At 39.9% G+C, this 60948-nt stretch overlaps 2 protein-coding genes across 4 annotated transcripts in view; one reads left to right on the top strand and one right to left on the bottom strand.

The window, feature by feature from the left end:
• Positions 1–9155: 9155 nt before the first annotated feature.
• LOC104590491 (flavonoid 3',5'-hydroxylase 2-like) lies at positions 9156–11380 on the top strand. The gene is made up of 2 exons (XM_010249177.3): positions 9156–10118; positions 10382–11380. The coding sequence occupies exons 1-2, from the start codon at positions 9225–9227 to the stop codon at positions 11009–11011; spliced, it is 1524 nt and encodes a 507-aa protein (XP_010247479.1). The 5' UTR covers positions 9156–9224; the 3' UTR covers positions 11012–11380.
• A 27365-nt stretch (positions 11381–38745) lies between these two features.
• The window catches only part of LOC104590490 (transcription factor TGA2.2-like), a 26987-nt gene continuing 4784 nt past the window's right edge, over positions 38746–60948 (bottom strand). For 2 of the 3 annotated variants that reach the window (XM_088890935.1, XM_010249176.3), the window contains exons 5-11: positions 60254–60331; positions 60099–60158; positions 55864–55941; positions 55698–55749; positions 54963–55234; positions 49103–49348; positions 38746–39370 (exon numbers count right to left, since the gene is read on the bottom strand). In XM_088890935.1, the coding sequence (XP_088747061.1) occupies positions 39224–39370; positions 49103–49348; positions 54963–55234; positions 55698–55749; positions 55864–55941; positions 60099–60158; positions 60254–60331 (933 nt within the window). In that variant the 3' untranslated portion in view covers positions 38746–39223. Of the gene's footprint in view, positions 39371–39871; positions 40020–49102; positions 49349–54962; positions 55235–55697; positions 55750–55863; positions 55942–60098; positions 60159–60253; positions 60332–60948 lie in introns of all 3 variants that reach the window. The other variant, XM_019196530.2, reaches the window with a different exon arrangement.

The raw sequence follows: 60948 nt of genomic DNA, 5'->3' as shown, positions 1-60948 counted from the left end.
AACTGCTACTTTGAGGAATCTTAGGGTCCGTTTGGTTTGTAATCAGAATTGGAATCGGAATCAAAATCCTCTAGAATCAGAATCGGAATGGTCAATTCCCATAGTCTGTTTGGTTCAAACAGGAATGTGAATGAGAATTAAAATCAGGAGGAATGGGATTTCATTCCCAAGGGAGGGGCAGGGAATGGCCATTCCCTCAAATGGGAGAATGGCATTCCAACAGGAGTGGGAATGGGATTCTGATTCCACCCAACCAAACAGTTGGGATCGAAATAGCCCATTCTGATTCTGATTCCATACCCTTATTCCCATGAATCAAATGGGGCCTTAGTATGCTAACTACAATTATATATGATGTAGTTTCAAAGTATGCTCGGGCAAGCATCAAATCTTTCTTAGAGAATAAAACAAGTGGGCCTTAATTTAAACTCACTAATGGATTTACAACAATAACTTTGATTAGTGGGTTTCTAACAATTAGTTTGTTAATGAATTTTTAAGGACTAGTTTTATTAAATGTTCAATGGCTATATTTATTTAAATGTTCCAATAACTAGTTTTGTTCCTTATATAAGCTATGTAATCCTAAATATGATGCAATAAAGTTCTTTCCTTTTCTTTGGCTGAATGAGTCTCCAACCTTATTATCTCATTATAATATCTCGTATTAATGAAGTTCTATTTAATTTTCTCCTTCTTTTTCTACTTCCGTTTAACACATTTCATCCATTTTCTTTCTTTATATTTGAGCTATATCAAAATATTTAGGGCTAGAATTAATTTCTGTCATTGGAGCCTTAAGTCTCTTACCATGCATAAGATGACTCCGTAGTTGGTTCTTCAATATGATATGGGATCTGCTAGTTGCCTATTTGCCAAATCCATTTCTAGATCCCAAGGAATCTACATATGATCTTCTATAATCACATTCAGCAATTAAGTAGGGAAGGAATTCCTTTCCTCACATATAAAACATATTGAAAGTGAAAATGTAACTATAAAATTAAACATAACATATAAAACACATTCAAGCGCTTAATAATTTAAGCATAGGAAATTTTCAATTTATTTATATTTTTTCTAATTACTTCACCCTAACCCTAGAATTAGCATGGAAATTTTTAGTGGTGTAAATCGGGTCATGCCGCCTATGGCCCGACATGGCCCGGCCCAATACAGCAAGACAGCTCACAGGTTGTGCCAAGCCCAACACAATGGTCAGTGTCGTGCTGGGCCGGGGTTCATATTCCATGGGTTGGCACGGCCTCCAATACGGCCCGTCACGGGCCAGAACGGCATGGCCCACAGGGCCCGTAGCAGGCCGTGCTCAGCCCGTCGGAAAACTAGCCGTTGGGACCCTCCCCCCTAACAGCTATATAGGGAGTATTTATGTACTTTGTTTATGGAGGGGGAAAATGACACAAATGCCCCCCAATATCTATATAACAACTAGTTTAGGGGGCTTTAATAACTTTACAATAACCAAAATACCCCTCCCAACAAATAAAAAATAGCTAATTTTTAGGGTATTTTAGGCAATTGAATTATTTTCAATTCCTATAAATAGCCATATCCTCCACCACTCTCATCACACCACTTCAACAATTCTCTTAATCTCTTCTCTCCCTCTCTCATACATTTTCTACAATCTGAGTGAACTCTGATAGTCTGATTAGTTGATTGTCCGATTCTCCAATTCTCAACTTTATTGAAGTTTCAACAAGAAGGCGGCTTGCTCAACTAGCTCAAGCATCTCAAGTTAGAAATTTGGGAGGCTTGGACATTGAAAGGCTTTAACCGTTGAAATCAAGTTTGGATTCTGAACTGGCAATATGGGTAAGTCCAATTAAATTAATTTTTATTTTTTTAGAATTTAAAAAAATGGTTGGATCTTCTCAAAACCAATTCCCCAACATGTTCACTGTTGACGATATTCAATCGCATCATGATAGTGTTAGCACTGATGCTATTGATATCGATGGAAGTGGAACTTTCACCCATGGTACTGATACTAGGGGAAAGAAAAAGAGGGCCTCTAAGTTTAGTAGCCTGGTTTGAAAAATATTTAAAATAGAGGATGTTGAGGGGAAGGGAAAATGAACACTTTGCCAAAAATGTAGAAAAGACTTTAGCTATTGTAGCAAGGGCATTACTGGCCATTTGAGTAGACGTTTGCTCACACATGAGAAGGAAGAAGAAGAAGAAGGGAGAGAAACAACACAAACACAAATTGGGAGGGGGGGTTTTGGTACATTTAAATATTCACAAGAAAAATGAGACAAGAATTAGAAAAATACATTGTACATAAAGAACAACCATTTTTGTTAGTTGAAGATACTAAATTTCAAAAATGGTTACATAATACTGTAAATCCAAAATATAAAAGAGCTTCTAGGAATACTATTAGATCAGATGCTTTAAAAATTTTCTATTCATATAAACAAAATTTAATTTATTTGTTATCAAATCTTAATTCTAAAGTTTCAATTACTTCTCATGTTTAGACTTCTAAATTTAACATAAGTTATATTTGTGTTACCAATCATTTTATTAATGGAAATTGGCTTTTAAATAAATGAATTTTAAGTTTTACTAGGCTTGAGTGACCACATATTGGCCCAGCTATTGCTGCAAGCATTTTAAATACTTTACATGCTTATGGAATTGAGAATAAATTATTTTCTATTAGTTTTGATAATGCCAACAATAATGATTTTGCAATAAATATTTTAAAATCTCAATTAAAATCATGTTTAAATGGTAAATTATTTCATTTTAGATGTGCATGTCACATCTTAAATCTATGTATTCAAGATGCTTTAAATATTATTTCTACTCATATTTCTAAAATTAGAAATTGTATTTTATATATTAAAAGTTCAGGGGCAAGAAAACAAGAATTTAAATATTTATGTCAAAATTATGGTTTAAAATATAAACATTTTATATTAGATGTTAAACATAATGCAAAAATGCCTAATGATATTATATTTGAGGAAGACTAGGAAATGGTGATTAGTGATTTACCTTATCAATTATTGGTGATTAGTGATTGTTTCGCAAAATAAAGAAATAATCCACAACTTAAATGTATTGTTGAAATAATGGAAAATAAATTTAAAAAATATTGGAAGAACATTTCTCCCATTTATTGCTTACCTACAATATTAGATCCTAGGATTAGGAAAGATGGTTTAGATATTTTACCTTAAACATGTTGTGAAAATATGAAGATTGAAATTGAAAATAAAAAAAGAAGATATTAATAATTTATTATTTGAAATGCACAGTTTATATGAATCTGAAGTAGTAGGAAATAATCCTACAACTTGTACAGCATCTCCTACTTCTGATCTTGAGCCTAGTAGTAGAAGAGAAAAACTTTTTTATTTAATAAGTAGAAGGCAGAAATATGCTACTTCTTCAACAAGTTCATTTATTGAACTTAATTTTTATTTATAAGCAAATTTTTCTAGTTTTGGTGAGGGAACAAATAATTTTGATATTTTAGCTTGATGGAGTGAACATTCAAAAAATTATCCAATTCTCACGGCCATGGCACGTGATCTACTAACCCCTCTGGTGCCTACAGTTCCATCGGAGTCTTGTTTTAGTGTAGGTACCAGGGTGTTGGACGGCAAGAGAAACTGCATGAACGATGAAAGTATAGAGATGTGCATCTGCTTTAATGATTGGCTAAATGTAGAAGATAGATTACAAAACAAAGGAGGGCATGATACTACACTGGATATTTCACCTTAAGCAGATGATGAAAGTCATGATTCATGAAGTTGACTAGTTGTATAGAATTTTTTATTTTTTTCAAATTATTGTAATTTTTTAATTTTATTTAATTTATTTGCTATTTTTTAACAACGTAATTATGTATTTTCCATTAGTAACTATATTGTATTTTTTTATATTTTTTTTAATTTATTCCATTTTCATATTTCATTCATTCAAGTAACCAACCATTGTGTGCTTTGTAATTTGTGTCATTCAAATTTAAATGAAATAAAATTCCTATTTTTCTTCCAATTTGTTATTGCGTCATTCTTATTTGGTTAAGTATTTTTTTCATTTATGTGTTAGATTTCTCATTTTTCATTTCTTAATTTTTCAAATAGTTCCCAAAGTTCAAAGGAAAGTTAAATATTTTAGTTTTACACTTTTACTTAGAAAAGAATTAAAAATTTTCAAAAAAAAAAAGTCAACAAATCAGTTTAGCCTTGTTTGGCCTGCACCCAAGGCCCACCCTGTGGCCTAGCCCAACACAGCCCAAGCCCACGGCCCAGCCTAAAAAGACATGGGCCTGGGCCGTGAGTCGTGCCAAGACAACCCCCAAAATTTTCACCGAGGGCGGCACGAACCATGATGACCTATGGGCCAGCACGACACAACCCACTTTATGGGCTTTTGCACCTCGCTTAGCCTCCATGCTTAAAAAAGGTAGGGGTGCAATTTGGGTGGGCCCAACCCGCGTGAACCAACCTAGCCCAAAATTTACATGGGCTAGGTTTGGATTTTTGGTCCTCAGGCTAGGTTCGTGTTGTATATATACATATATAGATATGTATTAACATGTATGCATACATGTTAATATATACATATATTTACTTATATGTACACTATTGGGGACTCGTGCGATGCACAGATTTTGTTGAGTGAAAGATAAATAATAAAAACACATAAAAGTAGATAATTGGTTTATATTTCAAATTTTTAAATAATTAATAGTTATTTCTAATAATTTTTTTTATATACAAAAATAACAATAATTAATTTTAGCTAGGTTTGTTCATCAAACTGATGAAACTAACCAACCCGACCCAACTTGACCCAAGTTGGTCGACTTCGATTCAACAACTTTCCAACCTGATCAAGCTAGGTTAGTTTTGGTTTGGCCATTTGTAAACCAATCAAAACCCAGCCATACCCACCCATTTGAGAAGTGGGTCAAGATGGGTCAAATTACCCATTGGGGTCAAGTAAAAAGGGTTGGGTCAGGGTTTGAAAATGAGAGAATCAAGTAACCCTTTACCTTAACCTCTCCACCTTCACCCTCTCTATTTCCACCTCTCTACCTCCACCTCTTTATCTCTCCACCTCCTCCCAATTTTGGATTTTCTACATTTTTATATAACTTTTTGTGCAAAAAATTCTGTATTTTTCATTTTTTTTGTATTTTTTTTGCATTTTCTATAATCTTCTGCTAATTTCTGTATTCAAGCATTTTCCCCAAAATTTTCCATTACTTATTTTTTTCCAAAATATATTTTTTTTGAAACTCTTTACCGTTCTATTTGTTTTATGCATTTTTATCATTTAATGCATTTCTACGAGTTTTACTTCATTTTCTATATTTCTTGGCATTAGCTAAAATATATAATTTTTTAATTTTTTTAATTTTATGTACTTATGTCAATTTTTTATTATGGATTGCAATATATATATATATATATGTTTTACATTTTTATAATTTTATGTGTCTTTTGTAATTTTTATAATTTAATATATTTTCTACAATTTCCATATTTTCTTGTTTTTATGAAATTTCTATTTTCTTTAATTTTCGTAATCTTTGCATTCTGTACTTTCCTGCAATTTCTTGTAATTTTTCTATATTTTGCACAATTTTCTATGTTTTTTACAATTTCTCTTTTATACTTTTATTTAAATTTTCTATTGTTTACTTTTTTGTAACTTCTAATGTTTTACATCAAATATATATTTTTACCAATTTTGTGTTTTAATGTTTAATGTTTTTTTATTGGAAAATTTTGAAATTTTTATGCTTTTGAGTTGAAATATATGGACCTTTGGTTTTTGAGCAATTAGAATTAGAAAAAATAAATAAATAAATAAAACTATTTTGAATTAGAGGGTCAAGTGGGTGGGTTAGGGTGGGTCATGGTCAGAGTGGGTTGTGACTCACTTTGATCCGCTAACATGAGTGGCAAATGGGCTAGTGGGTGAATATGGGTGAGTTGTTACTCAACCCTCACCCAACCCACCCATTGGCCACCCTTTTTCTCTATAGCTTCAGTCATTTCAGCGAAATGGGATTCAGTTGGTGCAAAGCCTGATCAAATAACCCTCATAACCTTACATTGGAAAATATCTCTCCATGAAATAAAGCATAGAAGTACGGAGATGTTCCTTATGCAAGGCCATAAAAGGCTATTTGAACAGTGTTCGAACGGGCCTTGCACTGACTGAAGCCGATCTCCATTTCGGCATAAAGGAAGGAGTGCATATGCAACAATGTCAAAGTACTGGAGAGGACAATGGTATTAGCATAAAGTAAGGTACTGAACCCCAACTGTGAACGGGGAGATTTCAGCAATTTGCTCTTTTTCTTTCTTTCTTTCTTTTTTTCTTTCTCGTCTCTCATCTTATCTTTAAGCATTAACTATGGTTCTCAAATTCTAGATCTATTCAGTCCTCACAAAATGGTCTATGTATCATACTCACAGCCACTTGCAACTGTACATTGAAAATATTTTCCCGTGAATAAAAAACATATAAATACAGTGGCTGTGAATACAGTGTGAACACCATTTTGTCAATACTGAATCCAAGTTCCTTATCATGATTGCTTTGTCTAAAAAGATTTAGGCCCTGTTTGGTTCACGGGAATAGGAGTCTGGAATCGGAATCAGAATGGGCTATTCCGATTTCAACTGTTCGATTGGATAGAATCGGAATCTATTTCCCTTCTTGCTGGAATGACATTCTCCTATTTGAGAGATGACCATTCCCTACTCCTCCCTTAGGAATGAAATCTCATTCCTGTTGATTTTAATTCCCATTCCCATTCATGTCTGAACCAAATAGATTATGGAAATGAACCATTTCAAGTCCGATTCCAAAGAATTTCGATTCCGATTCCAACTGAAAACCAAACGGACCCAATAGCAACCTTAACATGATTTTTTTATCTAATTTTGAAGATAAAAATATGTTCAAATAGCAACCACTACATTAAATTAATAAAACTTGGGTCAGTAGCTTTCCAGGCTTCGGTGCTAATTAATATGTGATGGACCGGCACCAACCTTAAGTCTGTGAATTTGTACTGATTGTAAAATTATAGTAGCGTAAATGATTTGGGTGCAAGATTTAATTTATTTTTGTTTTAAAATTTATCTTAATTTATTTGATTGCATTAAAAATGAAGTAAAATAAAACTAAAGTAGAATAAAGTAAAGTCGAAAACAAAATTAAACCAAAATTTGTATTCTTTTTTTCATTTGCACTCTCATATATTTATACTAACACAAATAAAATTGCACTGCAACAAACACCAAACACAGAAAGGTTTTGACGGGTAGCCTGGCGATGATATCAGGTGACGAGCAGTAGTTATTCTACAACAAAATGGTAAATGCAATCATGTATGAGCATTGTTCATTCTGATCCGAAAATGAATTCTAACCACATATATGGCATTTGTCTTCGGTTCCACTTGTGATTTCAATTGCTATGAAATGACAAGTTTGAAGGGTTGTTCGCTGATGCGCGCCTCTTTGAATAGTTTATGTGGATCGAGTATTTTGAAGCAACTGAATGGCAGAACCAGCTTAACTGAATCTTCAATTCAGCCCTCCCAAATGGACCCTAAGCTGAAGATTTCTCAGTTGCTTTGAGGTGCTTCGGATAAGCTCTGTAAAGAAGCCGAAGCAGACAGCTATTCAAATGATTGACAGCCGATTCAGGCTCTCATCTCAAAACACAAGCTAATAGGCTGTCCTTGTGGGGCCCATCTTAAAAGCAGAAGCCGCTAAGCGTCAGCCCTCCCCCCCCCCCCCCCCCCCACCCCACCAGACGGGAACTAAGAGCCCATTTGGAAAATCAGCTATGATTTGAAAAGGCTACGGAAATTAACTCCACCTACAGTCAATGGGATTATCTGCTATAATCCCATTAACTCAGTAAAAAACATTCCGGATTTTTCAGCAAACATAGCTTTTTAGACTTTCCCTGAAATGAAAAGCTGGAAGCTGCTGCTTCAAAGCGCAAAGAGCGAAAAAGAAAGCAGTGAATTACATTCGATAGGTGAATAAAATCCAAGACCATAAGAACGTACTAACTTTATCCCATAGATGAGATCAGCTCATGCCTCAATATTAATTAAACATGGAAACCAGATCACTCTATCAGATTCAATATCAATATTCAATTCAGATGTTGCTAACCATTAGATGACAAGCAATCAAGCATGGGTCCCAGAATTCTCTACTTCACAAGTCTCAAAGTTAATAAGGGCAAGGACCCACTTCTCCATTTTGCTGCACAGATCTTCTCCAATTCTTAACCTAAAGGGGGATTCTAGTAAATAAGGGCAAGTTTTTGCCCTTAATATCAATAATAAAAATGGAATAATTTTTATTAGAAAAATATCATAAAAAGACAATCGCTCGTCTTCCTCCTTTGCCTCTGTATTCACCCGCTTTGATGGCACAGGAGGGGGCAGAGGAGGCGTTCCCATGGACTGCTCTACCTCTATATTCAGCTCTGAAGAACTGTACATCTCAACTTCCATTAATGTTGAAATGGAAATACCTATCCATTGAGGCTATACCCCACTCTATCTTGCGCACTTGAAGAAGAAACTCACTCTATCTTACACACCTGAAGAAAAAACCTATAATACATCAATTGATATGAACCCAGCAGAACTTTCGACGTTGGAGGAAGTACTGGCGTACATCGTGTTTCCAATTGGATTCGCTGCAATTCCCATAGTGACAAGTACCAGCATACCACGTTGTCTGCATCTAAAGAATAGATTTGTATATTATAGGCCATCACCGTGAGGAGCTCCATGAACCTGAAGTTTACGATCGTCTTTCTGCATATAGTACACGATTGTCGAGGAAGATAATGAACAGTGGCATTGTCTTTATTTTATATTTTTCCAGACAAGTACCTCGTTTTATTTATTATTTAAAAATAATATTTTTTATTGATACCCTTATCTTATCTGCTATGATCCCTAACCTGAAATCAGCTTTTATTACCTCTATCCGTTAGGGCGTTAGGTTGGAGCATGTATTTTGTCCTTTCCCATCCAAGTAGATGAAAGAAGAAACCACGTGCCGAACTTCCACCCTTCCCCAACCTTCTCACTCTATATTATAACCTGGCCCCGACGCCCCTACACACCAGACCAGACCAGACCAGCCGTGTTACAGTGCAGCTGACACAAAGCCGCAATAAGCATGGCTTTCGACATAGTCCTTGCTCGCGAGCTTGTCGCAGCGTCTATCCTCTTCTTGGTTACACGCCTTTTCATACGTCGAGTCATCTCCAAGCCACGAAAGCTTCCGCCCGGCCCCAAAGGGTGGCCGATCATTGGGGCGCTCCCACTGCTAGGCGGCATGCCCCATGTCGCACTAGCCCGAATGGCCAAGCAATATGGCCCCGTCATGTACCTCAAGATGGGTACTTGCGGAATGGCTGTGGCTTCAACGCCGGACGCTGCCCGTGCATTCCTCAAGACCCTCGATCTCAACTTCTCCAACCGCCCCCCCAATGCAGGAGCCACTCACCTTGCCTACAACGCTCAGGACATGGTCTTCGCCGACTACGGACCGAGGTGGAAATTGCTACGTAAACTGAGCAATCTACACATGCTCGGTGGCAAGGCCCTTGATGACTGGGCTCAAGTAAGGACCATTGAACTAGGCCACATGCTCCGGGCCATGAACGACGCATGCCGCCGAGGCGAACCAGTTGTCGTTCCGGAGATGCTAACGTATGCCATGGCCAACATGATAGGGCAGGTCATACTTAGCCGACGTGTGTTTGCGACCAAGGGGTCGGAATCTAACGAGTTCAAGGACATGGTCGTGGAGCTGATGACAAAGGCCGGGCTATTCAACATCGGCGACTTCATTCCATCGATTGCTTGGATGGACTTGCAGGGGATCGAAGGGGGGATGAAGAAGCTGCACAAGAGGTGGGACGGCCTCATCTCGAAGATGATATTCGAGCACAAAGCCACGGCTCACGAACGCAAGGGAAAGCCAGACTTTCTTGATGTAATCTACGCCAACAGGGATAACTCGGACGGAGAGAGGCTCACTGAAACCAACATCAAGGCCCTACTATTGGTATGAAATATGAATATGATGTTCTCACGCCACCACTTGCATCTAGCTTCATCTATGTATATATATATATATATATATATATATGGTTTCTCGTTATCTCATTTATTGTTTGCGTAATGCGTAGGATATTTGTGTTAATTCCGGCATGTGGGTTACAGCAACAAATTATCCCTAAACATTCTTTAATTTTCTATATAGCTTTTTACAGTTCTTTAGCTTACAACTTAATTGCTTCATTAATTAATTCTTATTACGTTTGGTAGAATTTGTTCTCGGCCGGGACGGACACATCATCGAGTATAATCGAATGGGCGCTGGCGGAGATGCTGAACAACCCCAGCATTCTGAGACGTGCACATGAAGAGATGGATCAAGTGATCGGCAGGAACCGCAGGCTGGAGGAATCCGACATAGCCAAGCTGCCATACTTACAGGCCATCTGCAAGGAAACATTCAGGAAGCACCCGTCGACGCCGCTCAATCTCCCAAGAGTAGCGATCGAAGCATGCGAGGTGAATGGGTACTACATACCCAAGGGCACAAGGCTGAGTGTCAACATATGGGGAATTGGGCGGGACCCAGTCGTGTGGGAGAACCCCCTGAGCTTCACCCCGGAGAGGTTCTTGAGCGGCAGAAATGCAAAGATTGATCCTCGTGGAAACGACTTCGAGCTGATCCCGTTTGGAGCAGGAAGAAGGATATGTGCAGGGACTCGAATGGGAATTGTGCTAGTGGAGTACATACTAGGCACACTCGTGCACTCGTTTGACTGGAGAATGCCAGATGGGGTTGAGCTAAACTTGGACGAGGCCTTTGGGTTGGCTCTCCAGAAGGCTGTGCCGCTCTCAGCCATGGTGACCCCTAGATTGGCCCCTACCGCTTATGCCGCTTGACCCCGGCCCCGCCCAGTAATTAACAAGCTGCATGTTAATAATCTGGCTTCATAATCGATCAGCCACTTATTCTATGGAGGTCTAGCTCTGCTAATAAGTTCTAATCTCTCGTGGTATTTTATAAGAGGGCTGGATGGTTGTCCTGCATTTCAATTTCTTGTTCTTTATTGCTTTTTGTTGGATTCAGTTTCGGTGCTATAAATGGTTCTCTAGTCATAATTAATGACCTTTTTTTATGACTAATCGAACTAAAGTAAGTAAACTAATAATTAAACAACCATAGCCCCGAGCACTTACATTGGTGCTTCAACGTGTAATGAAGTTCATAGCCCCGAGAAATTAATAATTAATGTGTTGTTCTCTGAAAAAGGGTGGTCTTGTTTAGAATCGTACCATTTTTCATTTTCTGTTTTGAGAATGGCGACAGTGCTCTCCATTATTTGGCGTGTTATTCATTTTTTACCTGTGACTATTGATTGTGAAACTGATGTTTGTCCTTTCAAAAAAGCAATAGACAAAGTTACTTTGTGCCAATCAACAAACAATGTTTCCTTTTTTTTTTTGTGGTAAAGATAAAGTTATATTAATCAAATGTATGGTGGCCAGGGGTCACTCACCACAGGCTTTACACGTAGTCTTCACATCTCTCATTTTTCATACTCGTAAAATATTAAAAATTTCCTTGTTTTTCTCTTCATAAACCCTATTATATGTTAATTTTCTTCATTGAAACCTATCATTACTCTTCTCTAATAAAATTGAAATTTGTTCTTAGTTCTCTCCCCCACCCCCTCTTTTCTTTAATAGTCAATCTTTGTAATATCTCCCCTCCCCTATTAAATTACTTATTTCTTATTAAATACTTTTAAACCCTTTTGGCCCTCTCTAATAAAATATGAATATATATTAGATGGGATGGGTGGGGTTAAGGACAAACCCTAGGTCAACCTTGCATATGGACCTTGTCTTGGAACCAAATTGATGTAAAAACCTAGTTAAATTTGTCGGTCCAAATTTCTATTCAACACCATATATTTTTAGAATCTGGATTAGTCCTCACAAATTTTGTCTTCATAACTTCCCACAACACTTGCAGCCCTGCATTGGGAACATTTCACGTGAATGAAAAAAATTGAATATAAAGACTGTTCCAAAGGCTCAGGTTGAAAGGAGTACAAATTCAAATATATAAGGTGCAAAACCTTCTAATTAGAATTATTTTGTATCTATTTGTACTCCTTCCAAACTGAAACAAATGTATGATTGCAAGTGTTGTGAAAACAGTGCATGTGAGGACAAATTTTGTGATGACCGAACCCGGTCCTGCATTGAATCCCGATTTAATACTCACAAAATTTGTACCCATACCATCCTCACAAGACTTGCAGCTGTGCATTGGGAACACCTCCCCACAAATGAATGACTGTAATTTCGATTAAGCCAGAGATGAGCCATGCGGTAATGAAAAAAAAAAAAGATTCAAAAGATCTTGTCGAGTGCAATTGTCTATTTAAACTAAAGACCTCCACCACCCGTGAGTTATGATCATAATCCTCTCAATTACAAAGTTAAAAGTTTCTGTTTTCTTTATAATCAGCCAATTTTAGTAGGCAGACCAAGATGGACACACGGCTTAATTTTGAGAAATCTAGAAAGCATCCTCCTGGGAAGTATTCTTACTAAATTAAACCTATGACTTGTGAAATATTAGCAAAAATCTAGAAAGCATCCTCCTAATTTTGGTAAATTTTAGCTTGATCTTGAAGATATAAAATATTAGCAAAAATTAAGCATTTTCAGCAAGACGCAAACAAATAAGAGCTTAGGGGAGAGGGGATCGATCTCCTTGTGTAATACCTCTGGTTGGCTTAAAACTCCCAAACGGGAGACCCATTCATGCACAAGGGCTCTTCTACAGGGAACAAAGAAAACACAATCCACAAGTCACCAAACTCCATTTTAGCCATGGTTATTTTTTCTTAAAATCCCAGTCTTTATACCTTTAGTGCTTTTGTAAAATTCCATGAACCACTAAAATATTATCTGAGATTTGATGCCCAGCATTTTTTGTTTTTCTTAAGTGCAAATGCAAATTAATTCATTCATTCATCTCGAAGACAAATCAGAAATGAGAACATGAGTAATGAAATTAATCCGGCCGGGCACTCCGACCAGCATATGGTGAGCACTCAAAATGACCCTAGTTGGAAGAGGAATTAAAGTTGTACTCCAGAATTTAGACCAAGTGAGTGTGCCATCAGAATATGTTGGGTCATCCTTTGCAAGAAATTTCAGTCCTGACGTAGTGGTGTAGTTGCCACGAGGAGTACTATGCATCCAAACAAGTCTATATGTTCGCCAAGAGTTCACATCTCCGCCCCACAGTACATCCCCGTCATGTATTGAGAACATTTCTCGATGATAATACATATCCTAATGATGTCATCATCGGTAGATGTTCCCAATACATAGCGGGGATGCGCTGTGAGACATTGTGGGGTGACTCCTTGTGGGGTGGAGATGTGATCTTGTTCAGCCAAACCGAAACTAAAGATGATCAACTCTCTATGTCATCAGAATACAATTGAAAGTTGTAAGTTGTTCTAATATATTATTAGCAGGGCTCTTAGGGGGTGTGAGATCTTACTAGGGTTTCCATCTTCAAGAATTAGGGTTATTGGAATCTTCAATCCTCTCTCTCTCTACCACATAAAAGTCACTATCTCGAGTTTGGCTCTCATTAGAAAGTCTCCTAAATTTTAATTTCTTGCTTTGAAACTTTTTTAAGACAGTTGCTAATATTTAATAACCCGAGTATATCGGGGATTTACAATTCAATCAAGACACTACATGTCAGCCTTAAAACTTTGTTATAAGTTCCATTGTTACAAGGACTCATTCAATATTCATCCCACACTCCACTGAAACCCGAAAACTAGAGTCATACTGCAACTAGGATTCCTCCCTATGAGTCCCAATTCAAATAGGATCTTTTCTGTATTTTACCAAGAGGGACTCGTATACTAGTCCTTGTCTCACTAGGATTCCTCTACCGCTAAAGTCCTAATTTGACTCAAAGTTCTTCGTAGCGACACTCTTCTCTTATCCCAAGGTGATGATTTGTTGTTAGATATTCATAAAATCATAAAATTACTCACAAGCATCCAATATACGGAGTCTTATAACCATAGATCATCAGTGATCATTCTCATGGTATATCAAAGTGAATAATCACAACCCTACAATCCCATAACTCTTTTGAGTGACCTGTTTTATGAGTCGGGTAGTCCAAAGGCCTGGCCTGGTCTGGCCCGTTATTTTTCGGGCTTGGACAAAACTTTAAGCCCGTAGGCTTGGGCTCAAGCTTTAAATGTCAGGCCTGGTCATTTTTCAAGCCAAGCTCGGGCTTTCTCAAATAAGTCTGACCCGATATTATTACATATAAGCATCTATGTTATATATAACATATTTGTTTCTTAAGTTATTAATAAATATTAATTTACTATTAGAAAGTACAAATTAGTTTATTAATTTATTAAATTAATATAATATTAGTTTATAATAATACACTAAAAATAAGACATTTTGTGTAAAGGTCAGGCTTGGGCTTTAGACTTTATATAAGGGTTAGGCTTGGGCTCAAGATCTAGGCCCAATGGTTGGATCGGGCTCAGGCTCGGGCCTGCACATTTTCTATTGATAAAGAGGCAAAGCCTAGCCCGGCCCGACCCATAAACAAGTCTAAGAATTAAAAGAACTTTGCATAAGAGTTCTTTCATGAGTTAACTTCTCTAACAGGATCTTATTAGTATATGTTATGTTTGTGCCTTGAATTCTTTGTGGCGACCCGTTTCATAAATCCGCTCCGAATTAAATTTGAGAAAAACCCGAAAGCAAAATTTCGTAGTGATTTGTGGTGGATGCATAGGGCGGTGGTATGGATTCGATGCATATTCATCTTATAGGTCTGAACCGAATACGAAGAGTTATGTATTTCGGGGATTTTCTCTCTTGTAAACAGCCTCTTTGTCTTGTGAGAGACGAGTGAGACATTGGGCATAGTTCGGGCTTAATTTTTTCTGTGAGAGCACAACTCTGTATTTCTTCTCCATTGACAACTTCATAGTGAATTTCTACTCCTCCTCCACCTGTGGATGTAGACTATAAGCCGAACCACATAAATCTGTGTATTTTTTTGTACTTGTTTCTCTTTATCTCTAGTTTTAGATTTAGTTTAGGTGCCATTCATTCAATCTGTTTTCTTGGATTTTTTCGCAACAGTATATATCTCAATGCACACTCACAAGGTATTTTAGAGAGTCTCACCCCAATGATTGAGATCCCATAATAGCATTTTATGGAAATTATCCATTTCTTAACTTTGAAAGAAGACCATTCAAGCTCACTCTGAATTGGAACATTTTAGGTGTATAGGAAACTGGGCCATGGATCTTGCATGATAAGCCTCACTTATCATTTTCATCCCCAACAATACTTGAATCCTGATGAACTTGCAAGAAAATGCAACTGTATAGAATGCTTAAAAAAACAGTATAAATTTATTAGCAAAAAGAATGAAAAACTAAATACATCTGACTTTGAATAAACGCATAGGAATCTTGTGGTCCCATATAACATACAATATTGTGGTCCGAACCGGCCTAAGGGTTCCAAACCCTCACCCTCTCCTACATTTTATTCTCAGTCTAGATCTCTTACACTTTGGCCGGCTTGGGTTGATAATTTGTCAAAACTTTAATGGCCTTGGCCAGAATGAAAAGCAACCCAACAGCCAAAACATTGTAAACTTTTCAACTCTGATGCCCTATTTGCACCACTAAATAGGGTATTAGGTACACTAATAAAAAGGTACATTAAACCCTATTATCGCTTTTATTACTCTAATAGTTCAGTTCGATCAATGTTAGTACAAGACTGTGTTCCCTAGCATGATGGTAATAAACACAAGAAAAAGTGTTTACATTTCTTGTACACTTTTGGGCAGTAGCTCTAGTTTGATGCACAGGCTGTAATTAGGTCGGATTGTGGTATCTGATATATTGGATTTGGATTGGATTCAGATTAAATTCAAGTCAAACTTATATTATGCTTAAAATGAAATAAGATGGATGAAATTTAAAAATTATTTACATTTTAAATTATGAATGTAGAAAAATTTATAAAAATATAATATCGAATTTATTAGATAATTAAAACATTATATAAGTTGTATATAGTGTCTATATATACGTAATTATAATGCATTGGTGAGATGGTGAGGTTGTATATTGTTTCTTGGAAAATAACTTATATTTTGCGTACAATTGAAAGAGTGATAGCTCCGGCCGAAATCAATATGTGGACTTCTTGGCCAATGTAAAAGGGATTGATAAAAAAAACTTCTTTATATACAGCTCAATGCAAAACATTCCATGTGATCTTGTGAAGGTGTTTAAAGAAGACTACTGACTAGACTTGTTTATGGGCCGGGCCGGGCCGGGCCGGGCCAGGCTGGGCTTTTACTCATCATTAATGGAAATATGCTAGGCCCGAGTCCGAGCTTGACCCGACCAACGGGCTTATAACTTGGGCCCGAAGCCCGACCTAATAAAAAAAATTATAATTTTCCCTATTTAAATTAGAATTAAAAATTCAGATGGTTTTTTTTCCTATTTAAATGAACAATGGGCCTACAAGATGGTCTTTTATGTTTTAAAACACAGTTTTACATTTTTAAATCAAAAAGATTATTCAAATGGACATAAACAAAATACCTATTATAAGTCTAATTTTAGGTCGGGCTGGGCCGGGCTATTTTGACAAAACCCGAGCCCGGCTCGAATTTATTACAGGCCAGGCTTTTTGGCCCGAGTTTAAGCCCGTGGGCCTATAAACATGTTCAAGCCCGTCTGGGAGATGGGCCATCGGGCCACCCGGCCCATGAACAGGTCTACTAGTGACCTATTCTTCAATTCATATAAAGTAATGGTCTTTTGCTTTTAGTTTGATTAATTATGATTTATTGTTTTTCTTTTTGTGGTTCTCCTGGTTGAGATGAGATGGTGAGATTGTGTGCTTTGTATTTTGATTTTGGACCAACGAAGGCTAAGTCACCCCTGTTTATATTTCCTCCCTTTTGGTAATGGTTAATTAATAAAATTTAGGGAAAATTCCCGATATGTACCCTATACCTTAGGTCAAGTGTCAATTTAATACCCGAACTTTAAAATGCGACAATCTAGTAATCAAACTTTCATTTTATAACAATTTAGTACCTGGCATTAACTTGTACCCAGACTTTCATTTTGCAATGATTTAGTACCTAGCATTAACTCACCATTAAATGTCATGAGAAAAGACAATCTAGTACCCAAACTTATCAACTCTTTTTCATTTGGATCTCTTAATGGCAAACCCTACTCGTGGGATACTATAGCTGTGCATTCATCTATGTACCTTGCTAGGTAGGGTTTGTGATTAGGAGATCCAGAATGGGAGGTCCTTATCCATGTATGTACCAAGCAAAAAGACACCATGGAGGTGTCTCACCTCACCGGAATGTTCATTTCTTGATTGAACAAAAGCATATTATGGTTTTCCACATCTTCATCAAATAAAGCTTTTAGGGTCTGTTTGATTCACAGTCAGATTCACAATGGTCTATTCCTATAATCTGTTTGGATCAAACAGGAATAAAAATGAAAATTAGAATCAGCTGGAATGGGATTTCATTCCCAAGAGAGGGAAGGAAATGATCATCCTCTCAAAGGAGGAAATACCATTCCACCTAGAATGGAATGGCCCGTTCTAATGCCAATTCCAGACCCCTATTCCCACAAATCAAATAGGCCCTCAGATTTTTTGTGTAGGGGTCCACATTGCAAAGCCAGAAACTGTTAACGAGCACATGTTCTCTCACAGGTCACCAACAACAAAACAGGCACGACAGTTTTGCTTTAGAAAAGAGAAACAACCATTCAACGACTACAATTCCAACTTACCCCAAGTTAGAAGCAAATTTATAGTTGTGGATAACTATTAACTCACAAATCTGTTGAGATAGACTTTTACTTTTGACTTTTGGGCTGTTGAAAACAAAATTGGGGCAAAAAGGATTTGTTGTATTTGGTAGGAATTGCTTTTAAAAAGCTAAAACACTTCTAAGCCCTGAAGTACAAAGCCTAAAACTAGGGCTTTGGGGTTTGGGGCTTTAGAAAAGTTTATCGAAATACAACCTAATTCATTAGATAACAGGCAAGCTACAGTCAGATTTCACGTCTTTATGTTTGGTAAAACTGTAAATATGGAACTAAGACGAATTTGTGCTCTGATTCGGTAAGTTTGTTTTTTCTAATGCTTTGTGATGATGCACAATCCAGCCGATCTTAACTGTCAACGATCTTGCCTCTGAACTGAGTGGCAGGGACCTGAAACGGAAGGAGAAGAGAAGCTCCAGGGAGAACCCGGCGTAAGGGCTCCGAAGCTCAAGTTAGAGTCTTTCAAAGGCAAGATAGACCAGATAGCGCAAAAGTTAGCATACCTCGTTCTTGTGGGGTAGGAGCCTTTTATAACCACCTCGCGCACTCACTTCCAGGCTTCTGTCAGATCGGGCATGATTATTTCTGAGCTCCCGCCAGTTCGGATGTCACTTCCTCTAGCCGGACAGAACCGCCACTGCTCTTTTGTTGGAGCCGTCTCTGCGGCCAGTAACGACGGTGGCAGGTGGCAGTAGCAGGAGGTCGTTTGAAGTGCGGCTTGTTAGGCGTCAGATCCCAAATCAGTCAGGTGCGCCGCCCTCGGATACGGACGTCCTTGGTGTCAGGTACGCTTGGTCAGCCAGGTGTTTCAGAAGCGAAGTGCTGGAGTGGCGAGCGAAATGTCTTGAGATCGGTTTGGGGAGTGTTCCGAACTGCCATGGGTCAGCCCGGGTCACAGCTTTGCGAGGCTCGGGACCCGAGGTAGTTCGGGCTCCTTGCAGGGAGCTCGGGTTCTCAGTAGGGAGCGCGGGTTCTTAATAGGGAACTCGGACTCTTAATAGGGAGCTCGCTCTTAATAGAGAGCTCGGACTCCCAGTACGGAGCTCGGACTCTTGATAGGGAGCTCGGGCTCCTAGTAGAGCGGTCTGGAGTTCGGGCTCGGTAGTGAGCTTGGACTTCGTTACTTTTGGTGCTCGTTTTGGGCGCTCCGTTGTCCCGAGTTGTTTGCTTTTGCCACGTGTCGGGTGATTGCGAGGTCGGACCAAATTTCCCTTCATCAATTGCCCCCCACTCCATGCGGCAAGGGTCCTGTCTTGGCGCGGGGAGTTCGTAAGGTAGCATGAGGGTTTTGGTTCGTACTGAGGGCGCTTGCTTTAATTTGATTTTCAAAAAAGGGCGCGTGTTTGGGAGACGTGATGGTAGCCGTTCGGGAGTCGTGCTGCAGATGCTTTTATTGTGAGGAGACGTGCGCCGACACCCTGTCAGTTTTGAGAAGATGCGTGCTGACGCCCCGTCCTCTGACAGGACGTGGGCGACGCTTCGTCAGCTTCGGAAAGACGTGCGCTGGTCAACTTCGGAAGACGTGCGGTTTGGCGCGGCTGTGGACCATTGGATTGGCCTCGATCTAGGCCGTCGCTTTCCGGCCGCTGTGGATATAAATAGCATAGGGGGGGTGTCCTCGCTACTGTACCTCTTGAGCTCGCGCCTAAGTTTCAGTTCGTGTCCAGGCTCTTAAGCTCGCGTCCCAGGTTCCTTGCTTGTTCGAGCTTTCGCGGTCTACTTCAATCTTCTTCCCGGGTGAGTGCTCTTGGAATCTCGTTCCATTCTCTGATGTCTAGTTCGGAGGGTTCAGACAGTTCAAGCGGGTCTGATGTAGGTTCTACGAACCAATTTGCGTCCCCCGATAGTTCAAGTGAGCCCGATGTAGGTCCTGAGGAAGGGGTTGAACCTACCGGCCGTGGTGCCTCGGGTAGGTCGACGTCCACCTCCCGTCGTGGCCGGGTTTTAGATCAGTTCGGCCCTTTGACTATGATGCCTGAGGGACTTCAATCCCTCATAGACTACTACAACTTGCCCGGGGAGCACGCCTACTTCATCCCTACGGGTAGCTTCCCTTGGGAACACGGTCCTGATGAGATCGTGATTTTCTAGGAGCAGCTTGCTGCGGGGCTGCAACTGCCTTTTCATCCTCTTCTCGTCGAGGTTCTAAACCACTTCGGTGTGACGGTCGATCAGCTTCACCCGAACTCCATTAGGAATTTAGTGGGCACGATCTCCTTATTCTGTGACGAGAACTTTCCTTTGGATCTGGAGATTTTCTCCTCTATTTTAATGCTGAAAAAGCAAGCGGGTCCCCTTCCCAGGCGTAGGCGGGCATACTACTTGTCTCCTCGCCCAGGCTTCAAGCTCTTACACGGACTCCCTAATAAGGTCCCGGCGTGGAAGCGGGACTATTTCGGGGTGCGAAGTGCGCTGGGGTGGCCGTTTCAGACCGGCTGGGGGATGGCCGCTCCCGACTCCGGCATCACACTTGATAAGGAGACGGAAAAGGGCCTCCGGCAATGGGCGCGGCTTGGGCTGGAGTGTCAACGGTATCTGACAGAGGCCAAGCTTATTGCTGCTGGCCTGAGTTCGGGTAGGTTCTTCCCCTAGCGATCCTGTCTTGCTCTTCTTTTACGTCTTACTGATGCCGAACTCCTTTTCACAGGTACGATGGACTCTCGAGGGACCCGAGGTGGGCACTTGTTCCAGGGCATGAAGAGGAGAAAGCGGGTGGCTAAGCGAGCTCGCGCCGAACCATCCCAGGGTGCGGAGCCCGAGGTGCCGGACTATCAGGCGGAGGATCAGCCCATGGAGCCCGAGATGGTTCCTCCTATGCAGGAGCTGGCGGGGGCTCCTTATGCCGAAACCACACACATAGGGGCTCCCGCTTACTCCGAGTCTGCCCATACGCGAGCTGGGCCGTCAGGTTCGGAGGCCCCGGGGGACTTCAGGAGTGTGCTGTCGCCTGTTCACGCTCTTCAACGGAGTAAGGAAGCCATGTTTCCCAAGGAAGTCGCGGCGTGGACGAAGCTCCCTCTGCACCAAGTGGCCTGCCGTGCCGTTACTCATGCCATGGTGGTAAGTGCTCCCTTCTTTAGAGTTGTTCGGTTTTTATTCTTGTATTCGTTCCTTTGATCCCTTGTTTCCTTTTGATAGGTGAACTCTTCTATTCACGCCTTGGCGAACCAGGTAGAGAGGTGCTCGAGGCAGGCGCGAGCTGCCGAGGAGGGTGCTCGTGCTGCCGAGGAGGCTGCTCGCCTTGCGCGGTCTAGGCAGGCGAGGTCTCAGAGAGATGCTGAGGCCATGGGAGTGGTGGTGAAGCATATGGCGGAATTGAAGCTGGACCTGCAGCATCAGGTCGAGTATCTTCAGGAGGATATCAGGGAGAGGACTCAGATCTTCTCTCAAGGCATCGAGGACGCGAAGAAAAAAGCCGTCAGTGATTATATTGCTTCGCCGGATTTCGATGATCTGATGGTGGACTCCTACAGGAGGGGTTTCAAGCTAAGCTGGTGGATGATCCGGAATACGTACCCTGAGCTCGATACCAGCGCTATATCCACTTCGCGCATTACTCAAGAGATGGCCAATGCTGCGGATGCCGAACTGGAATCCGAGGGGGAGGCAGGTCCTTCGGGTGTTGTCGAAGTGGCTTCTGATAATGATGAAGTATCCCCCGACTTGTAAAATGAAATGGCTTTTTTTTTTTTAATGTACACCTTTATCTGAAATGAAATGGCTTTTTCGTTCAAGTGCTAGTTGTCCTGTCTTCGAACTGCGTTTTTTGCCGAACTGACCATTTCGGTCCTTTAGTTCGTTTTTTACCTCGGCTTCGGGGTACTTGCCTTGATGGTTTATAGGTAGTATCTTCTTAAGTTGACGACGTTCCATGCTCGGGGTACTTGTTTCCCTTCTAGGGTTTCGAGCTCGTATGCCCCCCCCACCGAGTGCTTTCTTTACTCTGTAGGGTCCTTCCTAGTTTGGTCCAAGTTTCCCTACGCCGGGTTCGGGCACCATGACCTTGCGGAGAACCAGGTCACCGACGCGGAAGTTCCTCTTCTTTACTCACACGTTATAATACCGAGCTACCTTTTGTTGGTAGGCCGCAGTTCAGATGTGCGCGAGGTCCCTCACTTCGTCCAGTAGGTCGAGGTTGGTGCGTAACTCGCCCTCGTGTCTGTTCGTCGTACGCTTCTAGTCGCAGCGTAGGCACTTCGATTTCCGCCGGGATCACCGCCTCGGTGCCGTAGGTGAGGTTAAAGGGGGTCTCTCCTGTGGCGGTTTTTTCCGTGGTTCGGTGAGCTCATAGAACACTTGGTTGTTCGTCTACCCACAAACCTTTGGCTTGGTTTAATCGTGCTTTCAGTCCGCGGAGGATGGCTCTGTTCATTATTTCTGTTTGGCCATTTTTCTGCGGGTGTGCGACCGACGTGAAGTTCTGACTAATTCCCATACTTTGGCACCATTCTTGGAACTTGATATCTTCAAACTGTTTGCCGTTGTCGGAGATCAGTACCCGAGGTAGCCCGAAGCGACATACAATGTTCTTCCAAAAGAAGTTCTGTATGTTTCGGGCTGTACCTATTGCCAGGGGTTCAGCTTCTATCCACTTTGTGAAGTAATCTACTGCCACCACTAGGAATTTTCTCCCACCTGTTGCTGGTGGGAATGGCCCCAGGAGGTCGATGCCCCATTGGGCGAAGGGCCATGGGCTGGTGAGGTATTTGAGGTCGGCAGCAGGCTGGTGGTGGATGTTGGCATGCTTCTGACACTTGTCGCATTTTCTGACGAGCTTGATTGCCTCTGTCTTCATCGTTGGCCAGTAGTATCCTTGTCGAAGTGCTTTTTGGGCGAGGGCTCTGCCCCCCAGGTGTCCGCCGCACAAGCCTTCATGAGTGTCGCGGAGTACCAATCCGGCTTCGGCTGGGCGCAAGCATCGCAGGTAGGGGAGCGTGTAGGATCGTCGGTACAACCGTTCGTCTATCATGACGTATTTGGCTGCTTGGCGCTGCACCCTCTTGGCTGCGTTGCGGTCCGCGGGGAGGGTTCCGTCTAGCAGGAAGCTCGCAAGTGGGTCGATCCAGCTTGGCTCTGCTTCAGTGACGGGAGCGACCTCTTCTGTCCCACCGAGAATGCTGGGCTGAGGTAAGTCCTCTACGTACACGGTTCTCATGGCATTGTGGCTCGTCCTGGCTAGTCGGGACATGGCGTCGGCCTCAGTGTTCTCTGACCTCGGGATTTGCTTGATGAAGTGTGACTGGAAGTTGAGCAGGGCCTCCTTTACTTTTGCCAAATACGCAATCATTGTGAGCTCGCGCGCTTCGTATTCGTCTGTAACTTGGTTGACCACGAGCTGAGAATCACTGCAGATAACCATGTGCTTTGCTCCGACCTTGTAAGCTATGTTTAGCCCGGCTATCAGTGCCTCGTACTCCGCCTCGTTGTTGGATGTCGCGAACTCAAAGCGTAGTGCGTATTCTAGCTTTGTTCCGCTCGGGCCGCGTAGCACTATTCCAGCCCCACTGCCTTGTTGGTTCGAGGAGCCATCTACGTGAAGGATCCAGGGCTCCTCATCCCAGTTCGCTCTTGGTCTAACCAGGAGGGATGCTACACTGGCTGCTACTTCACGGGGTTCGGACTCGTTTGGCTTGGGAGCTCCGAGCTCGCCCGAACTAGGGATCTCGGGCTCGACCGGCTCAGGGGCTTCGAGGCTAAACGTGCATTCTGCGATAAAATCTGCCAAGGCTTGGGCCTTAATGGCAGTTCTTGGCTTGTACTGGAGATCGTACTCGCTGAGTTCGATGGCCCACTTCGTCAGTCGGCCGGAAACCTTGGGTTTGAGTAAAACTTGTCTCAGAGCTTTGTCAGTTAGGACGATGACGGTGTGAGCCTAGAAGTACAGGCGGAGTTTCCATGCTGCTATCACCAGTGCGTACGTTGGCTTTTCTATCTGCGGTACCTTGTCTCTGCTCCCTGCAAAATTTTACTAACATAATATATGGGTCATTGGACCCAGTCTGCTTCCTTTACTAGTACCGAACTGACCACCTCGTCGCTAGCCGAGAGGTACAGTTCTAAGACTTCGCCTTCCTCGGGCCAAGCTAAGGTTGGCATACTGACGAGGTAACCTTTTAGCTCGTCAAACGCGAGCTGGCAGTCTTGGGTCCATTCGAACCCTTTGCCTTTGATTGCTTTGAAGAAGGGTAGGCAGCGATCTGCCGACTTGGACATGAAGCGGCTTAGAGCGGCTATGCGGCCGTTTAGCCTCTGAACTTCTTTTACTTTTCGAGGCGGTCTCATATCTAGGATGGCTTTATCTTGTCCGGGTTGGCCTCGATACCGCGCCGATTGACAACGTAGCTTAGGAATTTGCCCGAGGTGACGCCAAAGACACATTTGTTGGGGTTCAATTTCATGCTAAACTGACGCAGGATTTGGAAGACAGAGTCCAAGTCTTTTATTAGTTCTTGTGAAAACCGTGTCTTGACGACCATGTCGTCTACATAACACTCTATCTTTGTGCCAATCAGGGGCCGAAACAGCCTATTTACAAGTCATTGGAAGGTCGCCCCGGCATTTTTTAACCCGAAGGGCATGACCTTGTAACAGTACAGACCGAACTCGGTTATGAAGCTGGTTTTTTCCTCGTCGGACTGGTCCATCCGGATTTGGTTGTAGCCCGAGTAGGCATCCAGGAAGCTTAGCAACTCATGTCCCGAGGTCGCGTCCACTAGGCGGTCGATCCTAGGGAGGGGGAAGCAGTCTTTCGGGCAAACTCGGTTCAGGTCGGTGTAGTCGACGCACATGCGCCACTTGCCGTTCGTCTTTTTCACCAGCACAGGGTTGGCCACCCAGCTCGGGTAATGGACTTCCCTTATGAAGTCTGCCTCGAGGAGCTTCTCGACTTCCTCGTCGACCGCCTTCCAGCGCTCTGGGGCTAAGTTCCGTTTCTTCTGTCTAACGGGTCTGACTAAAGGGTCAGTGTTAAGTTTGTGAGTTATAAGGCCAGGGTCAATACCGGGCATATCGGCCGCGGACCATGCAAAAATATCTAAATTTTGAAGTAAAAAACTTACCAGTTCGGTCCGTAGGGGTTCTTCAACGGAAGCACCGATCTGGAGTGTGCGAGCTGGGTCCGTAGGCGAGGTTGGGATCGCGACTGTTTCCTCTGTGGGCGAGGCTCATTCTTTCGCCTTGTTCCGCGGGCCGCTCCAGATCGAGGTCGCCAGCTGCCTTGGTCTTTCCCTTTAGGGCGGCAACGTAGCACTTGCGGGACTCGAGCTGGTCGCCCCGCGCTACCCCCACACCGAAGTCCGTAGGGAACTTCATGGCCAAATAGTAGGTGGAGACCACCGCCCGCAGGATATGCGTGATTGGCTGCCCTATTATGGCATTGTATGGGGAGGGGGTCGCGACCACCAGGAAGTCGTGGTTGAGTCTGACCGCGCAAGGCCACGTGCCGACTTCCACAAGTACCGTTATTTTTCCGAGGGGCCTGACTTCCTCTCCGCTGAAGCCCACCAGGGGAGTATTTGCGGGCTTTAGTTCGCTCCTCGACAGCTGTAGTCGATCAAACCCTGATTTGAAGAGGATGTCCGCCGAGCTACCCGAATCTACGAGTACGCACCTAACCTCGAAGTCGTTGATCCTTAGTTTAATGACAAGCGCGTCATCGTGAGGGTAGCGAACTCCTCGCGCGTTGTCTTCCGTGAAGAGGATTGACTCTTCGGTCTTTGGCCTTTTTGGAGGGTTCCGCTCCTCGAGGACCGCTTCGCGAACTGAAGTCCGGGCTGCCGCCGATGTACACCCCGCTACCACCGAACCTCCCACAATTACATGGATGGTTCCCCGAATTGGCCTCTCTACCGGAGGCTGTCGTTGCAACAGTTCGGCAGGCCTGCTGCTAGTTTCGGGGGCGTCCTTTTCGTGCTCGCCTGGTCGATCCGCTTTATTGCTATTATTGTTGTGCTGTACAAAGTTTCTTAGGTATCCGCGATGGATGAGCCCCTCTATTTCGTCTCAGAGGTTACTGCACTGCTCGGTGCTGTGACCATGGTCCCTATGGAAACTACAATACAAATTCTTGTTTCTTTCGTTCGGATTTCCCTTTAGGCGAGGTGGCCATTTCACGTACGGGGCGACCTTGATCGTCATTAAGATCTCGGTCCGCCTCGTGTTCAATGGCGTGTAATCCGTCCGAACTGGTAGGGGAGCTCGGAACGACTGGTTCGGTTTTGGGTCCCGGGTCGGGTTTTTTCGGTCGGCTGAGTTAGAGGGCTCGCCATCCCTCTTTCTTTTCTCGTTTCCACCCTCGGTTCGTTGGTTGATTTCCTCCTCCGTCCTCATGAACTTGTCCGCGAGCTTGAGGAACTCGGCCACGGTCGCGGGCTGGTTAGCTACCATGTACCATTTGAACTCTTTGTGCGTCACCCCTCTTTTTGCTGCGGCGAGCTGCACCGCGGGGTCTAACCGCGGTATCTGTAAGCATGCTTCATTGAATCGTTTGATGTAGCCCCGTATGGGTTCTCCTTCCCTTTGGACTACCCCGAAGATGCTTTCCTCTGCTCTGGGGCACCGTTTGCTGGTGACAAAGTGTGCAGTGAAGACCTGCACGAACTGAGCCCAACACTTTATCGACCCGGGGGCCAGGTTCCTGTACCAAGTGCGGGCTACCCCCTTGAGGGTGGTGGTGAAAGCCACACACATGCATGATTCGCTGGCTCTGGCAAGGTGCATTTGGGACTGGAAAGCGTCAACGTGGTCGTTGGGGTCGAAGGACCCGTCATACTTGTCTAGAGGTGGGAGCTTGAAATCTCTAGGCAAGGGGACTACCAGAAGTTCTGACGCGAGAGGGGAAGGAACTAAGAGAATCGGTGCAACTCCTACCTCGTCCGAGCTCGTCTCGCCTTTGCCTCTGAGCTCTGACAGGACGCGGGTGGCGGTTCGTCGACCTCGACGGCACCTTCGCTGCTGAGTGGGCCTTGTACTGGCGCTGCTGGCCTCCGTGTTGCCGAGCTCAATGGGCCCGGATTGCTGGTAGTCCGCTGCTGCCAGTGCGCCGAATCGGTTTTCCACGAGTGGGAACTCCGGTTTGGAGCCCCGAGGTGCCAATCTCGCGGGCGAGGTTCCCGACCCGCCTGCAAGCTGCGAGGCGGGGATGACTTTTCTTTCTCTCCGGCCTGGGGACGAGGCCTGGCTGTTTGGGGGGTTCTGGGGCCTGGAGGCCTTTCCTTGGTGGAGGCGCCCATCCTGCGGAGAGGCCTTGACCGGCTTCGGAGCAGGGTGAAGAGGTGGAAGTAGTGGTTGGTTCGGTGGCAGTTGGGGGAACTGCTGTTGATAGTGATACTGGGAGAGGTTGTGCAACACTTGGTGCTGGTGAAGCTGGTGTTGCTGGAATTGTTGCATCTGGGCTTGCATTGCCCGCATGGGATACTACTCGTGGGATACTATAGTTGTGCATTCATCTATGTACCTTGGCAGGTAGGGTTTGTGATTAGGAGATCCAGAATGGGAGGTCCTTATCCATGTATGTACCAAGCAAGAAGACACCATGGAGGTGTCTCACCTCACCAGAATGTTCATTTCTTGATTGAACAAAAGCATATTATGGTTTTCCCCATCTTCATCAAATAAAGCTTTTAGGGTCTGTTTGATTCACAATCAGATTCACAATGGTCTATTCCTATAATCTGTTTGGATCAAACAGGAATGAGAATGAAAATTAGAATCAGCTGGAATGGGATTTCATTCCCAAGAGAGGGAAGGAAATGATCATCCTCTCAAAGGAGGAAATACCATTCCACCTAGAATGGAATGGCCCGTTCTAATGCCAATTCCAGACCCCTATTCCCACAAACCAAATAGGCCCTCAGATTTTTTGTGTGGGGGTCCACATTGCAAAGCCAGAAACTGTTAACGAGCACATGTTCTCTCACAGGTCACCAACAACAAAACAGGCACGACAGTTTTGCTTTAGAAAAGAGAAACAACCATTCAACGACTACAATTCCAACTTACCCCAAGTTAGAAGCAAATTTATAGTTGTGGATAACTATTAACTCACAAATCTGTTGAGATAGACTTTTACTTTTGACTTTTGGGCTGTTGAAAACAAAATTGGGGCAAAAAGGATTTGTTGTATTTGGTAGGAATTGCTTTTAAAAAGCTAAAACACTTCTAAGCCCTGAAGTACAAAGCCTAAAACTAGGGCTTTGGGGTTTGGGGCTTTAGAAAAGTTTATCGAAATACAACCTAATTCATTAGATAACAGGCAAGCTACAGTCAGATTTCACAACGTCTTTATGTTTGGTAAAACTGTAAATATGGAACTAAGACGAATTTGTGCTCTGATTCGGTAAGTTTGTTTTTTCTAATGCTTTGTGATGATGCACAATCCGGCCGATCTTAACTGTCAACGATCTTGCCTCTGAACTGAGTGGCAGGGACCTGAAACGGAAGGAGAAGAGAAGCTCCGAGGAGAACCCGGCGTAAGGGCTCCGAAGCTCAAGTTAGAGTCTTTCAAAGGCAAGATAGACCAGATAGCGCAAAAGTTAGCATACCTCGTTCTTGTGGGGTAGGAGCCTTTTATAACCACCTCGCGCACTCACTTCCAGGCTTCTGTCAGATCGGGCATGATTATTTCTGAGCTCCCGCCAGTTCGGATGTCACTTCCTCTGGCCGGACAGAACCGCCACTGCTCTTTTTGTTGGAGCCGTCTCTGCGGCCAGTAACGACGGTGGCAGGTGGCAGTAGCAGGAGGCCGTTTGAAGTGCGGCTTGTCAGGCGTCAGATCCCAAATCAGTCAGGTGCGCCACCCTCGGATACGGACGTCCTTGGTGTCAGGTATGCTTGGTCAGCCTGGTGTTTCAGAAGCGAAGTGCTGGAGTGGCGAGCGAGATGTCTTGAGCTCGGTTTGGGGAGTGTTCCGAACTGCCATGGGTCAGCCCGGGTCACAGCTTTGCGAGGCTCGGGACCCGAGGTAGTTCGTGCTCCTTGCAGGGAGCTCGGGTTCTCAGTAGGGAGCTCGGGTTCTTAATAGGGAGCTCGGACTCTTAATAGGGAGCTCGCTCTTAATAGGGAGCTCGGACTCTTGGTAGGGAGCTCGGACTCTTGGTAGGGAGCTCGGGCTCTTGGTAGGGAGCTCGGGCTCCTAGTAGAGCGGTCTGGAGTTCGGGCTCGGTAGTGAGCTTGGACTTCGTTACTTTTGGTGCTCGTTTTGGGCGCTCCGCTGTCCCGAGTTGTTTGCTTTTGCCACGTGTCGGGTGATTGCGAGGTCGTGCCAAATTTCCCTTCATCACTTTGCTTTTAAAATAGAAGTAAAATTTGAAGTGAACTTTTGCACTCATTTTGGCCATTACAAAAATTAAAAAGATAGATTTCAGTCTTCAAAATTCATGTACCCATCACAATCAAACACAATAAATTTATCGATGGCCCAAGCCCCAGGCTTAAAATAGAAGCCCGGGCAAAATATTATATATTATTAATAATGTTAATAAATTAACTGAAAATTATCAAAATAATATTATAAGTAAAATTGACTTCAACATTGTATGTCACGAATAAAATAAACATAACTTGTATAAAACATTAACCTTCGAATCTTAAATAAAAAATTCAACAATCAAATCAATCTATTAATTATACTTAAATAATAAATTTTAAGTATACATTAGTATATGTGCATTTAAATGGGACTAAAACAAATAAGAGAAAGAATCAGTGTTTGACGTTTAATACTAATATTTATACAATTTTTAATTTTTTATAGGGTAAATTGCAGATTAATACTCTATACTTTGGTTAGTTTCACTTTAGTATCCTAATTTCAAAATGTATCAATGTAATACCCAAATTCTCCAAAACTGCTAGTTTAGTAAAAAATAATTAGCAGACGTTAAATGGCATGTGAAAGGACACAAATAGCCTTTAACGTTTGAATAGGCGAGAGAAGCATCATTTGAAATAGCCAAAATAGTCATGTTTAAATCCCTTTTCACTATGATTGGGCACGATTTCACTTTATGTCATAACCTTTCTGTCGAAAAACCAGTGCTTCCCATGGAAGAAGCTACACGAAAAATCATCGCAAAGAAAACATTGTTACTAGAGAAGGGATTTAAGCCAAGTTTGGGAGTGTTTATTTGAAAAATAAGTACTTATTGAATAAACACTTAGAAATAATAAGCACTTATGGGAATTTAGTGAAAAAGCACTTATTTTAAACAAGGGTAGCAGTATAGGTATTTACAAAATGATATGGCGGACCAAGATAAGCCAAAATACAAATAAGCACTTAAAAATAATCTCAAAATTTGGGCTTCTCTTGAGCTTATTTCCTAAACACAAAGAAGTACTTATCGGTGTGTGGTCCTGGTCCAAAATAAGTGCTTGTTCAAATAAATACTTATAAGTACTCCCAAGCTTAGCCTTAGAACAATGTCATTGTAATCCTTTTTCGGTTATTCAGTCAATAACAAAGGGGCTTAAACTGTCATTGTCAGAGAGCACAAGTAACTTTTACCATCCTTGAAGAAGACAATCATGGTAAAATGCCCTCAAAAATATTAAGAAATAAAATTTTGATATTTCTAAAAATTTAATTTGGTGAAAACTGATGAAATTTCAATAAGCCAGAAGAACAGAACAAACGGAAAAAAAAAAAAAAAAAAAAAAAAAAATTAACTACACCAGAGAGACACAAAGGACCAGCATTACTAAATTTAAAACTTGCAGAGAAACCACGTTTAGCCACAGCATGCGCTGCCTGATTTGCTTCCCTTGGGCAGAGAAACCACGTTTAGCCCCTAGATTGGCCCCTACCGCTTATGCCGCTTGACCCCGGCCCCGCCCAGTAATTAACAAGCTGCTTGGATGGATCGATTCTGCTCTTGTTTTGCATGGTTGTCCTGTTCTTTTTCAATTTCTTCTTCTTTATTGCTTTATGTCAAATTAAGTTTGGAAGTTGTCTTAATCATCGTCTTAATTTATGTGCTATAAATGGTTGTCTCTAGACTCTCTACTAATTTATGTGCTATATTGAAGTGGCTTGAAGACAAAAAATGCAGATTTATATTAATGAAGTTCTTAGCCCCGAGCAATATTTAATGAAGTCCTAACCTTCAACATCTTTTTATAGTGACATAAATCTGTCCAAATAGCCGCCGGACCGGCGCCAATTATTATATTCAATAGGTATGGACCGGTAGCCAGCGTATAAGAAGGTGATGAACGGTCCATGTATTGTGTTTATTCTATGTACGTGACAAGAATACATTGTTATCACAATTCACACATACACCCTTTTTCTTGCTTTTAACTTTTTGGGTCATGAGATGGCGAACAATTTGATGAGTTACTACTTTAAAAGCTGACCCCAGAGGCTGAACCAGTTTTTTCTGTTATAGATGAATGGTTCAATTGTTTGGGTTGGACAGACCAAACCATAACACCTCATCCTATATGAATGTGTGTGTGGTATGATGATATAAATGATTTGACTGTTTAGGAGGACTTCAGCATTCATCAAGTTGTGTTGACTTCACGACTGCAAAGAAGCTACCAAAACTAGCTTCAATAGAATTCAATTTCTCAACTCAATGCAAGCGTTTTTGGGTTTTCCTAGTTTTGTTTTGCTAAACATAGCTTCACCACTTCCTTGTAGTGCCCACCTTGCAATGCCAGAAGTTGTTGCATGAAAGCCCTCCCAAATGAACACTTAATTTGAAAGGGTAATCTATTACAAAGATGAGAAATTGGTGGGTATTGATTGATTCATATAACACCAATATGGCAGGTATCAATTCACACTACGTCATAGTCCACAACTATTCTAAACTATAAACAAATTTGCCGAGAGTACTAGTCTACACCCATAGGGGCATTCTGTAAGTGCGGTGTGGATCAATTTACATCACATGTTTTGATTCCATGCATCTCACATACAACTTGTGAGATAATCTACATACTCAACCATAAGTGAATAATTCTTACACTTTAAACCCAAAACAAATTAGAAAAAGTATCAATAATTTCATGTTAACCAATAAGAATTAGTTTAACAAAAAATGATAATAAAAGTAATTTAAACATAAATTTATATTGTTAATCGTTTAAAATATTTTTATTCATAAAATTATTTAAAGTTAGAAAATAATTAAAAATAAACTAAAATTTTAAAAGAAATATTTATGAAAAAAATGAGCAAGTGAAATATTGGTTTAGATAAGAATAGCATCGAAATATTGGTTCCATTAGTCATACATACTAATGTATTAATAAAACCACCAAAAAAAACTCAAAATTACAATTAATATTTACCCAAAAATAATAGAACCACTACTATAGAATAGATAAGAAGAAATAAACAAAGTATGTTGCATCTACAACATGCAAGCAATACAATGTCGGATATGTGTAATTAGGCATGCCTTTGTATTACATGATGTCATATGTGTTGATGATGGGTTGTATAGTCTGTGTGTCGGGCTAGCTGAATATCATGTTTAGTAAATTCATCTACCCAATTGAGTAGATAAATTTGGATTTATTTCGATGAATTTAAATTCTATCATTCAAGCAAATCCAAGCTAATAAATTCGGATTTATTACACTGAATTTAAATTCTTTCATCCAAACATATCATAGGACATAATGTGTGATTTATTTTTCCCACTATTTTTGGTATGTAAGGTGCGATCTTTTTTCTTTGTTAAGAATGATTATATTTTATTTTCTAAAACTTCATATGATATAATGTATGATTTTTTATACTGATTTGATTATCACCAAACTTATATTCTAATTTTGTTTTTATAATTATCCCTTAATCTTATATTAAATAATTCCAACATTTAATATGATTTTGTTGTTATATTTTTACCTTAATATTCTAATTTTTCTACCTTTCATATGATACCCATCATCGAAATTATCTTATATTTTTTTCCCAACTTTTCATAGTATATTTATACCCAAATTTTATAGCTTAATATTCTTATCACCGAAATTATATTATCCTTTTTTTCCAATATTTGATAGGTTTATGTTCAGGTCATGGTTGAGTTGGCCCTGCAAGACACGTGGTCGCCCAGTTATCGCCCAACCAAGTCGGCATAGCTCGGTCGAGCTACACTATTATGGTAGCCCTCTATCTTCTCCTTTCAGCCACGTCAACTACACATCACGTGGATGAGCACAACTACGGATAAAGAGGAATAAGGAAGACGACTCCGCTGGGGAATGGGACTCTATCCTGAATGCACATTTAATTCTTTTTTATTTATGTACTTTTACATCTTATTATCAATGTAAATATGCATTGGTCTGTCATTTGTCAATGCATAAATGTAATGTTACCAAACACAGGCAAAAGTGAACGAGAGTGCAAATTTACCCTAAACCGAGATTTACACTCCATTTGTATTGTTTCCAAGCACAGCCTAATGATATGCTTGGTTGCCAAGAAAGGGATGGGAAGGGAAGAATCTTTGAAGAATATTCAATTTTCCTATTGTTTGTTTTGAAAAAAAAAAAAAAAACTGGGATGGGAAGGGGAAGACTTGGGATGGAGTTTCCCGAAAACCAATACACGGGGTCACACCAAAATGGTGAGACCCTACTGAGAAAGGAAAATAGATGCCTTTGTGAGAAAATTTTGTAGAGCCAACAACCCAGAGAGAGTCGTCTTCTTCTTAGACGCCGTCCAACGATCATCTCACCAGCACTATCTCTGGTATTTTTTCGAAAGGTAAGCTTAGATTTGGCATCCTCTTGCTATTTCCACCCATATTTGTACCATATTTGTCTTCTTTCATTGAATGAAACCCCCTTCAAATCTCACCTTCGTCTACCACCATCTCTAGTCTTCCAAACCACTTTCCATTCACAGAAAAAAATGGTAGATCTACTGTTAGAGGTGTCGTTCTTCCATGTCAACAGCCATTTCCATTCATTTTGACGCATAAGCTCCAGATTTGGCTTCCAGCGTCTACCTCTTCTAGATTTGGCGGTTTTATTAGCATTAAACATTAAAATGAACTCGGATCTAGCGGTTTTTTTGCATCTACCTCTTCCAGATCCAGTGTCTACCCCTACCACCATCCCTGGTCTTCCAAACCAGTTTCCATTCACAGAAAAATGGTAAATCTACTATTAGAGGTGTCGTTCTTCCATGTTGACAGCCATTTTCATTCATTTTAATGTTTGAGCTCTAGATCTGGATTCCGGCGTCTACCTCTTCCTACAAAATTTTCTCATCAACCAAACATCGGAGAAACAGATTTTGTAGGATAATAGGTCTCAACAAACAAACATAGGATACCAAAAATGTGAAAATAAATTTTCCTTTCTCATCTCATCCTTTCCCATCCCATCCCTTCTCATCCCATTGTTTTTTGACAACCAAACAGACCATGATTGATTAGAAATACTTTCATTTTTTCCAAACATAACAAGAATCATTTCACTAGCATAGGACACACTTTAGTGGTTTTATCACTGCCTAAAAAGATGTTAAGAAGCATTATGATATGTCCTACTATGTCATACATCAGCAAAAAATGTATTGCAGAATACTCGTTTCCCTAGCTAGGGTGTTCATAAAACAGATGAATTGGGGACTGAGTGGTTCATGACATCATGGAAGGTAGGTGGGCTTAAAAGAAAGACTGAAAAGGTGGTAATTAGTGGAAGGTCGGGCACAGATTAATTCAAATCCCATGACAAAAATATTAAATTCATGTGATAGACAGCACTAAGGTCGGGCACACATCTCATATAGTTGCATCTTCATTTTTCATCCCTCTGACCGCAGTCGGTGAGAAAAATGAACATCTTTGATCGGGTTTCCATTGGGAATCTGAAAACTTGAATTGTTTTTTTGAATAATTACTTAAAATACCTGTAAAGTTTCAAAATTATATATATTATATATGATTTGGATGTGATATTACATAACACTTTTAATTTTTTGAGAACCCAGTTTTGTCCTCAGGATCAACCTTACCCACTTGGGATTTGGGAAGATCAACACCCTTATTCGCCTTTGGACTTGAGACAGGATATTGCTTCCTGTCACCCAGTTAACTACAGTGGGGATAATATGGCCTTGAGTTGATGGGATCCAAAAAAAAAGTTCTTGTCCTGGCTAGTCTTGGAAGAGCCTTCAAATCTCTGTTGCCAGAGACAATATCTCTCCACTATTGACCTGCAAATGTATGAGATAACTAGAAGAGGATTTAGATTTTCTTTTTCAAAATAATAAAAAACATTTCTGTTTTTTCAGATGCCCCACAATACTAGAGCAATATCTGCTAATTTGTTCAATTGAGTCTTCCCTAATTGGAGGAAAATGTGCATTAACCAATCTTTGAAAACCGGAAAGTTTTGCTCGCAATTTGGGTTAATACCACAGACTGATCCAAGCCAAATACGTCTTGATTTGTCACACGGTAGCAAAGCATATAGTATTGATTCAAGGTCTTTTCTACATCTTTCACAAATACTAGAATCTCCTAATCCTCTTTTGGAAAGATTTTCTTTGACTGCTAATCCATTAACACAGCATCTCCATATGAATTGTTTGATTTTTGGTTCAGTTAGGAGGCTCCATATAAGATTCCAAAATTTTTTATTTTGTGTGGGATCTACATTATTTTCTAATCTTTCTTCTTGCATTTGTTTAGCTAGGAAGTAAATTGATCTTACTGAGAATTTTTCATTTTTACTACCTAACCAAATTAATTTATCATCCCAGGGATTAGATGGAATCTCCAAATCTATGACTTTTTGTGCAAAAGCAGGAGGAATAATGGAGTTTATCATTTCAATTTTCCAGCTTCTATTATCTTGATTGATTAGGTCAGTCACTCAAAGGTTCTCACTATTTTTTTTCCTTGGGCCCATTAATTTGAAGCCATTTATGTCTGGAATCCACGGATCATCCCAAATTTTTATACTGGTTCCACTACCCGCTTTTCAGCAAATGCCTCTTTCTAATATTTTCCTTCCTTTCAAGATACTCCTCCATCCCCATGAGGGTTGGCTCCTTAGCTTTGCAAGGGTGAAGTGATGCTCGGGGTAATATTTCGCTTTCAACACTCTTACCCACAAGCTTGTAGAGTTGGTGCAAAGGCTCCATGCTAGCTTTGAAAGCAAAGCAAGATTAAAGGCTCTAGGATCTCTAACACCTAACCCCCCATTTGATTTGCTTTTACAAATTTGTTTCCAGTATCTTATCTTTCTCTTATCCTCTTTGTCTCCCCACTAGAAAGTTTTTTGGCTTTTTGTTAATGAATTATAGATGCTCTGTGGGAATAGGAAACAAGACATACAGTAGGTTGGGATTGCAGTCAGGACAGACTTCATAAGGACTTCCTTTCCTTCTTGAGATAGTAGAAATTTGGTTCTTTTTCCTACTAACAAGAGGATAAGATCCCAAATAAATAGATGGCTTATCTACTTTTTTTAATTTTAAGCACATTTGAAATCATCTTTTTCAGTTTGGGGTGCATGTTATTGCTATAGAAAACTTCAGATTTTTGATAATTCACCTATTGTCCGAAGGCTCTTTCAAAAAGGGAGATGGCTTCCAGCACAGCACTAACTTCCTTAAAATTTTCTTTCGAGAAAAAATAACTGTCATCTACAAAAAACAAGTGAGTTACTGTTTGAGCTAGTTTGCAGATTTTAATTCCGAAGTTCTTTTTGGGCCACTTTTTGTTTAATAATGGATGAGAAGACCTCTGAGCACAAGAGGAACAGGTAAGGGGACAGGGGATCCCCTTGTCTTAATCCTCTTTGAGGGTAGATTCTCTTTGAAGGAAAGCCTTTTATTAAGAGTTGGTAAGTAACTGTGGATACACAATTCATGACCCAAGAAATAAATTTACCACCAAAGCCCATTTTCTCCATGGTTAGCTTCAGAAAATCCCATTCAACTCTATCAAAAGCTTTGCTCATATCCACCTTAATTGCCATGAAGCCATTTTTTGCTTTTGTACGAGTCATATAATGCATTTCTTTACGAGCAATTAAGATGTTATCAAAAATGGCTCTTCCTGAGATAAAAGCACTTTGGTTTTCTGAGATGATATCATTCAGAATTGGTTTCATTCTGTTTACTAAAATTTTTGCAATTATCTTGTAAGCAGTATTACAGGGACTAATTGGCCTGAAATGAAGTGCATTTTCTGGACTTTTAATTTTAGGGATTAGGGCTATAAAAGTTGAGTTAAGACTTCTACTCATCTCTCCTGAGTTAAAGAACATTCTTGCATCCCTTACCACATCCTCCTTCACTATCTCCCAAAAAGTTGAGATTTGGGAAGCCATCCAGTCCCAGGGCTTTCCTAGGAGCCATTTGGAACAATAGTTCCTTAATCTCTTCTATTGAGACAACCTTTTCAAGGTTTTCCTTGTTCTCCTCATTTATTACCGATTGGACACCTTGCAAAGTCATCTCAATATCTATATGACATGAAGAAGTATAAATTTTAAAGTGGCTTTCTATAATAGATTTGATATTTTCTTGCCCCTCTATCCACTCTCCAATTTCATTTTTCAGCTTTAAAAATGTTTTCATTTTTTCTTTTATGGCATGGTGAGGTCCAAATATATATATATATATTGTTTTTGTCAATTATTATTGTTTTTTATCAGTTTCCTTTTTAGCAGGTTTTTCTAGTAGGGTTTTCATTGTATTTTAGGTTTTTACATGGGTTTCATTGCATTTTTAGCAAGAGTATTATTAGCATACATATCAAAATCGGGCCCTTCGGGTTAGACCCGATTGTCACAAAAACTTATCGGTTCGATTCTGGGTCCAGAATTACAGACCTTACAGAGTCTGGGCCAGTTCTGGGTCCACAAGTTCTCCAATCGGTTCCGGGACCGGTTCTATCTGATTCTGACCCAGCACCAACCCGTTGACAGCCCTATTTATAACGCATGCAAAATCATACACGAATATGCACTAATGTCCCATTTGGGAGGGTTTCTGCGTTGGAGGTAGATGTGGTGATTCAGCCGTGGTGGTTGAATATCCATGTATTGGAGAAATTACTTGGAAAAACTTGCTATTTCAGCTGTGTTTCTGGCTTCTGGAACACAGAAATGGGCTTTTCGAATTTTCACAGCTTCTGGCATTCCCATGTAGGGCCCAGTTCAAAAGGCCAATGCCACATCCTGAAAGCCTTCCCAAACGGCCACTAAAACATGTACAGCCGCTTTTGGCTCTAGAAAAAGCCATTTAACGATTACAATTCCAATTGATGATTCATTAGATGAATAAAGTTGCTTACGGTTAAGTTTGAGAATGTTCCTGCATTGCATTCAGTAAGGGGGCAAATGGGAGCAACGCTTTAACTGTTCTGCAGGCTGTAGAACTGGAAGCAATGATAAGATTCCACGCGAGTATTTAAATATATGGGACTCACATTTTTTACAGTGGAGCAGCCCGCTGAACAGCTAAAGAGTTCAGCTAATCCGAATTCGACAAATGCAAATGATGAAGTTCCACGCCAGTAATAAATTCCTAGGCCCCATTATAAAAGATGCAGGCCTCATGTATTTAATACTGGCGTGAAACCTTCTCATTGGTTCCACAGCCCGCTTAACGGCTGAAGTGTTCCTCATCAACCACAACAATGGGAACTGGGAAACTCGGCCACACACTACACATAAAAATATCATTCACAATGGCCAGAGAGCGTCAAATCACATACAACAAAGAGTATATTTCAATCATCTATCTATCATGGTACACAACTAACGCTCACTCACAGAACCACCCTTTAAAAATTAAAACATGGGTGGGTTCTCACTCACCCCAACAAAGTATTTCATGCCCAGGAGAAATGGTTGGCCTGAAAAAAGTTTGTAAATCTTGATTGCAAATGCCATTGACAGATTATTGCCAGTACTGTTCCAGTTAAGAAATCAACATACAACATACACCTGAGCAACCAATATGACGACTGTTACATGTGAGAGGATTGGGACCTTGTATTCCAATTGGAAGATCTTTATGCCCCAAGTCCCAACAACTGCAAACAGAGAGCTACCCAAAGATTAAATGGCTTATGGCTGTTAGTATTGCATGCCTGAACACCCAGATTTACAGCTTCATGACCCTCCATCGGCAAGATTAGTATACCTTCCAGATTGATATCATATGGGATTCATGGGTGGGTTCTCACTCCCGTGGGCGGGCAAGCCAGAGAGAGCTAAGCGCACGAAGCCTGGAAAAATAATCATTTATGGCAAGGAGAGCACGAGCTGATTGGCGTGTTGTCAATATTCGATGCATTTGTTGCAGTGTTTGTTGCCGTAAATTATCAGCCTGGTAGTTTCAGAAGAACAATAAAATCATAGAATGCACAAGTGTAAAAGAACCAACAATGGATTATATAAAACATCCAGTGTAGCACATGAAGATGACGAGATCATCATAACGATTATAGAAATAGAATACATGCGGATAAGAGAAACAAAAATAGATTATTATCCAATAGTAACCAAGATGTCGAGAGCTTGTCACCAATACTAACTAGATCCTGCAAACTCTACCTCGCACTTATCCCAACTCAGATTGCTTATATATGGTAAGATTTCAGCTGAAGATGATACATGTTATGTAGTTGCATTTTGTGGTAAGATACGATTTTGGCTTCAAACTTTTTGATAGCCAAGTTCATCGTTGCAAATGTCCAAGTTTCCAGGTAAGCCCAAAAGACAATATGGTAATGACGTCAGTGTGGTATGCATCTTTGAAGCATTCCCCTCACATACCAGTTCTTTGAGTATCAGACCACGCCAAATATTACAGAATTTAATGTCATACCATTTAAGTGTGCATCAAGTGGTATGACGTGACACCAATCAGAACATCACTTAGGTGGCATTTGATTCCAGTGAACCAGCGTCTGAAGTCTAAAGAACTTGCTTTTCAGACCACCAGGGCTGTTTGTGTTTTTATCTGATTTCACCATCTGCAAGCAAAAAAAAAGAGCTGATTTGTTATTTGTTAAGACATGGCCCAGGTACGGTATGTGGCCAGACACATTTCAAACATGGGCCAATGTCTAAAGTAAACCCAAAATCCTCCAAAATGACAGAAATTGCCCCTTCATAATCTATTTTGAACCCTAGAGCTTGAAATCACTCATCTTGAGATCTCCCTGCTGTGCTTCTCTGACGACAGTGGAAGATATTGACAGCACCTAGGGATGCCAATGGGCTGGATCAGGTTAAATGGTAAACCACTAAACCCAACCTATGGTCAGGTTAGGGCCATGTTTATTCTGGTGTAGAGTCAGATTAGAGTTCCGATTCTTTAACGGAAGTCGGGTTTGGGTTTTGCTGACCCACCCCACCGTATCATGATACCCCTACATATATACATATAAATATAGGATATTCATGTAATTTTGTATGGCTTCTATCTCCATAGCCTTAAAATTTAGGATTTCTTTTCATATTTATTCTGATTTCTCTTCTTTCACTATGAACTGACACCTTAGAACACATAAGTAATAAGCCAAATTCCAACTGAAGTTAATGGCTTCTAGATTTTTAAATGTGTAATAAAAAAATACAATTGAAAGGCTGCAGCCTGCGTTGGGTTGAACATATAAGGTCGGGGCAGGTTCAGAAACTACCAAGTTACAAAATTTTCTTGGGTACAGGTGGAAACATTGGATAGTTGGGATAGGGAGGACGCAAAATCCGTACCAAACCTGACCCATTGGCATCTTGTTAAATGATGGTAGTAGTAGTAGTAGTAGTAGAAGAAGAAGAAGTAGAAGAAGAATATATGGAAGAGGAAAATGTGCTGATTAGATAAAATTTTTAAGTCTTTGAGGGTTCAGTACAGCATCTAGCAATGTTTGTGTTTTTTCTTTTTTTTTTGATGAATATTTAGCAATGTTTGTGTTGATTAAACCCTAATAAATAAGAAAATAATAAAAGGAAATTAGTATATAAACACACAAAATGATTTTTTTAGTTTAATAATGTCTATTTTATAATTATAATCTCAAAAAATAACAAATAAAAAAGTATTTTATAGTAGGAATTAGAAAACTGCTTGGCAATTAGGCAATGCGAGCCTCAAAGGGTGCCTTTGTCACCTAGGCATTGCCTTGACAACTGTGATCAGATATTTATATATCTGATATTACTAGTGCTATCATTATTGCAATCTGTTGGAAAACGTGGGGTTACTGGTTCAGATCTGAAAATAAAATTGTATATATTCCTAGGATTGTGGAAGAATTGATTTAGAAAATTTTTCTTTCTATTTCTTTCTTTCTATTTTTGTACTTTCTATTTTCTCTTCTTTCTATTTTTTCTTCTTTCTATTTTTCTTTCTTTCTATTTATTGCAGCAGCTTACTGTATAAATATGCCAATTGGCAATAGAATGAATCATATCAGTATTCTACCATTACAAAACATGGTATCAGAGCTCTAGGTTTGTCAACCTTGAGATTTTTTTTCAGCCTTCATTGCCAGTTTTTTGTGTTTTTCTCTTCTGGCCTTCAGTGTTGATCTGTAACCAGAAGTGTTCCTTTATTCTCCTTTCCTGCTGGCCTTATTTTTCCTCCATTAACAATGTCCGACATGACTGCAACAAGTGCTCCCGTCCAAACCGATGAAGGAGCAACAAATTCTCATCCTCACACTGGTGATTTGCAGAATATTCAGGCAACATATAGACTGCATGGCCAGAATTACTTGAAGTGGTCACAACTAGTGCGTACCTATTTGAAGGGAAAAGGAAAAATTAGTCACCTCCTTGGAACAGGACCAAGGTTGGGCGAGCCAAATTTTGATGCTTGGGACGAAGAGGACTCCATGATTATGTCATGGTTGTGGAGTTCAATGACACCCGAGATCAGTGATACTTGTATGTTTCTTCCCTCTACAAAGGCTATTTGGGATGCTGTCCGACAAACCTATTCCAAATCCCATGACGTTGCTTGTGTCTATGAGGTCAAAGTAAAGACTGTGGCGGCCAAACAAGGGAGCAGGAGTGTTACAGAGTATGCAAATCTGCTGCAAAATTTATGGAATGAGCTTGATCATTATCGGGTTCTTGAGACAAAGTGCGCAAATGATGTTGTGATCTTGAAGAATTTTATTGAAAGAGATAAGGTGTATGATTTTTTTGTCGAACTGAATGCTGAATTTGATCAGGTTCGAATACAAATTCTTGGCAAAGAAGAAGTGCCTCCATTGAATGAAGTCATAGCCCTTGTCAGAGCTGAGGAAAGCCGCCGTGGAATCATGCTTGAGCCTAAAGATCCCGAAGGCTCAGCCATGGTGGCAAGGGGAGGAAGTTACAGTGGTTCAAAGGGTGAGAACAATCACAACTTGGCTCGTGACACAACCACTCGTGACTAACGATAACCTCTGGTGCACCTATTGCAAGAAGCCCAGACACACGAAAGATCGGTGCTGGAAACTTCATGGGAAACCTCCCACATCCAGCAAGGAATGGGGAAATCGAGGAGTTTCAAAAGGAGTTCAACAGGCCCATAATGTCTCCACAACCCCGCAGCAAGAACACTCAAGTCAGGGACCATTTAATGATGAAGAAATTGAAAGGCTAAGGTGCTTCCTGAAATCCTTGAAACCAGGAAGCGGTTCTACCTCTCTTGCTCTCTCAGGTGAGTCTTTATCTCTAGGATTACATGCCTCGGCTAGTGTTTTTCCATGGATTCTTGATTTTGGAGCTACTGACCACATGACACCCTCTTCACTACATTTTCTCACATATACACCCTATCCTAGTAATAGAAAAATTTCTGTTTTTGATGGTTCTTTCACCACAGTGGCAGGGATTGGGAATATTCAAATTACTCCATCCCTATTACTTAAAAATGTGCTTCATGTTCCTAAGTTATCCACTAGCCTTATCTCTATACATAAACTCACCCAGGATGTGAACTGCAATGTTGTGTTCTTCCCTTCTTACCGTGTATTTCAGGACCAGGTTTCGGGGAAGAAGATTGGACTTGCTAAGGAAAGAGATGGACTCTACTACCTTGAAGCAACCAGCAAATCATCTCACACTGTTATGCATGTCACACACAAGTCATTCTTATCTATCTCCAATAAAGATTTAATTTGACGTCATCATTTCCGTTTTGGTCATCCTTCATTTCCTATTTTAAAAACAATGCTTCCTTCCTTGTTTAAAGGAATTGATGTTGAAACCTTTCATTGTGATGTTTGTGAACTTGCTAAGCACAAAAGGGTTTCTTTCCCAATCAGCAATAAAAGATCTTCAACTCCTTTTTATTTGATTCATTCGGATATATGGGGCCCTTCTCAAATTCCCAACATTACTGGTTCCAGATGGTTCATCACCTTTATTGATGATTGCACTAGGGTCACATGGATTTTTCTTCTTAAGTCTAAATCTGATGTGGGTATGATTCTTCCCAACTTTCATAACATGGTCTAAACTCAGTTTGGTGTGAGAAATAAAAGGTTTCGATCTGATAATGCTACAGATTATTTTAATCAGAATTTGTCCCCATTTTTTCAGAAAGAAGGCATTGTGCATGAATCCTCCTGTGTTAACACTCCCCAACAGAATAGGGTAGCTGAGAGAAAAAATGGCCATCTTTTGCAAACCACCCGAGCCTTTCTCTTTCAAAATCAAGTGCCAAAACAATATTGGGGGGAAGCTGTCCTTACTGTTGCCTACATAAATAGACTACCATCTAAAGTTCTTGACAACCGAAGCCCAATACAAGTCCTTTCTCAATTTTACCCTGATATTCGAGCCTCAAATAATCTCACACCAAGAATTTTTGGCTGCACTGCCTTTGTTCATGTCCATAATAAGGGAAAATTAGACCCACGAGCAATCAGGTGTGTCTTCTTGGGATATTCCCCAACTCAGAAAGGTTATAAATGTTATCATCCAGCCACCAGAAAATTCTACACCTCCATCGATGTCACATTTGAGGAAGGACAATCTTTTTTCACTCAACCTTATCTTCAGAGGGAGCCCTCATTAATGGAAGATAAGGCCTCGGATCTACTCTCCCTAGATGTATTACCCTCCTCATAGACATTCAATCGTCAAGAATCACATCCCTCTGAGTCACATTCCTCTGAGCCCCACATTCCCGAGTCTCAACAAGAGTCAAACAACCCGACCATTGAACCAAATTCGGACACTGTTAACCCCACGAATGATGTGCATGATAATGTGAGATATATGCAAGTTTACTCTAGGAGGAAAAATCCAGATCCTCAACCTATGCAAGTCCAAGATTTCAACTCCTAATCCTAGAACTGAGGGATGCTCAGAACCTGAACCTACACCTTCACAGTCTGAGTATGAGTATGACCTACCTATTGCATTGAGAAAAGGAACCAGAGAATGTACCAAACGCCCATTGTACCCTTTAGCCAAATATGTATCATTCCAAAGATTCTCTAAATCCCATAAAAGTTTTCTAGCCAGCCTTAACACCATTCCATTCCTAATACTCTAGCCGAGGCACTTTCTAATAAGGAGTGGAGAAAAGCCGTGAGAGTGGAAATTGAGGCATTAGAAAAAAACAACACATAGGAAGTTGTGGATCTACCAAGAAACAAGAAGACGGTAGGTTGTAAATGGGTGTTCACAATTAAGTACAAATTTGATGGGTCATTAGAAAGGTACAAAGCACGCCTGGTAGCCAAGGGATATACACAGGCTTATGGGGTAGATTATCAGGAGACTTTTGCCCCAGTAACTAAAATGAATACAGTAAGGGTGTTACTGTCGTTGGCTGCTAACTATAATTGGGATTTGCAACAGTTTGATGTAAAAAATGTGTTTCTCCATGGTAATCTAAAAGAGGAAATATACATGGACATTCCACCGGGTTTTGGAGAAGGCATTAAAGGGAACAAAGTTTGTCGGTTGAAGAAAGCGCTATACGGTCTCAAACAATCTCCGAGAGCATGGTTTGGAAGGTTTACGAAGGTAATGCTGAGTACAGGTTACAAGCAAAGTCAAGGTGACCACACATTGTTTATCAAACACACAGCCTCAGGGGGAGTTACTGCACTATTAGTCTATGTGGATGATATAATCATTACTGGGAATGATAAAAAGGAGAAGGAAGCATTGAAAAACTGCCTTGCCAGAGAATTTGAGATAAAAGACTTGGGGAGACTAAAGTATTTTCTCGGAATTAAAGTTGCACATTCTAAACAAGGCATCTTTATCTCTCAACAAAAGTATGTTGTTGATCTTTTGAGAGAAACAGGAAATATGGCATGTAAACCAACTTCCACGCCTATAGATCCCAATCATAAACTTGGAGAAGCCAACGAGAATGCAAGTGTAGACAAGGAGATGTTCCAAAGACTAGTTGGAAAACTCATTTATCTTGCACATACACGACCGGATATTGCATATGCTGTAAGTGTAATAAGTCAGTTTATGCATAATCCTAAAGAAGTTCATCTGCAGGCTGCTCATCGAACTCTGCACTATTTGAAAGCCAATCCAGGGAAAGGAATTTTATTCAGAAGAAATAGAGGACTGGCTCTTGAAGCATATACAGATGTCGATTATGCAGGATCTCCAGTAGATAGACGGTCCACTTCTGGTTACTGTACCTTCTTAGGAGGAAACTTAATCACTTGGAGGAGTAAGAAGCAAAATGTAGTGGCTCGGTCAAGTGCAGAGGCAGAATTCAGGGCTATGGCACAAGGAGTGTGTGAATTACTCTGGTTGAAGATAATTTTAGAAGACCTGAAGATTCCACGAGAAGAGCCTATGAAACTATATTGTGACAACAAGTTAGCCATCAATATTGCTCACAATCCTATTCAACAACATGACAGGACAAAGCACATCGAAATTGACCGACACATTATAAAAGAGAAACTGGACAGCAAGTTGATTTGCACTCCCTATGTGTCTACAAAAGGACAATTGGCCAATGTACTTACTAAAGGGCTCAATAGTACAGACTTTCAGAGAATTATAGCCAAGCTGGGAATGGAGGATCTCTATTCACCAGCTTGAGGGGGAGTGTTGGAAAACGTGGGGTTACTGGTTCAGATCTGAAAATAGAATTGTATATATTCCTAGGATTGTGGAATGATTGATTTAGAAAGTTTTTCTTTCTATTTCTTTCTTTCTATTTTTGTACTTTCTATTTTCTCTTCTTTCTATTTTTTCTTCTTTCTATTTTCTTTTCTTTCTGATTTTTTTCTTTCTAATTTTCTTTCTTTCTATTTATTGCAGCAGCTTACTATATAAATATGCCAATTGGCAATAGAATGAATCATATCAGTATTCTACCATTCCAAAACACAATCCAGTATACCTCCTGCAATTTCTGTGATATTTTATCCTCGAATTTTCTACACTTCTGTACTTTTTCCTTCTGTGATTTTTCTATCATCAACATCACTATACTCTGGTGCTATCATGCTTCTAGTGCTAATTAGTAATCTATGTCCACAGTGATCTGGTTTCCAGCATTTGTCTGCATCCATCACTTTTTATACTTATTATATTGAAATCTGGAACTTGTTTCTCATCTGCACATTCTCTCAATGTCCTGTGATTTCTCTATTTTAGAACCAATTTATTCCACTTGCACAGCCTCTGCAATCTGAAAAAGTACTAATTTCAGATTCCTAATTCTTACTTAATATTTATGTGGTTTACTATAATTTCTTGGTCAACAAAGCACTATTTAGTTTTGCTTCTTCAGTTGTTACTGTTTGATCCACTTCAGTTATATGCATCTCTTGAGATATGGTTCAGTTTCTTTGATATATCTTCTGCTATGTGGAGAGAGAGGGAGGGAGGGAGACATATCTCTCTGATAAACTCCCCAGAAAGGAGGAAAAGAAACACAATTGTGAATTTTATAATGATGAATATTTTTGCAGCACAATTATGCTACATCGTTGGTTTCATACATTAACTTAGTGAAACAAAATAGACAATTAAAAGAAAATTTGAGTATTGAGTCAATTTTATTAAGACTTCGCATTCTATTTTTCCAAGAAATCTTCATCATATGATCTTATCCATTAGGTTTGGTATTGAAATATCATGTCTATCATTTGAGAGGGTTGAGGCCATCAATTATTTGAGGAAGTTATTTAAAATTAATAAATTATCCTTTTGCTGATCAAAAAAAATATTTGGGAGAGTTAATCGGGAAGTATGATTATCATATTACTAGATCAAATATAACCAGAGAAATTGCATGAACGACCTCTTGGAAGGAAGAGTAACAGCAGGTTTGGACTGTGCTTCCAATCACCACCATAAAAGAAATTATGGTTATCATGTAGTGGAGTATTTGGTGATTGTCTCACCTCAATTGAGGCTCATCAGGTTTAATCTTTAATGATTTCCTTTTACAGTCTTCATTGTTGGTTTATGCTGCATCCTTTGGTTGTGCTTGTCTTGCAACTTGTTAGAAGTCACTGGTGACTGTCCAACCTCTATTTGTGATCTGTTTATTTAACTTGGGTCATTACCTGTACTTCTGGTTAGCTATGATCTTAGCTGTACTTATGGTTAGTTTACTTTTATTATAATATTATTAGGATGCAACATAAGCAGGTCCAACCCAAGCTTTTGCATGGATAAGGCTTGAGTTTTTGGAACTCAAGCTGGTCCTGGGTCAGAAAACTCAGGCTGAGCTTGGGTTGAGACCTCTGAAACCCACCTGACATTTTATGATATACACATCTACATGTGTATATTCTGTTATGTATTTATAACATGTATGTATGTATGTATGTATATTACATATACACCCAAAACTTTATTTAGTTATTTACAATATGTATATGATTAGTTTAAACTCACATGCATGCATAAGCATATAAAAATACGAATACATGTTATGCATTTTATTTATATAAAAATATATTTTTTTACTTGTAAATCTACATGTATACATATATGAATTATGTATATATGCACTTATTAATGACATTTGTGCATATTTTCAATCTATTCTAGCCAGAAATTGAGCTACAAAGCCCAATGAAAGATGAATTACATTCAAAAAATACCTACAAACCTGACCAACCCACCCGAGATTGACCCCAGCCTAAGATGTGTTGGGTTGGGGTCAGGTTGGGCCTGGGTTGGTAAACTTGGGCTTGACTACAAGTTGGGCAAGTCCCGAGCCCTAAGTTTGAGACCTGTGATGACCCTCAATCCAACCCAACCTGCCCCAAGCTGCACCCCTAGTTATGATGTTAGCTGTATTTTTGAGGTTGAAATGTTGATAGCAAGGGGCTATGATGTTAGCTGTACTGCTATGATGTTTACATCCAGTCATGTATTTGCTGCTATGTATCACGTCAGATGTTGAGAGAGAGGGGGAAAGAGAAAAATGTATCTTTGGATGCTATATCTCTTTGTTGATATGTACCATTTTGTCATTCTAAAATGAAATCCAATGAGCTGTTCTATTGTATAAGCTTCTGCTTCCTGTCCAATGAGATCTAACTTCTTATTGTATAAGCTGCTAAGTACCATTGTGATAAATGATTAGATGCATCTCTTTACTGCTATGGGGGGGAAGAGAGAGAGAGAGAGAGAGAGAGGCATAATTTTTCTGCCATGTGTCATTTTGCCATTCTAAAACAATACCAATGACCTGTTCTATTGTCTTTGTTTATCCTTACATAACTATATCTTGACTAATTTATATCCATGTATCATTGACATGTTTAGCTGTAGGGAATTGTTGGCTTGGATGCACTCAGCTCTCAGTTCTCAAAGCTGTGACACTTTCACCATGTTCCAGTTTGTAGGACCAGCTTAAAATTTTCACAAACAACCTTGGCTAAGTGTCACATTAAAAGAATTGGCCACGATAAAGTTGCACATGCATTATAGATTGTACAACGGTAACAGGAACATTTGAAGTGAGATAAATAACCCACCAAGAACAACAGATGTAAGGCAGGCCTCACAAAAAATGAAATAAGGAAGCAGCAAACTATATTGGACTGCAAAAGGAATACATGGATTTAAAAGCAGCAGCAGTAAAACAAATAGGAGAGATTACCTGCCTAAGGAAACCCTCAAGGGTTCCTAGCTTTCCCATAGCCATTGCCATCTGACCCATATAGTTGGCAACATTCCCCGAACCTGAAGGGCCAAGAGACCCACTGGCCAACGTCTCAGCCAAGGACTGCTGTAATGCCTCCATTCCTTGAGACAAGGCATCCTCAGCCTGTTGAGAAGACTGCTGCAAGTTGCAGATGCCCACCAACTGCTGCTCAGTCAGAGGCTCTAATTGATTCACAAGAAGCTGCAACATGCGAGTTTTGTATAACAATTAAGAATTATACTAGAAGAATTAAAATTCAAATTCCAATCCCACATTAAGTTAGCATTAGCAAATTTTAAGAGGACTGGATTCATCCTATGAGAAATTGAGAACCAACAAAACACAACATTGCCAACTGTATATAAAGTTTTCAACGCCATCTTGCAACATTGAAGCAGGACTAAGACAAAGTGAAATACAGAATTATCAGAAAAGACAGAAAAGAAAAACAGCTTTCTTTGCAATTTTATATGATTGTGTGTATGGTCTGACACCCCCTTGATTGGGCCTTGATAGTTTGCCTTCTCTTGTCTTCATTAACAAATTTCCTATTCTCAATCAAGAAAACCATAACTAAAAAAAAAAAATGCACCAACCAAATATATTAAAATTCAAAACAGATATGCATACAGATCCCAACTTCCAGACATCAACTCTTTTGAAGAAGAGGAATAAGGCTATGAACTAATCCTTGCCAAAACAAAGATTTCCCAGTCTAAGACTCAATTACCCAAAGAACTTCTCTAATAAAGAAGAAATTCCAGAAAATTATATTAAAATTAAAAGACAATTAACAGCAGATAAATGGTATCAATTCAAAAGTGGAGTCTTCCCTACTAAATTCATCTAGATTCTTCCTAGAAGATGTATAAATATGGAAATAATAGTCACCAAGACCTAAAAATTTCAATGCACAACATAGGCTCAACCATCTAAAAAAAGCAACATAGAAATCTTAGTCTGAATCTAGCCACTTCATATCCACAGAAGATCCATGAAAAAACGCAATTAAATCACCACATTAAATGCTAACTCTTCCCTTACAAGTTACAACAAGAACCCTGCAGATCTTAATAAAAAACAAAACCTCTTAACAGTAAACACCTAAAGGGTCTCAACATTAAATCAAGGAATATGTAAGATTCAAGCAAAGTATCCTACATCAGAAGCTACATAAAATAAGGAAATTATTATACCAAGGAATATTAAGATTCAAGCAGAGTATCCCACATCAGAAGCTACATAAAATAAGGAAATTATTATACCCAACCAGCACGATTACAAGATCTCAGTGGACCAGTGTTTTAAAAGTGCAAGCAGCCAAAAAAAAAAACATAAGGGGATTTTTTGCCCCTGAGGCACAAGGCACAAGGCAAGCCAGATGTTTTTTTAAGTGAGGTGCACAAGTTTTTCAATTTCAAAAATAAAACAAGAAATGCTAAAAAATTAAAACATATAAAACTAGTATTAAAATACATAAATATTGCACATAAAACCATGGTTCAAAGTATCGATACGATACGCCCCGTATCGGGTGTACCGTATCGTATCTTTTGAAAACAATACGGTCCAAAACGCCTGTTTCCAGGTGTTTTAGACACCCAATTTTTTTAATAATAAAAAGCATGCTAAAAGCTTCCCAAAAAAACAAAATTTGAAAAAAAAAACACATTCAAAGTTAAAAAAACACAGTACCGATACGATACAGCCGAAACTCGTATTGTATCGATACTTTGAACCTTGCATAAAACACATTCAAAGTTAAAATGTAAAAATAAAATTGAACATACAAAACACATTCAGGCACTGCACAATTCATGAATGTGCAACTTTCAATCTCTTCATTTTTTTTCTAATTGCATTAGCCTAATTCTAGACCCTAGCATGGGCATGTTTGGGCTTGCCTCAATGGATTTCGCCACTGGTTCCCAGATCAAACAGTCTGACCATCTGGTCTAAACCCGGATCGGATGGTTTTGGGGTCCAAAACCGGACCTGGACTCGTGACCAGTCCCTGGGTCAACCAGTCCAAATGTCCAGACCGGAACAGTTTTCAAAACAATGGTCATGGTGTCCAGGCGCTGACTAATAAAATAGATATATTCTAAATTTAAGGTGTTGATGCAGTCTCAAAAATAATATAAACCATAGCTCTGCAAGAATAGAATTATATTGAACAATTAGTTTGGAGCCTTTGTTTTTCAAAGAAAGAGTGCAACCTCGAGCATTTGGCATGTCATTCTTTGTGGCAACTCCAAACCAACAAACCACGACTTGGAAGAAAACTTAAAAGAGCTCCATTGCCTTCTTCTATTTCATGCTTTTTTTCTATTTTGTATACCGTCATGGCATCATCCAATCATGTTTAATCACAATAGTTTCTAATGGGCTTTGTTCTTTCATGGAACACTGGATTAGAAGTAATATGAAATGCCACTTGGTTGTCACAATAAAGTCTCACGCTCCATATCGGGTGTATCGTATCTATTGTTCACTGAAACACTTTATATTAAGGTTTGACATATCTTATTCGTTTAGTGAAATAACTTGATATTGATCTGTATGGACAAGAAATCAAAAAATTAAGGAAAAAAAAAAAAAACAAGAGTTTCAGTTGAACAGAACTCTTGATACGCAAATTCCTGAAATTTTGCATATCGAGAGTATAGATACATGATTAGAACCATGCACGCAAGTTCCTGAATGAAATATTGGAGCCAAACCAGCTCACATCACATGTAGTATGTACCATCACCCTATACTCAGTTTCTGCACTTCTCCGTGCCACACACCTTGTTTCTTTTCCTTCCAAGTGACGATAGGGTAGCCACCAACAAAATACCCAGCAGTTAATCTCCTGTCACCAATAGAACCAGCCCAGTCAACATAAGTATAACCTTCCACTTCCAAATGACCATTTGTCTTATACAACAAGCCCATGGCCCAGAGATTCCTTCAAAAATTTGACTAATCTAATCATAGATTCCCAATGAAGAAACTAAGGATTCTGCATAAACAAACAACAAATGAAATATTGGGCCTAGTGATAGATTATTTAACTTGCTCACCAGTCTTATGTACCTTCCTGGATTGTCATATAGTTCCTCTTTAGTCAGGAACCCAAAAGCCCAGTCTCATCAAGAATATCAAGCACATGCTTTTATCTAACATAGACTAACGCCATATTTGGAAAATTGAACAAGCCACCTCAATGCCCAAGAAATAGCAGTGTGCCAGGGTCCATACTCTGAAAATGTTGTCAAATCTATCGGTCACCTGTTTATTAACTGTGCTGTGGCCAGAAGTCTTTGACAGTTCTTTCTTGATTCCTTAGACAGGAGAAATCTCAGCTGGACTCCCCCTAATTCTGTTACAGAGTTTATCAACTCTTGGGAAGGGCTAAAGCCGAATTCGGGCAAGAGAGGAAGCTGCTTCTGGAAAGCAATTGTTCATGCTCTTATGTGGAATATCTGGGAGGAAAGAAATAGGAGATTATTTGATGAGAGCTACTCCTCCTTGGAGACTCTTCGAGATCGTACCCTGACCAACATTGGCAGCTGGGTGATGAATAACAAAGCTTTTGAGGGTATCAGCCAGAATGGCATACATAGGAATTGACCTGCTCCAATGGCAACCTCTCCTATAGTGGCCCAGCCAAGGCTGCTGATGCTTCTGAAGCAGAGGAAAGGGCCCTCTTGGAAGGTCTCAGAATAGCCAAATCACATCAGCTATGGTTCATTGCAGTGGAAGGATATTCGAGAAATGTCATTAATTAGGCTTCAGGACAGACAGACTCTGGATCTAGGGAAGTTATCCCATCGGCTGTTAGAAATCAGGGAGCTTGCCTCTTGCTTACATTGCAGCTTTAGATGGATTCCTAGAGAACTAAATCAAGTGGCTGATAGCCTAGCTAAATCTGGGCTGGGAAGGGACTTTTTGTATAGCACTCATACTTTGCCATTTTAGAGGGCTTTGTCTTTTGTTTTTGTTGTGCAGAATAGGCTTTGTACATCCCTCCCTTTTTTGGTTTAATGAAATCAGTTATCTTCCCTCAAAATTATTTAATTTTTTCAGTCCCTTGGTTATCACTTCCAATGATGAAAATATCAACATAAACCACCAGTATTATCTCCCCAACTGTCATATTACAACTAAACACCAAGTGATACACTCTGCATTGCCTCAAATCAGACTGCTTCACCACTTCATTACACCTCCCCAACCAAGGACACCGGATACGGTGATTTACTAAGGCTGTGTTTGGTTGCAGTGCAATTTTATTTGTACTAGTACAAATGCATGGGAGTGCAAATGTAAAAAATGCAAATTCTCGTTTAGTTTTGTTTTGGATTTTACTTTATTCTGCTTCATGTCTTAATTTACTTCATTTGTACTGCAACCAAACAAAATAAGCTAAAATTGGAAACAAAAATAGGTCAGAATTTACACTCAAATCATTTGCACTGCCATTGCATCAGTGCAAATTCAATTGAATTTCAACCAAACACAGCCTAAAGCACATATATCGCTTTCCTCTGCTAACACACCTTATGCTCCTCCTAAGCAACAAACAAGTTGTTGCTCCATATAAACTTCTACCTGCAAGTCACCATGAAGGCAAGCATTTTTAATATCAAACTGAAACAAGGGCCAATTAGAGAATTAGCTGGCAGAAAAATGATAACCAGCACAGAAGAAATCTTAGCCACTAGGTTTAATCCCTTTTACTCCTGAATGCAGCCATGATTCCTTTAAACAATCACCCACAATTTCAGCAATAATAATAAAGTCAAAAGAATAGCACCACACTACCATTCAACATACCAACCTAGTCACCATCAACACAAATCATCAAGCCCTGTTCACCACATCTTCTGGCACTTCCCTCTTTGGTAATTTCAAATAGAGGGTTTAAACTATAGCAACACCAACACACATATCACTCTTCAATCACTCAAAGTACCTATAACTAAACAAAATAAATGGATCAAAGATCTTCTCCTCAATTTGTCACTGCAGAGAACGAGATGTAAAAGATGAGAATCTCAACAATGAATGCTTCAAAGTAAAATTACAGTCTTAAACTCACACCCACACGAATTCATCACCTAGGAACCAAAAATACCGGACTACGATGGAGTGGAACCCCCCCTCAGCCCATCCTAATAGCAACAGATCAGGTCCATAATCTCTTCTAAAGTGACCAGACCTGCTCTGAAACCATGTATATGGTATTGGACCTTCACGAAAGAAACTTAGAGAGAGAGAGAGAAGATGGTAAAAGAAAAGGGTGAGGAGGACAACTCTCATAAGTAAAATTTCTATATAAAATATTTAATATAAAATAAAATATATTTGTACATATAACATATAAAATACATACAACATAGATATAATATATATAATTTTAAACATAGATAATTTGTTTTATAGCAGCATAAACATATATACTTTTTTATGTATAAAACATAATATAATATTTTACAATATAAACATACTATATAATATACATATATATATTATTAAACTATAATATTTATTGCAGGCCAAGCCGGGTCAAGAATGATCACCCCCACTGCAAATCAGGCAATTATGTAATAAACCAAGAAGAGGAGCAGCTACACACAATCCATATGAACCATGTCGTCAACTACATACGGTTACTTGTTAACCACATGGTTTAGGCAGTAAAAGAAGCAGAGAAACAGAATAATTAATTCCTGCAAATCTAGGGCGGTGGAGAAACAATCGCAATTAGTTGCAGTTGCAGAAATCATGACAAAGGAATGGAAACCAGCTAGGAACTATTTGTCACCTTAAGAAGTTCAGAAGAACGAAAGCCACCAATCCACAAAAAGCACCTCTCTGCAGGAGTCTTCCACATGCCTGACAGTATGTGGAAAACATCAGCTTTGGCTGCGGTGCCCTTAAGCCTGAAAATATCATCATAGTGTGCCATAACACCATCGACAATAATACGGAGCTCACTGTCACTGGCATGGGAGTTTACCGCATTCCTTAATTCATTGATCTGCCGATTGTGCTCTTCCAGCCAACGTGCATATTCTATGTCAAATGCCAAAGCCCCTATAGAACAATTTAATCAATAGAAAAATCACTTGCATGAAACAATAGCTATAACTGCAAACAAAGGATTTCTCTCTCTCTCTCTCTCTCTCTCTCTCTGTATATATATATATAACTGCATTCTGTTATAAATAACTGTTGCCCATTTTTCATTGTTTTCATGTATTTAATCCAAATGTAGAGATGAGTTCCCAATGCAACTGCTGCTTGCCCTGAGTTTGTCACCATAATACAGCAGGTCTAAAACCGGAAAATCTTCTTTATTGGTAAAATCCAGAAACCCATTTTTTATTTCTGAAGCTTTTTGCATCTAAGGCATACACAAGACTATTATAGAAACAGAAGAAACTTGTGCACACGATTTATACATTGATGAACTTCAGCAAATATCCCAGTCTTCAAAACACAACTGAGGAAAGATAATGTAGGCAGAAATAGAAAAGAGGAGAGAAGAAAGAAATACCATTTCCACTCATTGAATGAGATTGGTCCCCTGAGCTTGAAATAAATATTCCCTACAATAAGGATAAGAATTAAAAGAGTAAAGTCAATGACAACTGAATCTGCCAATACTGATCTCAATTTTAAAACTAAAACCAGAGATTATGAAATAGATCATAAAATCAAACCTGCTGGCGAGCTCGTTGGAGCTCCTGCTCAAGTTGAGTCAGTTTAAGCCGGCTATTCTCTAGCTGTTGGACATATGCCTTAACAATACAAAAAAACAAAGCAGAATAGTGTCAATACAATAAGTAAATAACCCAAACAATGGGAAACAAAGGAAAAAAATGCATAAATATAAGAAATGTAAACAAAAAAATCAAAACACGTAAATAAGGCCTTCCAATGATTTTCCTGTGTCTGAGCATTTCCCAGGAAAAAATGGGGTTTTTTCACGTGGAGCCCACAAGCTCATATGAAAACAACCAATCTATGTTATCTCTGGAGGTTTTCACAGAGTTGACTTGACCAACACTGATGGTGCAGAACTGAGGCCACATTTTTTATCAATAATAGAAACTCGTTTTATTAAAGAAATAAAGTGACTTGGCTCTCCCCAAGAGAACAAGAAAATGAGTTATAAAATAGCCCAAAACATTTGATCCCTTCTCACCTCCCGCTTTGCCAAAGTATCTGCAAAGGCATTTGCAGTTCTCTTCACCCTATGAATCTGAACTTCCAACCTCCCTCCTCTCATTGGCACATTTCCAGACTCCACTGTCCTGTAACCAGCTTTGAGTCTCCTTCAACAACTAGCTTTTGGATATTCAGCTCCTTTATCTTCCTTAGACCTTCCATTAAAGCATATCAGCTCTGAGAGAGCCACCACCCCCAATTGGACCTGAATACATTGCAACTACTTCTGAAGGCCCTGGATTGCCCTCACTGCTACCATCAAAATTTAACTTTATAAACCCAAGAGTTGGTGGTGACCACAGAGGACAGGCAATTGATGGAGTAGGTGCAGAGTTTGCCACCTCCATCCAACTTTTAAGCAGCATATCCATAGAGACACAGACTCGGGCCACATCAACCAATCCAAATATGGCCAAATTGCCTATGACATAAAAAATTTCTCCCATTTTTTTAACTTCACATTAAGAAGCACGAAAATCTCTTGAAACATAAGCAACATTACCAATTTTGATTGCCCTGCACAACATAAGGTTGCACCACGAGTGTGGCACAAGGGAAACCACTTCTAATCTAAAATATTTTTATGAATAGAAGTCACAGTCAATGTTAAGAACAAAAACCATATCAATGCAAATTAAACAAGTACAATGCCAAGACCCAAGGACCATGAGTACTTGTCTTAGAGCAACAAAGACTTCAACGAGTAACAGTAACTGCAAGATTCACAACTTAAAAGCTTCTATGTACTCCTAAAAAAATATATTCATCATGTAGTAATCTGCCAATTAGTTGTGATCATTTATTGATCTAATTGTCCTTTTCATGTGGTAAAATAAATGATATTTTCATCCATGGTTCTCAAGGCATTGGGAATGCAAATTGAGTTGGACCCCTAAGCCAACTTAATTTCAGATTCGGTTAGGATTGAGGGATCAGGAAATCTGACCCAAACCAACATATGCATGATGTATGTGTGTTCATCAACAATTTTAAGTATGAAGGCTAAGATTTTTTTAGTGTAGCATAAGCATAGTACTCCTAAAGCACCACAACTTTGTTCCCATATCCACAATAATGCTAAAGCTAGCCTCTAGAGAAGGATCATTGTAGATAAGTATGGGCTCACAAACCTTGGTTGGGACTCGGGTCCTTGTCTCCCCCCAAGGAGTTGTGCTCTTTGGAGTAACATATTACTTTTCTTCCCGATTTCCTGAAGGGCATCAGATACAAAGTAGGCAAAGGTAATCATATCAAATTCTGGCATGATAAAGGTGTGGGGGTTTTGCTGTGTGAATGGAGAAGCAATTTGGGGCCCTACTTTTAGAAGAAATCCCAATGATTGGGAGATCAGTCCAATGCCTGAGTTGCCAAGCCTCACTCAAAGTATAATACCTAATCCTCAAGCTGATGATGAAATATTTTGGTCTTGGGAGAGCTCAGATTTCTTTTCTACGTAGTCTTTCTATAACAACATCTCGGCTAGAGAAGACCTTGATTTCCTTTGGGCTTTAATCCTCTCACATCCTATCGAAAATAGCCTTCCTGGTTTGGACTGTAGCTCATGGCAGTTGCCTAACTTCAGAGTTCAGACAGGCTGATTAGAAGGGGAATGCATATTCCTAGTATCTTATGTCCTTTATGCAATGAGGTTCCTGAATCTTCCAATCTTTCATCCACTGTAGCTTCGCTCATCAGTTGTGAGCAATGGCTTGGTCCTGTTTTGATGTTCATTTTCGCGCCTGAATAAGTTCTTCAGCTTCTGCAGAGGTGGACAGTCAAGGGTTTGAACCAGTGTTTCCAACCCCCCGTTGACCCAGCCGGTTGAACCATTTGAATCATCACTTGGCCAGGATTCCGGGTCTGGTTCTGTTAAAACCCGTCAGTCGATCAAAAACCGTCTGACCCGGCCAGTTCAACCGTCAACCTGTTTGACCCGGACACCGGGTCACGGGTTGCACACTCAATGCATGCAAACTTCAGAGGCCATAACTTTGCACTCCGATGTCCAATTGGGGTGATCTTTTTTTTTTGGTAACTTTTCAAGATCTATGCGTCCCAAGGAGCCGTAAGCACCTTGCCCCGCTATTTTTACAAAAAGAAAAAAGAAAAAACCTTTTTGGCCGGAAATCCCAATTTTTAATATTTTCATAAGTAAAAAAATTAAAAATTAAAAACTAAATTAAAAAACCATAAACTAAATATAAAATAATACATATAACATATCTACAACATAATTATATGTTATTTATTTATAAAATATGTATTTGTACACATATATATACATGTCTCAATCACTCCTTTATTACGGATTATTGAATAAAGGCAATGGAAGAGGCCAAATTGAGTTATATCCAGCTCTGAAATCCTAAGTGTACCCTGATTTACAGTTTACACTATTATTATTATATTGCATATATTCTATTTTAGTCTTAATCATTTTAAGACCACTTGTTTCCAAGGTATTAAAAGGCCATTACCCAATGTTGGTCCCAGCTATCTGGGGTCTCGGAAGGGGTAGATTGGACACAGTCCCAACCTTTTGACATTTTCTGTATGAAGTAGCCACTCTAAGGTATTTTTCCTCAAACCTAACTTTGTATGTAATCCTCAACTAGTACTATGTCAACAACAGGCACCATGGGATCCTCATGCCTCATGGACACATTTAGTAAATTCATCCAATAACTAGTGCAAATAAACAATGATCATGTGTAGAGCCTTGGTGAAGACCTATTAAAGCTGTAAAATCCGAAGTCTCTCGCACAGATGTTCTAACATTGGTTGCCGAACCCTCATATTAGGTCCACATACCTATGGAACTCCTTTCTTTTTCAAAACCCACCATATCATCTCTCTAAGGACTCTATTATATGCTTTCTCTACATCAATGAATACCATAAAAAGATCTCTCTTCTTACTTCTAAACTTTTCTGTCAATCACCTCAATGGAAAGATGGCTCCTGTGATTGATCTTCCTGGCACAAAACCAAACTGCTCATCTAGGTATAAGGTACCAAAACAAGCCTCAATTAATGTAGAATCTACCCAACAAGACAATCATTTTCAGGGGGATCATAACCCCACCATCAAGTGCTACACAAAATGCACCTCCAGTTGATAAGACCGGAACAGTGTTTTTCTCACCGAAGTTTTTGTCAGCAACACCCACCACCTTAGCTAGACACTACCAACTTTTTTGGAAGAAAGCAGCCATCAATCTGGCAAGTTCTTTTTTCAAATTTCAGTATCCCAGGAGTTAGCAACCAAAAAAAATTTTTGATGAATAATGAGTGAATTTATTAATAGATTAAAAGCATAAAAGATACACAGAGAAAGTTCCCAAGTTGAGGCATGAGATGCAGCCTCAGATTAAAGCAAAAAATTACAGCTCAGCCCAAAACATCTGATTCCGATGCACCCCTTGTTAACAACCAAAATTTTATTAACACAATACCTTACCACAATAATTATATCTCTATATCCCAAGAGTTAGCAACCAAAGCTTTATTGGCACAAAACCTTACCTCAATATACACAAACTTGATCAATTTAACAAGGAGAAAATATATAGATATTAAGTTTTGCGCCCTTTTGGGTTTTTTTCATTTTTTCGGTAATAGAATTGTTTTCTGATGTAATATGTGCCAAATTGAATCACATGCAAGCATGCAATTTCTAGTCCTGTCAACTGCCAGCTAAGAAAGCAAATAATGAAAAAAGAGCATACTTTCTTTCTCAATCGGCTTTTTCTTGCAGCTTCTCGATTTTGTGCAAGCCTGCGAAGAGTCTGCCAGATAACAATCAAACAAGTTATGCAAATCTTTAAACTCAGCTCAGGTATTATTCCTGAAGAGGAAGGAGAAGAAAGAACTATCATACAACCTTCTGATCTGCTTTGTCCTTTGATCGATCACTAGAATCAGAAGCCACCACAGCAGTAGTAGACTGACCCATTTCCATCTGAGCAAGGGATTACTAAAACATTAGGCATAGCTCATCTATGAAATTCATTGATAATCAAAAACTCAATCTCATCTTAATAAGTAAAAGAATTCAATGCATATGCAATATACTCAAATATGGTAATAGAAGAAATAAAATTGTATCTGAAACACTGAAGAAAAGGAACCAGACAACAGAAATGAATAGCTGATCCTCTACTTTATTTGTTATATGGCTCCAAAAAAACCTAAAGCTATTTGCACAAAGGAGACTTTGGAATCCGTAGGGAAGCCAGAAAAAATGTATCTATGCCAACTTAGAGAGGAGCATATTTGTTTTTTACATCCACCCAGATTCTAAACACAGCTGCACATTTTCACTCAAAATAAGCATATGAACATCCATGTCATATGGAATCTTCAAATGGGTAGCATGTCTGCATCAGTCTATCAGAAACTTAAACCTCTTAATCAATGTCCAATACCTTGTTCATGCCATATGTCTGTCTATATAACATGTTTGCATCATTTAGAATGGTATCACAGAGAGTTTAGAGGGCAAAGTATAAAGCCTTTCTATTACATGAGGATCTCTTTTCAACAACAGCTACAGGAAAATTTATGATTTACGTGAGG

The sequence above is a fragment of the Nelumbo nucifera genome, chromosome 7 (assembly GCF_055504915.1).
Source record: "Nelumbo nucifera cultivar China Antique chromosome 7, China Antique-T2T, whole genome shotgun sequence".
NCBI classification, from domain to species: Eukaryota; Viridiplantae; Streptophyta; class Magnoliopsida; order Proteales; family Nelumbonaceae; genus Nelumbo; species Nelumbo nucifera.
Note: the sequence above shows the minus strand (reverse complement) of the source record. Positions and strands in the feature narration are given on the sequence as shown.

What these genes read in the sequence shown, in the direction of transcription:
- LOC104590491 (XM_010249177.3), top strand. Translation starts at nt 9,225, where the DNA reads ATGGCTTTCGACATAGTCCTTGCTCGCGAGCTTGTCGCAGCGTCTATC. An exon ending in ACATCAAGGCCCTACTATTG is followed by an intron (nt 10,119 to 10,381) that starts GTATGAAATATG and finishes TACGTTTGGTAG; the next exon opens with AATTTGTTCTCGGCCGGGAC.